Source organism: Haliotis asinina, chromosome 12 (assembly GCF_037392515.1).
Source record: "Haliotis asinina isolate JCU_RB_2024 chromosome 12, JCU_Hal_asi_v2, whole genome shotgun sequence".
Classification (NCBI taxonomy): domain Eukaryota; kingdom Metazoa; phylum Mollusca; class Gastropoda; order Lepetellida; family Haliotidae; genus Haliotis; species Haliotis asinina.
This window is the reverse complement of record NC_090291.1, coordinates 55,435,128-55,507,216: the sequence shown is the minus strand read 5'-3', so window position 1 is coordinate 55,507,216 and position 72,089 is coordinate 55,435,128. Positions and strand designations below refer to the sequence as shown.

The following is a 72,089-nucleotide window of genomic DNA, read 5'->3' as shown; positions in this document are numbered from 1 at the left end:
ATTGAACCTGCAACAATATTTGATAAAGTGTTAACCTGCAGCTATGTTTGATACATTTAACGAACAATTATCGTAACTGATCTATACCCTAAACCTACATCTATGTTTTACATACCCTAAACCTACATCTATGTTTTACATACCCTAAACCTACATCTATGTTTTACATACCCTAAACCTACATCTATGTTTTACATACCCTAAACCTACATCTATGTTTTACATACCCTAAACCTACATCTATGTTTTACATACCCTAAACCTACATCTATGTTTTACATAGAATAAATTGTCATCTATGTTTTAAATGCCCTAAACCTACATCTATGTTTTACATACCCTAACCCTACATCTATGTTTTACATACCATAAATCGATATCTATGTTTTTCATACCCTAAACCTACATCTATGTTTTACATACCATAAATTGTCATCTATGTTTTAAATGCCCTAAACCTACATCTATGTTTTACATACCCTAAACCTACATCTATGTTTTACATACCATAAATTGTCATCTATGTTTTAAATGCCCTAACTCTACATCTATGTTTTTCATACCCGAAACCTACAACTGTTCTTGACACTGCCTTGGGGCGGGTTTAACAGTGATTGTTTTTGACACTGTCACGGAACGAGTTTAACTGTAATTGTTGTTGACACTGTCACGGAACGATTGTAACTGTCATTGATGTTGACACCGTCATGGAACGAGTTTAACTGTGGTTGTTGTTGACACTGTCATGGAACGAGTTTAACTGTGATTGTTGTTGGTACTGTCACGGAACGATTGTAACTGTTATTGTTGTTGACACTGTCATGGAATGGGTTTAACTGTGATTGTTGTTGACACTGTCATGAAACGAGTTTAACTGTGATTGTTGTTGACACTGTCATGGAATGGGATTCACTGTGATTGTTGTTGACACTGTCATGGAATGGGATTCACTGTGATTGTTGTTGACGCTGTCACGGAACGAGTTTAACTGTGGTTGTTGTTGACACTGTCATGGAACGATTGTAACTGTGATTGTTGTTGGCACTGTCATGGAATGGGTTTAACTGTGATTGTTGTTGACACTGTCACAGAATGGGTTGAACGGTGATTGTTTGTGACACTGTCACGGAACGAGTTTAACTGTGATTGTTGTTGACACTGTCACGGAACAAGGTTAACTGTGGTTGTTGTTGTTGTTGTTGTTGACACTGTCACGGAATGGATTTAACTGTGATTGTTGTTGACACTGTCATGGAACGAGTTAAACTGTAATTGTTGTTGACACTGTCACGGAATGGATTTAACTGTGATTGTTGTTGACACTGTCATGGAACGAGTTAAACTGTAATTGTTGTTGACGCTGTCATGGAACGAGTTAAACTGTAATTGTTGTTGACACTGTCACGGAATGGATTTAACTGTGATTGTTGTTGACACTGTCATGGAACGAGTTAAACTGTAATTGTTGTTGACACTGTCATGGAACGAGTTAAACTGTAATTGTTGTTGACGCTGTCATGGAACGAGTTAAACTGTAATTGTTGTTGACACTGTCACGGAATGGATTTAACTGTGATTGTTGTTGACACTGTCATGGAACGAGTTAAACTGTAATTGTTGTTGACACTGTCATGGAACGAGTTAAACTGTAATTGTTGTTGACACTGTCATGGAACGAGTTAAACTGTAATTGTTGTTGACGCTGTCATGGAACGAGTTAAACTGTAATTGTTGTTGACACTGTCACGGAATGGATTTAACTGTGATTGTTGTTGACACTGTCATGGAACGAGTTAAACTGTAATTGTTGTTGACACTGTCATGGAACGAGTTAAACTGTAATTGTTGTTGACGCTGTCATGGAACGAGTTAAACTGTAATTGTTGTTGACACGGTCACGGAATGGGTTTACTGTGCTTGTTGAAGGAATGTTACTGGACATTAGTTGGTTGCAGCATCGGACAATACTGGATAGTGGTTGAAGGTTCATACAATACTGGATAGTGGTTGAAGGTTCATACAATACTGGATACTGGTTGAAGGTTCATACAATACTGGATACTGGATGAAGGTTCATACAATACTGGATAGTGGATGAAGGTTCATACAATACTGGATAGTGGATGAAGGTTCATACAATACTGGATAGTGGATGAAGGTTCATACAATACTGGATACTGGTTGCAGCTTGGGACAATACTGGATACTGGTTGCAGCTTGGGACAATACTGGAAACTGGTTGCATCCTCAGACAACACTGGTTGCATTCTTGAACAGTACTGGTAACTGGTTGAAGCTTTGAACAATGCTGGAAACTGGTTGTATCCTCGGACAATACTGGATACTGGTTACATCCTCAGACATTACTGGATACTGGCTGCAGTCTTGAACAATACTGGATACTGGTTACATCCTCAGACAATACTAAATACTGGCTGTAGCCTCGGACAATACTAGCTACTGGTTGCGTCCTCGGACAATACTGGATACTGGTTGCATCCTCGGACAATACTGGCTACTGGTTGCATCCTCAGACAATACTGGATACTGGTTGCATCCTCGGACAATACTAGCTACTGGTTGCATCCTCGGACAATACTGGATACTGGTTGCATCCTCGGACAATACTAGTTACTGGTTGCATCCTCGGACAGTACTAGCTACTGGTTACATCCTCGGACAATACTGGATACTGGTTGCATCCTCGGACAATACTGGATACTGGTTGCATCCTCAGACAATACTGGATACTGGTTGCATCCTCGGACAATACTAGCTACTGGTTGCATCCTCGGACAATACTGGATACTGGTTGCATCCTCGGACAATACTAGCTACTGGTTGCATCCTCGGACAGTACTAGCTACTGGTTACATCCTCAGACAATACTAGATACTGGCTGTAGCCTCGGACAATACTAGCTACTGGTTGCATTCTCGGACAATAGCAGATACTGGCTGTAGCCTCGGACAATACTAGCTACTGGTTGCATCCTCGGACAATACTAGCTACTGGTGGCATCCTCGGACAATACTGGATACTGGTTGCATGCTCAGACAATACTAGCTACTGGTTGCATCCTCAGACAATACTAGCTACTGGCTGTAGCCTCGGACAATACTGGATACTGGTTGCAGCTGGATGTTGGTCAGCGGAGGTAAAGTTCCCCATCGTGACCCGAATAGACGGCCGAGGACACGTGTCAGTCTCCCAGATTCCGCACTGACCTTACCGAGAATATTGACACATGTCACTAGAGAAATTGACAATGCAACACTCAGGTCTTTGTCAACGAGACTTCGTATGTGAGACACGAAAGCAAAGACCAGTGGGCGTGAGCCCCGACATACTGACTCAGTTCCGTCAGCGTTTTCCGGCATGCGGTAACTACTAACATCACTGTCACCATGGAAACAAGGATGGGTAGGTCGAATCTCAATTGTAAATTAAGTTTTTCTTGTCACCTTTACCTAAATTGTTCTGAATTAAAACAATGATATAAAGAACAAGATGGCGTGTTCGTTCTGTTTTGGGCCAAAAAATGAATGACGGGACGAGTGAGTGAGTTTAGTTTTACGCCACCGAGGCCGCATTCAGTTATATTGTAGCTATATGGCGGCGGGTTATAAAGAACTCTTGTCCAGAGTAGTTTCCTCATTAGAGGAATCGGAAAGTGAGTACATGGGGCGTATTTTCCCTACATGTCACACAGGGAGCCTGGACCAGACAATGCGGTGATCAATAACATGAACATCGATCTACGCATTTGGGAAACGATGACATGCGTCATTCAAACCAACACGCCTGACCACCCGTTTGTAGCCTCTTACGACAAGCATGGACACCCGTTTGTAGCCTCTTACGACAAGCATGAACACCTGTTTGTAGCTTTTTACAAGCCTGACCACCCTTTCGTAGCCTTTACGACAAACCTGACCACCCGTATGTAGCCTCTTACGACAAGCCTGACCACCCGTATGTAGCCTCCTACGACAAGTATTGACACCCGTATGTAGCCTCTTACGACAAGCCTGACCACCCTTTCGTAGCCTCTTAAGACAAGTCTGATCACCCGTATGTAGCCTCTTACGACAAGTATGGACACCCGTATGTAGCCTCTTACGACATGTATGGACACCAGTTCTTATCCGGATCATCATGGGTGACAAATAACAACAACTAACGACTGTGTTAGCGGAAAGGGAGCTTCGAAAGTCTTGGTCCTGATCTGTTAAGGCGAATTGTCGCAGTTAAAGGAGACAACAGGATGTCGCCCAGCTCGAAGTGTGTTGAATGATATACCCCCCCCCTCTCTCTCTCTCTCTCTCTCTCGCGTGGATTTTGTTAGCGATGGTCATTGATGAGGAGGCTTTAGGTTTTACACGGCATTACTTCAGCCATCTAGAGGTCAGAGGTCAGAAACAACACGTTTCTTAACGCGCCATGTGCATGTTCATCAACTGAGGACATTTGGGTTAAGCACAACATGCTGATGTAAATAGGTACAGCTCGAACGTGTAAGGCATGTCCTGAAATATAATACAGGCATAATGAACTGGTCATTCATTATATGGGAGAGGGTGGGATGGGACATTAAGGGAGGGTCACGAAATATTACACCGTGTAAGAGGGGTCGTCAAAAATTGATCACAACTGTATGTCGTCCAATTGGCCCACATGCAGGTACCCGTGTTGACGGACATGGGAGGTCAGCGTGACATGTGGGTGGTATTTAGTCATGCTTAATTCATACACATGCTCACCGTGCTGTGCAGAGTACGTGAGGTGCTTTCAGTCACGTGATATCCACGTCTATTATTTGTTCCAAAAGCAGGTCATATTACAGTAATGAAATTCTTATTTTAGGTTTTTACAGCGATTTTGTAAATATATTTGACTACTACTAGTTTCAGATCATTGACGCAGCAACAGGTGGCATCTTTTTTGTCTGGATTTGTGACGACATGGAAGAACGACAGGTATAGTTGCGTGGGTCAATAACGCCCACAACTTCGCCGCACGCCCCATTTTCCCCTCAGCCTATGCATCAGTGGTGTACAGTCTGCATCCCGCTAGAGTCTGCACCAAACGGAGCCTACATGGAACACAGTGTCATACATATCTCTAACTAACTAATACTGGCTATGATTTTCAAACACGAGTCATACTGACTGACACTGATTTCCACAAAAAATACAAACTGTTTATTGTCGTGTGCAAAGAAGGCAAGCATTCGTAGGCGAGGTTTGCACACATACACGCACGCACGCACGCAAACACACACACTCTCGCAAACACACACACACACACAATCACGCATCGATCAATCAGTTCCGATATTTGTATGCAATATTGTCTAGTAGTACTTCAGCGTATCAACATAACTTGATCTGTTTGTAGTTAACCTGTAATGCCTTGTGCGTACGTGTATGCATACATGGCGTGACGCTCCGCTCTACCCCCGAAACCCATAACACAGACACCGTTTATTTCCTTTTCGCGTGCTGTATATCTACACACAGTGGTGAGATCTGAATCAACTCTGTAAAGCATGCGGTGTATAGCGTCTCTACCTACCAGCGCCGTGTTTTCATCTTGGCGTTGAAAGGTTATGCAACTTCTCTGCGTAACATTATACGCTTTTGTGTACATATTGTTGATAAAATCTTCAACGACATCAACAACGCAATACGTCGGTTAGGAGGGAACTGCGACAATGTAACGTAAACAGAATATTGTCATGTACCCGCTCTTCCCTGCTTATCAGAATCAAGATGGCCGTGTCGGTGTGTCATACACGTTAGCGTGTCTGAACGGCATTGTTCAATCTACGTCGTTGTTGTCATGTTATAGAGTGTTGACTTTGTCTTTGGTTGATAAGGGGCGGTGGGATAGCCTTGTGGCTAGAACTTTCGTTCGTCATGCCGAAAGTCCGTGTTCGATTCCCCACTTTAACACAACGTTGCTGGTGTTCCCTGACGTTGACGGACTATTGCTAAAGCGGCGTCTAAGGATGTCCACTCGGTCACTGACTCTTGTTGACAAGCGTAACCCGTTGTTTTCTCAATGAAGTATATGCCTGGCGTGCCGGGGGTGTTGTTAGATGTTACTGAATTGTTCCTGGTTTACTGGGAGGAGGAGTCTGGTTGTACAAAATGTGATGTTTATATGGCTCAGTGGGGTTCATGTAGACAGTTTCTTCACAATAGTAGTGTTGTGATTGGTTACGCCGTTCGGTCGTCGGTGAAGGTTCTGGGGCCCCGTTTCACAAAGCGAAAGCATAAGATCTCCAGACCTTTCTTGTAACATCGGTACCTCCTATGTTATAGTATAGGAGGTAGGGACCCTACGAGGAAACGTACGAGATCTTAAGTTTACGAGAGGTTTGTGAAGCGGGCCCGTGGTCCGATACTCAATCTCCAGTTCGTGAAGCCTATTTCTGATATCGGAATATCGCTGACAAATGGGTTGTAAGTAGTTGGTTTTGTCGCTTTACAGGTCCTGTTATCATGTGCTATTTATTCCTTAACTTGTTTGAGCGGCATTTTAGAAGTTTAGATGTACCATATAGATCACAGTTTCGTGTGATACAGATTCTTGTAATGTTGTCAAGCAGGGTACAACGGTACAAGAATCTTTATGGAAACGTCGCACTCACGAAAAAAAAGTTGCTATCCATAAGGTTTGTTCTATATTGTCCCGTATTCCCTGATGAATAACATGATGGGGTGTCATACAATCAAGCGTGCATACTGAGGCACAGCTGTGTAAGTTTCATAACTTGGTGTCCATCCATTTGACTTCTGAACAGTAAAATTGTTCAAAAGAAACAAACAAGTCCCAGACGCCCTTCCCACGAGTTAAGCTGGTTTAGGGCGACAGAGTGCTATCGATATATTGTGAGTGTTCCTTCTCCCCACCTAGCTTTATTCTGCTATTATCACGGCAGGGGATCACCACTAGAAATGGTCCTCACACATTGTGACGACGTGGGGATCGAACCCTGTAACCCCTGACTGTCGATGACTCCCATACTTTAATATTATAGAGCTATACAAAAAACACTTAATGGCATCGTCTACGGATGAGAAGACCTGTAACTTTATCGTACTTAAGGTGTACCCGTCTACTTTGCGTTCAGAGATGGAATACCCGATTATTCCTGATCATCAACGAACCCTCCGTCTCCCCGAGATTCCGTGCTTCCAGAGACTCATCATCCGGGTCAGTGGGCCTCTGTTACCTTCGTTTATGGACATGTTTCAGTACGTGCACACCGTTCACACCTGCTGCCATTACAATCCAATCATACCTATAGTGAAGTAGCGGAGCCTTACACACATCCCAGACTAAAGAACAACCGCTTGTCATTGCGGGTATGTTACCCACCCTACATGTGATTCATCCTTACACCCCGACTCGCTATTGTGCAGCGAATTCATTAATTTCTAACTGGGCAGCAGTCGACTCTTACAAAACAGTGCCAGCAACGACCCCCCGAGTGAAGTTGTTTCCGGCGACATAGTTGCCTCGTAAGTCACTCTTGATCGACTGTCAGCCTATCATAGACCGCCGAGGGTCACAGAAGGTGAATTGACAGAAATCTGCTTATTTGTAGTCACGCCTGACTGCATTGCGTCTCTTGGAGTTATGGAATGCGTCAGACGAAGCGCTCTGCCGCCTCGTCTGCTCATGCGTGACGTAGCTTTCACATGCCAATCTCTCCGCTTGCACGTGCATGCACATGTTCGGACATCTGTCCACCATATCATCAAGTCAATCATCACTTGGCCAGCGTATTAGCAGGTGTACATTCAGTTATGTTAATTCTCTACAGGGAGTGTTGCAGTTGACTCTAAAGGTCCCACTGGTATATAAAACGAGACGTATGTATTGAAACAGCAAGCGATCTATTCTATACTCTATTTTTGGAGTTAATGTCCAATCCAAAAATAATATGCGATTTGTCATACTGTGTGTGACTGTGTGATGCAGGATGACTACTGATGACCTATCACCACGTGTTGGCTGAACGCTGTGTACAGTTCACCCCCGACACTCCATCTGGACCACAGAGTCTCTGGTGTAAACCCCGTCCGACAATGTCTGATACATCTCGGGCAAGTCTGAAAGAAGTCGGCAAGATTTCTACAGTTCTCAAACTGAAATGATAAGGATTAACTACAGACGTGTGTTATTTAGTCATGGAATTCGTGATGTCCCTCCATGATCCTGCTGAACACAGCGACTGTGGTTCTATATGTCCGTGCACGTATCTGTTCCCCTCTGTTGTATAGATCCCTGTATGTAGTTACTGTGATATAGACCCATGTCACCACACGAGTCACAATACTGTTATCGCTGCGACTGTCATCAGTGTGCGTCAGGTCTGAGAGTTACGATAAACTCAGTGTCAGACTCTCGTTGTTGAGAGGTAAAAAAAAGTCGGACCGACGATTACCACTACAATACTACAGTTGTAGGCGACATCGCCATCAGTGCACTGACCAGGACGCTGTAGCCGATGACGTTGCGACCGACTGTCGTCCACCTAGAGAATGTCGCTCAGGAAAAATGCAGCATCGCTTTCACCTAGCGCCCATCCCAGCATTGCTCTTAACCACAAGCCAGGATTTCCTCATGTTGAAAATATGAATCAGATACGATTTAAATTAGTTTGAAAGTGAGTTACACTCCCTGGGGTTAATCAACGCATTCCGTCACCGCGGGGAAATACCTCAGATATGCGATGGAAATGAAAATTTAAAAAAAGTCATTTATCACGTTTTACGGACGTTTTGATGCTATCGAAGTGTATTATATGCATACGCGTAAATTCTCCAATCGCCTGTCGACATTTATGTACATTGTTGAATCTCAACAAGCTCGTTGAACTCGCACAGACTCAATATTACCACGACGTTTTATTTTGGCTGGTTATTTTGGTAGTGAATCATTTTTGTCTTAGTTCGGGGGCTGTGGGGTAGTCCAGTGAGTAATGCGTTCATACAAATGGTTCGGGTTTAGTTCCCCACGGGTGGAGCCAATGTAGAGTGTCCCCCGCCGTGATGTTGCTGGAATATTGCTGACAGGGAATAGAACTCATCTCACACGAACACCCAATCTGTGGGAGCGGCGCACTGTTCGGACATTTAGGATGAAAACTTAATCATTTTCGACATCTGTAGAATACACCTGGATAAATGTTGAGAACATTATATTTCCTATACACAGAACTTTCTATATACAAGACATATCTCCACGTGACTGACCAAGTGGTCAGCTGGAAAGAAGCAACAATGATATGGGAGACTGAACTTGTAGGAAATCTAGACTAACAACAGGGACATTAAGCCAGGGTCAGTGAGTGCATACTGATAATTAATGACTTGAATGGCACCCGCCAAATATTTTATATATACGAACACCTCCCCAACCCCTCTCCGACCCTCCCTACCTTGAATCTGACATACACAATGAATATTTGAAGTCAGTCCACTGTGATGCCTAGTAAATACAAGGTATATTCTACCATATTATATGATTGTGTAAACAGGATGCGACATGGTGACCAGAGCGCCATAGGTATGCCGCATGTACATTTCGTGTATCAGACATATTTGTGCGTGATATAAATAAAGGAAGAACTTCTTAGTTCCGATTAGGATATGACTTTGACCATATTTGGTATAGACGCAGCGTGTGTTTTCATGCAGTGTGGAATACATTCAAGACATCATTTCCCCTTTCTTCAAATCCAGAAATTATGCGATTCTCTACACCATTCCGTCTGGTTGTTGATAACATATTTCCCTGTGTATCTTCAAACAAGATATCGTGGATATATTTAGTCTCAGCACTGCAGAAAGAACTCAGTGAAAAAGTTACACTTTTAAATTTGAACATTAATTTTGTTTGTTGTCACGATCCTATGATTAATACTGGAACCTCGTTGGCTTTGTGTTATGTGTTGTTCAAAATGGTAAATAGTTGAAGGTCCTCCAAATATCTTCCGATATTTCTGCATCAGTATCATTTTCCGTTTTTTATTTTCATTTTTTCAATCTGTTCTCTTAATGTGTATTAATTCTTTTCCCCTGTTTGTGTAAAGTTCGGAAATTACATGGAATATATGATTCTTCAAATTATTTATTAAACTATAAAAATATATATTCGATAGAAGTATTTTGTAATTAGGAAGTGTTGTGAAAAGTAAATTTCAACTTTCAATGTAGACAGTGCTTCTCCCGAATTCTATCGATCCTGTCCCGCAGGAACTAGTGTCACTTTGCTTGTCTTTGTAGGGCCATTCAGCCATTTTGGCCTTATTATGCTGAATCTGACACCAAAGTATCTGGGAAGGTTGCAATTTTCTGTGCAGATATAGTGATTTACTGAGCACTTGAATATTGTTTCGAGTCTCTCTCTCCAGCTCTGGTGTGTCCATTTCATCATGTATGAAATAGCGGATATGTTAACAAAGCCTTGTTTAAAAATGAACTTAACTGTCACGGAAAAGAAAGTCAGTCCTCGCCCTGCTCATTTCCGTGTCCTGCAATACTGGTGCCTTGAGATGTATTTCCTGTGGCCCGGTCCGTAATACGTCCTTAGCTTTAAGTTAGTCTGTGAGTGAGTATGGTTTTACGCCGCTTTAAGCAATATCCCAGAAATATCCCCCAGGGACACCAGTAAGGGGCTTCACACACTGTACGCAGAACCATTCGATGGAAGGGAGGTGTGGGGATCGAACTCGAATCTTTGGCGTTAGGACAGATCGCTTTCAACACTAGACTACCTCACCTACCAGTATTAACGAAGACACGACTGCTGTAGCCCTAACCAAGGTTTAAAAATCTAAGATGACCCTTCACCTAGTTTTCATCCTGTTTATCTGTGATGTGCAGGTATGAAAATAGTATGCGTTACTTTGTACTCCTAGGCCAAATGTAGAAATATCATGAAAATCAGGTAATATGATACACCTAGCCTTATCACCCATACTGCATATCTTGACCATGTTGAACACCAGTGCTTGTCACCACACATTAGACAATGTGATCAATTCTCAAGCAGTTTGTTTATGAACATGTGGACACTGTTTCAACAGTGGACTGAACCCAGTTAGTTTTTAGTAACCTGATATCTCCTGTTGCTAGTTCCACATCAACAAGAATTTTTGGAGGGTGGGAGGTGTCATACTAATTACTGAATAACACGTTTACTGCTGCTGAGAGATCCTAAAAGATAGGGACTTTTCTAACATTTGGCCTAGGACTATTTGTGTGGTAGTATGTAACGTCTGGTGTGGAGAGTGGACCAGCTACGCTTGCCTCGACTGAAGACAGGATGATCTCACCTGTTGTTCGTGATTAACAACCATGCAATCTCCCTGACGCCAGATTACAATCATATGTCGTTTTACAATCATGTTTGATCACTCGGGATTAGTGTCAACACGAGCTCCATCTCCTGATAACCAGCACATCTGGGTGGGAATCCGACCTGCGTTACTTCCACACAGAACCACACCGAGCACGGTTCTATTACACCAGTTATACTGCGGGTTAGAACACTAGACCGGTGATGGTGTGATAAGGGTGGTGTTTGTCCACATTCTCCTGTATGATGTAAGGTAAGAACGTCACCGGTGACTCACATGCTGACACCAGGTCTCATCTGTTTTGTGAACATCCATTATGCTCTCCAGTTGTATACGAGAAAAGTCGGGTCGGCCCCAGAGGTTGTGTTTTAAGAAGAGTTAGATCTTGTTAACGCGTAACATGGCGCTCGTTTCTCATCCAGCATGCCACAAAAGGCGCCATGGAGTTATGTGTGAGTTTTAATAGGAAATCGAAAAGAAATACCGGCAAAACACATATACGCACGAAAAATGGATGTCATGAAACTCACATAAACACACACAGAATCAAAAGCACACACGTCCACACACACATCCTGAGAAACACACACAAACGCAGTACACTCGTCCGGATAACCTAAAGATTAAACTATTTACCGGAGTGAGTGAGGCATGTAGTTTCATTCCGCAGCATTCTAGTTTTATTTATCCGTGAAGGTCCCGGGGTAGAACAGGCCTTCAGCAACCCATGCTTGCCATGAAAGGCGACTATGCTTGTCGTAAGAGGCGACTAACGGGATCGGGTGGTCAGGCTCGCTGACTTGGTTGACACGTCATCGGTTCCCAATTGCGCAGATCGATGCTCATGCTGTTGATCACTGGATTATCTGGACTCGAATATATACAGACCGCCGCCATATAGCTGAAATGTTGCTAAGTGCGTCGTAACACTAAACTCACTCACTCACTGTAGTTTTATCACACACAGTCTGGACGATGTAGGAAACAGCATACAGTGACATCTCATGCAAGAATCTGCTGGTTTGCAGGTCTACACTTTCAGTTTCAGAACATGAAGAGATTCCTTGGGCTCCTATTTGTTAGAGATGATTCTACAACTGCCTAAGCAAATTGCTTCAACCTAGACATCTTGACCCTTAACATTCAGAAATAATAGCTCAAATTCTCAGAAACAACACTTCATATTCCTAGATAAAGGTTGTTCGCAGGTCAGCCGTCTGTTAGATTACACCCGACACCTTCAACACAGACGCCATTCTCGCCATTTATTTGTCCATTACATCGGCCTTGATCAACTTTACCTCAGCTCCATTGGCTTAAAGATTTCTATACAGGTTAACAAAATCATTCAAGGGTCACCATAACTACCACATTTTCGAAAGCCTGTAAATTCCAGGACGTAGGTTGCACGTGTGTGAATCTTTCCAAGGGGAGGCAACTATTACCATCGTACGACGAACTGAACTGTTTGACTTCACAGATCTTTTTGAGGAACAACAAAACCATATCTAGAAAAGAGCGACAAAAACAAAAGAGACATTTACTATTCTGTAGGATGAAGATATTTACCAGCCCCATCATTCTAGACATGAGTTCTATGTATTTTCCCCTCCAGCCCGGGAGACAGACTACTGTTGTACAATCACATGGTATGCATTATTCAGTTTTGTTCCAGTTCTCTACTCTGTACCTGCTGAAAATTAGGGTATAAGGGCTGTATAAGGTGTGAAGTCTATTTCTGGCGTCCCCCGTCGTGATATTGCTGGAATATTGCTAAAAACGGCGTAAAACTATGCTCACTCACTAGCTCACTTTATTATTAAGCTTTGTCGGTCAGACTAAGTCCCATCAATCTGCAATCGATCATTCAGACAGAATGTACAGTATAAAGTACATAATGTCCAGGGCCTAGATTTTCGAAGCTCTCTTAGCATAAACATAGTCGTAAGTTAATGTTAGAGAGCTTTAAAAATCTAGACCCTGGCTCACCTGTATTCGCCATGTAAAACGATGTGCGGTTGTGCACAAACAGCAACATTTCAATGACAAACCATGGGATTGCCATGACATAGACATGTTACAACATTGGTATGTACGGATTTAATTAAATATGAAGTTATGCAAGGGCAGATATCACTGAGTGTGACGGGAGAATCCGTGATATGCTGCAGATGCTATTGAACTTCACGCCCTGCACAACAATGTCTGAAGCATTTCACAAGAGTTGAAATAATCTTAACTCTCCATTCACCATGCCGGTTTCGTTACGGCGTTATAAGTCCTGATGTAACTGAGCACTGTGTACTAAAACGACCTGTCATCTTCCTCGTTGCAAGTGCTACACAGGGTCCAAGTGTTGGGTGACACACGTTGTAAGTGCAGCACGAGTTATGGGCCCAAGTGTTGGGTGATACACGTTGTAAGTGCAGCACGAGTTATGGGTCCATGTGTTGGGTGATACACGTTGTAAGTGCAGCACGAGTTATGGGTCCAAGTGTTGGGTGATACACGTTGTAAGTGCAGCACGAGTTATGGGTCCATGTGTTGGGTGACACACGTTGTAAGTGCAGCACGAGTTATGGGTCCAAGTGTTGGGTGATACACGTTGTAAGTGCAGCACGAGTTATGGGCCCAAGTGTTGGGTGATACACGTTGTAAGTGCAGCACGAGTTATGGGCCCAAGTGTTGGGTGATACACGTTGTAAGTGCAGCACGAGTTATGGGCCCAAGTGTTGGGTGATACACATTGTAAGTGCAGCACGAGTTATGGGCCCAAGTGTTGGGTGATACACGTTGTAAGTGCAGCACGAGTTATGGGTCCATGTGTTGGGTGACACACGTTGTAAGTGCAGCACGAGTTATGGGCCCAAGTGTTGGGTGATACACGTTGTAAGTGCAGCACGAGTTATGGGTCCATGTGTTGGGTGACACACGTTGTAAGTGCAGCACGAGTTATGGGTCCATGTGTTGGGTGATACACGTTGTAAGTGCAGCACGAGTTATGGGTCCATGTGTTGGGTGACACACGTTGTAAGTGCAGCACGAGTTATGGGCCCAAGTGTTGGGTGATACACGTTGTAAGTGCTGCACGAGTTATGGGCCCAAGTGTTGGGTGATACACGTTGTAAGTGCAGCACGAGTTATGGGTCCAAGTGTTGGGTGATACACGTTGTAAGTGCAGCACGAGTTATGGGCCCAAGTGTTGGGTGATACACGTTGTAAGTGCAGCACGAGTTATGGGCCCAAGTGTTGGGTGATACACGTTGTAAGTGCTGCACGAGATATGGGCCCAAGTGTTGGGTGATACACGTTGTAAGTGATGCACGAGTTATGGGGTTCAAGTGGTGAATGACACATGCTGTAAGTTGGGCACATGTTACGGGGTCCAAGTAATGGATGACAGATGCTGTAAGTGCAGCACGAGTTATGGGCCTAAGTGCTGAATGACACCTGCAGTTGGTGGGACACATGGTACGGGGCCCAAGTGTTGGATGACACTCGCTCTATGTGCAGCACAAGTTATAGGCCCAAGTGGTGGATGACACTCGTTGTAAGTGCTGCACAATTTACGGGGCCCAAGTGCTGGACGATACTCGCTGTAAGTGCTGCATACGTTAAGGGGGCCAGGGGCTGGATGACACATGCTGTAATCGTTCCACGTGCTACGGGGCCCACGTGCCGGATGACACCCGCTGTAAGCCAAGACCAGGAAGAAGGTAAAGCTCTCACCGGCGTCCCTGCGGCGTGCCTGGCGGTGACTCACCAGCAGGTAAATAAGAATAGACTAAATAAATTCATTAATTTAGTCACGGCGGGATCCGAAATTCCTCCTCTCTTGTAACTGAGCCTGCTTGGGTTGGGATCCGGCCTGGAGCTTCTCAACGCTTTGTTGTTGAGAGGTTAGCTCACAGGTCACGAAACTTAGGGGACGTGTACACATATTCGAGTAATCGGACGGACACAAGTCGCATGCGATATGTGTCTGTAGAGTTGGTTCGTAAGTAAGTATAAGTCGGATGAGGGGTATGCTTGTGGAAGGATTTTAGTCAGAGGCAGTAGCAGTAGTGATGGTGTTGGGCACGACGTTAACACGGACACGTGACGTGCATGATTTGGTGAACAGAATCTAAGTAAAACATACTTAAATGGTTTACTTTTTCAAGTGAGCGCATATACAAATATGTGTGCACGCATTCCTGTGTTATCTACTGTTTCCTTAAACCTAACAATGGACGTATTGAAGACAGGTACTCGGCACTCCATGTGCTACTTTCAAACAGTCTAGGTTGCCCCAAACAATGGCGTTCTGTACAAATTCCAACACGTCCACGTTCACAATGGCCCAGTGCAAAATTCAGACAACAATAAAAAAAAACCTCAGGTAATATGTCTGCTGTAAGCTACACCGCAGGGACTGAATTCTTGACAGCCCCCTCCCTCTCCCCCCATTTAAAATGGAGCATAACTCGGCAAATTACCAGGTTTACCCCGGTAAAGCCCGGGGTTGTAACGGTCGACGTTATCGACCGGGCCCCTGTAATCCACTCTTATTAAAGATAATCATCACACAGCCCGTCTCGCTTTCCTGTGCACACTCAGTTTGTTCGCGTTGGCATTCTTCGAGTAAACCAAACCCTTCAGTTTATGAATCACTCAGCCAAAGAAATGAATAATTTTGTCAATTTCGGCGTTCTAATGGCCCTGTAGATAGCACTGTCTGTTAGTACTGTAACGCGATATGTAGTAATTTCACCCAATTTACCCCTTCAGTATATCGCCTCGTATTGACACAGCAAACCCAGCCAAGTAGAAGCCATAGCGTATTCTTAAACGTCGACATGTTTTGTCCTATATCATACCGAGCGTGAACGACGATTATTGTTTAAAGACAGTCAATAATTTGCCAGCGGTTTGGCGTCCGTTAGCCATTATTCAAGTCTGGATCAGACTATCCAGTGATTGACGTCAAGAGTATCGGTGTTAACTCTGCATGTTTTTGTGAAACGCCTCATTCAGCATTTTAAAGCAGTCTGGCGACATTTGAAAATAATCGATTCTGGTTCAGATACCGTGATGACTGCCGTCAGTACCATCTATGTTCTGCAGTGGGATACGATAACAAGTCAGCGGACCTTACCACCCTATCCAGTCAGTTCCCACTTGCGATAAACATGTTTTTCTGAAAGCCTGTCGCCATCCGTTCCTCAGTGGGAGAATCAGAAACTGCGTGCATGGGACGTATCTTACCAGGCATGCCACGCGTCAAATGTATCTGAGTGTTAGGTATGTTTGTATTGCAAACTTGACGATGCAGTCAGATGCGAAAAGTACAATATACCAATGCACATGGACTCCTATGACAGATCTGTGCAGGGAATGGTTGTGTGCAGTAGTGTATTACAAGATATGCCAGGGGAGAGTCGTACACATTACACCACTGTTAGATAGTTTACGTTTGCTTTTACGAAAACATCGAGTGCAGTTGGATAGTCAGCTTCTGTTCAGTACTTATGTAAAATCAAAACAACCAAAACCAAAAAGAAACCAACCACTCCCACCCAAAATACAGACGATTTTGTTATGAGCTTCACACCTCTGCTGCGCGAGGTATCCTGTTCCCACTTGCACACAGAGATCTTAGCGCTACAATAATTTTAACTCCCATTCTCAAACATAGGCTTAAGACAGTCGTAGCGCTAAGATCGCTTTGTGCATGTGGGCTGATTGCGGTTGTTGTTTGATGCCGCAGTCAGCAATATTCCAGCTACAGCGGTTTCTAAATAATCGAGCCTGGACCAGACAATCCAGTGACCAACAGCACAATCATCAATATACGCAATTGGGAGCCTGACCACACGATCCCATTAGTCGCCTGTCACAAGCATGAGTTCCTGAAGGCCAGTTCCAGTCCATGTCTTCAAGGCTAGGTATTCGTGGAGTCACTGACCAAACACTGACCTTGGGTGTGTTTACTGAAAATAGTCATATATGAACAATCTTAGTGAAAACTCAACCAAAATGTGCAAAATTGTATCTCTTTTCGGATGAATGTTGGTATTATTTTTCGTGAATGCATGTTTCCAAAAGTCAAGTTCCTCTAACGAATTTTCAAAGCATTGTTGAAGGTTTTATAGCGTATCATCGGTTCACATCATGTGACCATTAGTATCCTCAGTTGAAGAAAACCAAACTGATGCGGTTTCCTCGGTATATGAATAGGTTAGACAGTTCAGGTTAGACAGGTACGGACCGTCTAGTATCACACTGGACTTCTACTGAATGTATTGGTCAGTTTGTATCAAGAGGGACAATTTCATCCGGGTTTCCAAGTCCTCATGTACATATGTACACTTGTACATAGACTTACAGTTTCATAATCATGATTCACTAGCTGATGAAATATAATGCAAATAACAACATTGTTCTACAGATTCACTGATTAAGTTGTGACGTCAAAGCTTCTTTGATTTAAATAAGTGTAAGAAGTAAATATGTTCACCCAGAGTTACGAAAGCCGGCTTCACATGAAGATCAGCAGGGATGCAGGATATTCAGCGGGATGAAACTTCTGCCAAGCTAATATATGCAACAGAAATGTGCAACAGGTTCTGTATTATACGACCGCTTCCATCACTAAGTGCTTCCTAAGTGCGCTCTCCACGGCGTCATCACAACACAACAAACAACGTTCACCTTCAGGGTGTGTGAACTGATACATCTATGATATGACCTTTCGGCTGTGATTTATTTGACGGACATCATAGCTGTTTATTGACCACAGTCTGTAATGTGTTGGATACATGTCTATTAACGGTTTGATAACGTTTGTGTTTTCAAGTGCGTATTTTCCGTTACCGACAGTGTAGATTTGGGCTTAAACGTCCGTGTTTGATTATCTAGACTGACAAAGGTTCGAAGAATGATATTTACCATGTTCCGTATTTTTCCACATCAAGACATAGTTTACAGGTCAGAAAGAACCTCTGTATGATGTAACCAACATCACGCATTATCTGTGCCTTCAATTTTGAGAAATTACCAAATAATGTAACAATATCATGCTTAATTTTCCAACCGTGTAGATCCGGGGTAGAATAGGTCTTCAGATACCCATGCTTGCAACAAAAGGCCACTATAATTGTCGCAAGAGGTGAATAGCGGGATCGGGTGGTCACGCTCACTAATTTGGTTCCCATTTGCATATACTGATGCTCATGTGTGATATTGTACCTTATAGCGGGATCTGTCTAAACCGGACTTGGCCGCCGTTTTGAACAACAACCGATACTTGGCTGCCGTTTTGAAGAACAGTCGGTACTTTGCAGCCGGCTTGAAAAGCTGGCTACCGGACATCTATGTAGGGAGTGAAAAGTTGGCCCAACGTCGGAAGCGTCAGTTAATGTTGGATTAGTCACCTGCTTCAAAATGTTGGTCCTGATTCAGAAGTGTAGGCCTCGGTTGGTTATACTTCTTAATGTTCATTAAAATTTAGTTAATTCGGCACTAGGATAGTTCTAATTGGCCGGAATCCGGTATAGACGGATTTCACTGTTCTGAGAGTAAATTCAGTTCTTGTTGTTCAGAGTTTTACCTATCGCATGAGATTGGAGTGAATGAATGATTGAGTTTAGTTTTACCTCCTCTTTGAGCACTATTCCAGCAATATAACGGTGGGGGGCACCAGAAATGTGCTTCATGCATTTTCCCCATGTGGGGAATCAAACCGGAATCTTTGGCGTGACGAGCGAACGCTTTGTCCACTAGGCCACCCTAGACACCAACATTACACACAAATGTTTACAAAATGGACGGAGTTTATTTCTCAGTATTTACATATATCACAGGGTGGCTTGATGCGTTTCCTACACGTACAGTAAATAAATAACAATGAAAAGGAAAAGAAACTATAGTCTTACTGCAAAAATACAAATTAAAGCATGCGCAGGACGACCTCAACAAAAGATAGACATACGTGTTAGACACACTCGGAGACCTGGTTACCTCACCTTGGATGTATATGGCTGTCCCTGAACTAAACATACATATCGGTATGACGGGATACTTTGTTGAGTGAGTGAGTTAGGGTGTTGGGGGTGGGTGGGTGTGTCATTATCAAGGAGAGGCGGGATTCGAACCCAAATTTGCAGATACTGGAATCTAAGTTTTCAAACCGAGTCTATTTCTGTATAATTAAAAAATAATTATTAATACATCAAGGTCTTGTTTTAAGTGCAAAACAGTCATACCAAGCAGCACATGCAACATATCACAAGATACTGCTGTAGCTCTGTTTTACCGGCTGTGTTTCAGCTAGTTCCTGTGAACAACAGCGGGGTCGACTGCGACCTGTTCAAACTGCGTAGATTAAGATGAAGTCACGAAGTACCAAAAATGCAATTATCTTTACGTTGGTTCTAACATTCCTGTAATTTCTGTTAATTTAAATATGACTCAAGTAAACTTTCGCTCATATTTAAGATTCAGGGACTTGTACAACAAAATATATCATCGTAACACTAAATCGATATAAGGTTGAATAAAGAGATAGGGTTGATATAAGAGAATCAGTTGAAGCAGTGCTGTTCTTAGCTGCCACGTGTACACATGTGCTACTCAACGTTTGATATGGATACTACCCCTGCTCAGTTTATACTGACCTGAATTATACATATAACATGGAAGTGGTAGGTCAAATCTATGTTCCATTCCATGGGGTGGTTAGAATGAACTGTTTAAATACATATTTAACAATCATAGCATATACTTATAGCGCTGACATTGCTTTGTTGAACATAAAAATATACATAAGCTGATGGAGCGATTCCCAATTACGTATACGACAGTGGACAGCCTAAAAATCCATGACATCATTATCTTTGTACCTGTACATGGTTAACTTTACGATCAGCTAGTGTCTGAAGCGACCTGTAAAAGGTGACTCACTGAGCAAAGGTACCAACATTGTGATGATCCGTGTGTATGAGTGAGTGAGTTGGGTTTACGCCGCCTTTAGCAATATTCCAGCAAAATAACAACGGGGGACGCCATCAATGGGTTTCATACACTGTCGGCATGCACAGAATCAAACCCGGGTCTTCAGCGTGACGAGCGAACGCTTTAACCACTAAGCTACTGCATCGTGTGTACACTAGAGGAATGAGAACAGTCACTTCGGGATTGTTAATCAATATAAAATGGAAAAGGCAAATGTATTGTTTAGGTGATGGGACATGGCACCAGACCCTTGACTCTCTTGGGCAGCCAGACACCGAAACAGGCTGGAGAATGATGCATCTCAAACATAGTCATTAACATGAAATAACATATACAGGCAGTCTGACGTGTGTCCAGTCACTGTAGTCGTCTCGACACGCCGGGGTAGTGACCGAGGCTATGGACAGGCTCTCGGGTCGATTGTGAATACTGTTGTCATTTCGTAAGCCAGAGAATTATGAGTTTTTCTTAGGTTCTGGTACATTCCTGTAAAGAAACAGAATACTGAATGAGTTTAGTTTTACGCCACTATTAGCACTATTCCAAAAACATCACGACAGGGGAACCCAGAATCGAACTTCGCACATTGAGCCAATGTGAGGAATCGAACTTGGGTCTTCGGTGTCACGAGTTAGGTAAAGAGTTGCGTCCCTTGGACATATTCGGATGCTATTCACAACTATGAAATAAAACCCCAGGTGCACGATGATTATGCTTTTACCACCAAGCACCAAGGGCAATGCTGCTGTTGTGTTTTGTTTCAAACAGTTAACTGTTGCTGATGAGTTGGGAATATTTCCACCTTGAACAACAGTCGGTACTTGGCCGCCGTTTTGAACAACAGTCGGTACTTGGCCGCCGTTTTGAACAACAGTCGGTACTTGGCCGCCGTTTTGAACAACAGTCGGTACTTGGCCGCCGTTTTGAACAACAGTCGGTACTTGGCCGCCGTTTTGAACAACTGTCGGTACTTGGCCGCCGTTTTGAACAACTGTCGGAAATTGGCCGCCGTTTTGAACAACTGTCGGAAATTGGCCGCCGTTTTGAACAACTGTCGGTACTTGGCCGCCGTTTTGAACAACTGTCGGAAATTGGCCGCCGTTTTGAACAACTGTCGGTACTTGGCCGCCGTTTTGAACAACTGTCGGAAATTGGCCGCCGTTTTGAACAACTGTCGGAAATTGGCCGCCGTTTTGAACAACAGTCGGTACTTTGCAGCCGTCTTGAACAAGCGATTTCAGTTGTTTGTTTGCGTTTGCAAGTGGGACATAAGGGTAAAGTGACGACAAAGGGATAAGAAACAATGACTATATACAGTAAAATACATCCTCGTGACTCAAGGGTGTGGTGTCATCAGGGAAGAGACTAATTTAATAACACCCTAATGCTTCAAGCGCTCCGTTACAAATGCCCCCAGGGTAATGGCACGTCACATCTTTGTCGGTCAAGGTGTCCGTTACACATATACTTACATATCTCACAAAAGTAATGACATATCACACCCTCGTGGTTCAAGGGTTCTGCTACCTATCGAGCACAGCAGGGCTCATCACATCCTCCTTTCACATTTAAGCAAAACAGTAAAGCAAACCTATAATAAGTAATAACACCTACCATCATTGACATCATGATGACATCATCACGAAATATGTCAGTATAACACCTACCATCATTCATGACATCATGATGACATCATCACGAAATATGTCAGTGTAACACCTACCATCATTCATGACATCATGATGACATCATCATGAAATATGTCAGTGTAACACCTACCATCATCCATGACATCATGATGACATCATCATGAAATATGTCAGTGTAACATCTACCATCATTCATGACATCATGATGACATCATCACGAAATATGTCAGTATAACACCTACCATCATTCATGACATCATGATGACATCATCACGAAATATGTCAGTGTAACACCTACCATCATTCATGACATCATGATGACATCATGATGAAATATGTCAGTATAACATCTACCATCATTCATGACATCATGATAACATCATCATGAAATATGTCAGTGTAACACCTACCATCATCCATGACATCATGATGACATCATCATGAAATATGTCAGCATAACACCTACCATCATTCATGACATTATGATGACATCATCATGAAATATGTCAGTATAACACCTACCATCATTGACATCATGATGACATCATGATGAAATATGTCAGTGTAACACCTACCATCATTCATGACATCATGATGACATCATGATGAAATATGTCAGTGTAACATCTACCATCATTCATGACATCATGATGACATCATCATGAAAAATGTCAGTGTAACACCTACCATCATTCATGACATCATGATGACATCATGATGAAATATGTCAGTATAACATCTACCATCATTCATGACATCATGATAACATCATCATGAAATATGTCAGTGTAACACCTACCATCATTCATGACATCATGATGACATCATCATGAAATATGTCAGTGTAACATCTACCATCACTGACATCATGATGACATCATCATGAAATATGTCAGTATAACACCTACCATCTTCATGACATCATGATGACATCATCACGAAATATGTCAGTATAACACCTACCATCATTCATGACATCATGATGACATCATCATGAAATATGTCAGTATAACACCTACCATCATTCATGACATCATGATGACATCATCACGAAATATGTCAGTGTAACACCTACCATCATTCATGACATCATGATGACATCATCATGAAATATGTCAGTGTAACACCTACCATCATCCATGACATCATGATGACATCATCATGAAATATGTCAGTGTAACATCTACCATCATTCATGACATCATGATGACATCATCATGAAAAATGTCAGTGTAACACCTACCATCATTCATGACATCATGATGACATCATGATGAAATATGTCAGTATAACATCTACCATCATTCATGACATCATGATAACATCATCATGAAATATGTCAGTGTAACACCTACCATCATTCATGACATCATGATGACATCATCATGAAATATGTCAGTGTAACATCTACCATCACTGACATCATGATGACATCATCATGACATATGTCAGTATAACACCTACCATCTTCATGACATCATGATGACATCATCACGAAATATGTCAGTATAACACCTACCATCATTCATGACATCATGATGACATCATCATGAAATATGTCAGTATAACACCTACCATCATTCATGACATCATGATGACATCATGATGAAATATGTCAGTGTAACACCTACCATCATTCATGACATCATGATGACATCATCATGAAATATGTCAGTGTAACACCTACCATCATTCATGACATCATGATGACATCATCATGAAATATGTCAGTGTAACACCTACCATCATTCATGGCATCATGATGACATCATCATGAAATATGTCAGTGTAACACCTACCATCATTTATGACATCATGATGACATCATCATGAAATATGTCAGCATAACACCTACCATCATTCATGACATTATGATGACATCATCATGAAATATGTCAGTATAACACCTACCATCATTGACATCATGATGACATCATCACGAAATATGTCAGTATAACACCTACCATCATCCATGACATCATGATGACATCATCATGAAATATGTCAGTATAACACCTACCATCATTCATGACATCATGATGACATCATCATGAAATATGTCAGTGTAACACCTACCATCATTCATGACATCATGATGACATCATCATGAAATATGTCAGTGTAACACCTACCATCATTCATGACATCATGATGACATCATCATGAAATATGTCAGTGTAACACCTACCATCATTCATGACATCATGATGACATCATCATGAAATATGTCAGTGTAACACCTATCATGATGACATCATCATGAAATATGTCAGTATAACACCTACCATCATTCATGACATCATGATGACATCATCATGAAATATGTCAGTATAACACCTACCATCATTCATGACATCATGATGACATCATCATGAAATATGTCAGTATAACACCTACCATCACTGACATCATGATGACATCATCATGAAATATGTCAGTATAACACCTACCATCATTCATGACATCATGATGACATCATCATGAAATATGTCAGTATAACACCTACCATCATTCATGACATCCTCGAGGTTGAGGGGGCTGCGGAACAAGTGGACGGTGACAATGTGGTTGGGGTCCTTGTAGAAGCGCCTGATGCCCATCACGCTGGAAGTCTGCACGACGTAGGGCTGGGCGTTGTACTTCTGGAGGAGATCGGCGAAGGGCGTGGCAAAGTTGTGTTTGTAGTGCATGTAGCAGTCAGGGTCCTTCAGGCGAATCTCCGAGATCATGAACGTGTTCAGTGCTGCAAGAGAAACATCGAGTACCGTGGATCATGTAGATATATCAAGTTATCGGGAGTTCTCGAATATCGACAATACAAGACTACGGTACCGGTATGGTTAATCAGGTTTTACAACTTTACATTGCCTGAAACAGACATGTCCATATATCTGCCCGACTAAAATCTGGCCCCTATGAAATGAACATATTTTACAAAATAAACAGTTTTTAAATTAACTTCATGAAATATGAAACATGGTGGCAATCTAGATTTGCCACACATTCTAGAATGAGTCTATTTGCCTCAGAGTCTGTATGACACTATATGACTGACAATTATTGTATGGCTTCACACATTGTACCACGTGGGGAATCGAACCCGGGTCTTCAACGTGACGAGAGAACACTTTAACGACTAGGCTACCGCAACGCCTTTGCAGGAACGACATGGTTACACTGCAGGTGCACGGGAATCTTCATCCACTAATGTCTACTATGTAATGTCCTATTTCCATAAAACAACACACCTAGTCCATCTCAAATCTTCGCCTTGAACCTCTGATTCCAGTGACGCGATTTGACGTCCATCAACTTCCACACATGTACGGTAGACATGTACGGAACACGTGATTGGGAAATTGGATACAGGAACGTCCAAAAAAGAGCCACGTTTGCGAATGGGAATGAAAGAGTGACTATTGCTATATGCCGCATCAACAATTTTCCAGCGAAATGGGCCAGGGTATTTATCATACAAGAACTACCCGTGAAGATCCGGGTTGTAGTAAGAGGCGACTATTGGGATCGGGTGATAAGACTGGCTGGCTTGATTGGCACTTGTCACCGTATCCCATTTGTGAAGATCGATTTTCATACTTTAGATCACAAGATTGTCTAGTCCAAACTCGAGTTTTTCACTCATACAAGAACTGAAACATAGCACTTGGGTAAAGATATGGTGATGTGTCATTTGTACGGTATGCAGTGAATATATTATTACAGCATATAATATATTTTTACAGCATATAGTGCCGGCCCACCTGCTTCGCTGTCTGGGGTGTAATGGCGGTCCACTACCCACGCCTGACAGTGACCGGCACACTGGGGGAAGTCCGGCTGTTTGAACTTGGGGTCGGACCGGAAGAACATGTTTGCGGCATCACGTGACGGGAAGTAGAAAACGATGCAGCCTTCATCCATGGACGACTCGTAGCCATAACTGAATACCTTGCAACACAACAACAACTCTGTCGTTAGTTTCATGAACAGATCAACTGGGACATTAAACAGAATACTCTTTACAGGCCCCCCTAAGTAATTGAAGGAATTACAGCAAATTTGAAGGAATTGCATCTCAAATGTAAACAAACACAGCCCACTCGCGAAACAATTGCAGCGATATCGGTAATTTAGCGGTAATAACAGAAATACATCGGCCCTATCGGAAGCAATGTCGGTAATACTGGAAACACGATCGGCCATCTTCGGAGATTTTTCGGTCGCGAGCGGAAACTCACGCAGCAAAACATGGCGTCGTTGGAAAAAGCACCCGTCTCGGTGAGATTTGTTTTTAGTTTCTACTATTACATTTTTATACTTATCCATCTTTGACCACCCGTGTTGAATGCGTTTAGGTATGAGGTGTTGTCGGGGCAATAGCTTATGTTTTTAGGAAAAGATTGTCACTCTAGGAGAGCGTCACAAGTCATGCCCCTGTAGTTTGTTTACATCTGAACATCGAAGTCGTGCCGATGATTACGAACGTGCGCCAGATATAACATCATTTTTTTTTTGTAAAATGTGTTTAAATTTGTCAATTGCACTTCGTAGCAAGAAAAATTATGGCTCATAAACGTCTTCATGGCGCACGTTCATGATGTTCGTAATCATCGGCACGACTTCGATGTTCAGATGTAAACAATCTCCAGGGGCATGACTTGTGACACTCTTCTGCAGTGACAATCTTTTCCTAAAAACATAAGCTATTGCCCTGACAACACTTCATACCTAAACGCATTCAACACGGGTGGTCAAAGATGGATAAGTATGAAAATGTAATAGTAGGAACTAAAAACAAATCTCACCGAGACGGGTGCTTCTTCCAACGACGCCATGTTTTGCTGCGTGAGTTTCCGCCCGCGACCGAAAAATCTCCGAAGATGGCCGATCGTGTTTCCAGTATTACCGACATTGCTTCCGATAGGGCCGATGTATTTCTGTTATTACCGCTAAATTACCGATATCGCTGCAATTGTTTCGCGAGTGGGCTGCGTTTGTTTACATTTGAGATGCAATTCCTTCAAATTTGCTGTAATTCCTTCAATTACTTAGGGGGGCCTGCTTTAGAAACATACAGAAAAGGATGAATTTACGTTCACTCATGCCCAAAAAGATTGAATACAGCTGAATAGTGCTGATGGTTCAATGCTGCCCAAACCCAACTATTTCATTAGCCAATTTGGAAACACTGTGGGCGTAGCAGTCACGAAATACCAAAAATACAATTATCTTTACGTTGGTTCTAACATTCCTATAATTTCTGTTAATATTCTGTTTGTAGTTTCAGTTATCCAGTCAAATGGCTTAGCATTACTTCCAAACATTAATTTATTCATGGGCATGTCAAGCAGAGTCCAGAAGCAACTTCTGATGTAGAACACAGCAACAGTGCATCACAATGTGTATGTGTTTGCAAAAATAATATCCTTAGTAGTGATATCTTGTATTCACGACTAGCAACACCAGGTGTTTCCTGGAGCTAGTCTGCACTCACCTTCCTGGCAATGCCGACAAACCTGCCGCCGTATATCCCGACAGTCCGACTGGCCCTCACACAGTCCTGGCCCGCCTCCTGCACGTTCTTACCCCCGTGGGTGGGGAACAGTATAAACAGGTAGCATCCATCGCTCTGAAACAACAATAGTCAGACATAGAAACTAGTCAGACATTGAAACAACAATTAATCAGACACCGAAACACGATAAGTTACAGAGAGGGTGATCTAAGTTGTGTAACTCGTACCCAATCCTTTTTGTCATGAATACAATATTTTCATAACAATCATTAAGTCAGACACTGAAACAACAGCTGGCAATACTGATTAAACTGATTCAACCAACAGGGAGAAGTCATTAACCTGAATCAACCAACAGAGAAAAGTCATTAACATGAAACAATCAACAGGGAGAAGTCATTACCCTGAAACAACCAACAGGGAGAAGTCATTAACCTGAAACAACCAACAATGAGAAGTCAATAACCTGTAACAACCAACAATGAGAAGTCAATAACCTGTAACAACGAACAGGGAGAAGTCATTAACCTGAAAGAACCAAAAATGAGAAAATGTTTAACCTGAAACAAGCAACAGGGAGAAGTCATTAACCTGTAACAATCAACAGGGAGAAGTCAATAACCTGTAACAACCAGCAGGGAGAAGTCAGTAACCTAAAACAACCAGCAGGGAGAAGTCAATAACCTGAAACAACCGACAGAAAACAATCAAACGTGTGACACGAGATACACTTTCGAAACACTTTTCACAATATTTTCATTTTGTGGTAAATAATCCCCAAACAATCTATACTGATTCTTTTGTACATAATTATATGCATATGGGCAGATGTGTGCCAGCAATAGTTAGGACCAGAGGTTGCTATGATGTACGACAAGTAGGTACAAGTGTATCCCAGATGGAATGGAATTGATTTTCTGCTGTTTTGAGAGAACAGGTAATGCAAATCCTTATCGCGGGGAAATAGCGTGTTCATAAACATTAGAAATACCTATGATATTAAAAAGAAATCATATTGTACAACATGAAGGCTATAATGCTTCGTTGGAACATTACAGGCTAATGACCAGTATTGAATATACCAGCACTATAGCATTTCACCAATAAACGATGGGAATTACCCTGTTTGTCTCCGGGAGGTACGTCGAGGCGCCAGCTGACACAACATAAAACTACTGCATATTTATGTACAGGGACTTGCAGAGCATTACAGCAATGTACAGGATAGATTTACTCCGCGTTAAGAAACATTCTCCAGTAAAAGTTCTAATTGTAGAAGGTCGTAGTGATTTCAAACAACTATGTTGCGTGTGGAGTTTGATAAAGATGGCGTCCAGCACACTGAGATCTTATCACGAAGGCGCTGAGCCAGTCTACGTCATTGTGCGCCGTTGGGTGCATGAATTGTCAGCCATGTCCTACAGAAGGGTATGTATGAAAGTGAATAGGTTCGACAATGGGGAATAAAGCGATCTGGACTATTTCAGTCGTGGTCACAGAATCCATGTGGGGTATCGTGGTCACATTCAAACTGAGGTTACACGCATGTACATAATAATTGGCCAGGTAAATGGCGGAAGGTGGAGTAACATATGACAACTGGCCATTTGAATGGCGTAAGGTGGAGTAACGTATGACAACTGGCCAGGTAAATGGCGTAAGGTGGAGTAACATATGACAATTGGCCAAGGTGACAACAAGTCAAAGCACTGATTAGACAAGTCTCGTTTCCTGTTTACTGGGTTCTGTCCAATGGCGCAACGTAGTGCGATAACCAGTCCAGAAAGTTTAGACAAATTCATATAACTGGATGCATAGACATTAATCAGTATGATTTGATACGCGTAAGCATTTGTGTATTGAAACACTATGCTCATTCTAAATCACTGCAAACACGCTGCACAGCTCTGACAAATGGAAAAATGAAAATCGTGAAAATCTCAAAACGAGGTTCTGACGCTAGAACATTTTGACGGTCTGGTGCGGAGCTGATATTATATCAATGTCATTGTGCGTTACAGAACTACACCGAATAAACGCAAAAAACCCACATAACAGGTGTAACCAGTGAGTCAGAAACATTTTGAATCATTCGACCTCATCAAACAGGGTCAGTCTGTTATTTCTTGGTTAAGATATGCTGCCTAAACCTCGGCCTAAAACAGAAATACGGTGTTATTAATGTTTTACATTAACTTTCATTTGTAAATATTATGTTCTTATGAAACAAGGAATTGAATTTCAGTGTAACCAACTTGTTTCTGATGCCTCTTACACTTTCACATGAGAAACTTCGCATCGGCTGAAAATGTTGTTATTGACTGAATAGGATAATAAGACTCATGTTTCGGTATGAAATGGGGGAAGGTGGAGTAACACATGACAATCAGTCAGGAAAATGGCGCAATGCCGAGTAACACATGACAATCAGCAGGTACAATCAAGGGTGTAATGCCGACTAACACGTGACAGTCAGCCACGTAAATGGCGCAACGTGGAGTAACACATGGCAATGAACCAGATAAATGGTGTAAACCTCAAGTAACCCATGGCAATCAGGCAGGTAAAGGGCGTAAAAAATGACAATCGGCCAGGTAAATCGCAACCACGGACTGGCTCTATGTGAAGTGACCACGGTACTGGGGGACCAATGTTTACACAAACAGATGAGGTCACTTTAAACTCTACGGACTGACTCCTTGTGGACTGGTCATAACACTCGGTGACAGCTGATGTGTTAAGACGGTCAGGTGAAATAAACTGCGGGATTGCATAACTAAGCGGTAAGATCCGCTTCTCGTATCTGAATAGGCCCGGGTTACGATGTTTGTCACCAACATTCCCTCCATTGTGATCTCCACTAAACCTTCACATGTCTCCAAGCACGGGTGATTCCCCTTCACTGGCATCACTCAAGAGTCAAACTACTATCCAAACACAACTAAAACTACACTCACTGACTGACTCACTCACTCGTCACTATAGTTTTGTTTGTTCGTTGTTTTACGAGGCAGTCAGCAATATTCCACTGGTCTGCGGCGGTCTGCATATAATCAAGTCTGGACCAGACAATACAGTTATCAACAGCATGAGCATCGATTTACACTATTTGGACACGATGACATGTGTCAACCAAGTCAGCGAGCCCGACCACTCGAGCCCTTTAGTCGCCTTCTACAGCGAGCATGGGTTGTCGTAAGCTTTTAACCCGACTCGTGGTCAATGACAGAAACAGTCGACGAGAGGGCTTCTAAACATTTTCTTTGATATTGCACTCAATATTGATCAGTTATTTAAGGTTTGTAGGCCTGGTTCGTTTTTAAGTTGATTTAATTCAGTGCCAATCCCTCTCGATCCCAGAAACCCCTGAGTTAGATACACACGTGTCTAAGTACCTTCTCCACGGCTACACCTTTATCCCAGAGACCCGAGAGGTACACACGTATATCCCAGGGTCACCGACGTCTAAGGTTGCCAGGAGTACTTGAGATATGTTGGGAGACGGCGTTACAGTTCCCTGATGGCATGGTAAGGTGAATTGTAAATCTTACTCAACATACTTGTTTCTGGATTGGAATGTTATAACCCTGATATCTCTTGAAGCATGTGTATTTCAATCTCCCTGATCCGTGCATGTAGGTATTTCACTGCTTCAAGTGAAGACATTATGTTTTGAATGTGACGACGGTGAAAAGTCTCATAGTCATTGCAAATGAACTAACTCTTTTTGACGCGACAAAATCACATTTGGAATGATAATGAGGACATGAAAACTGACAAAGTGACCCATAGAATGAAAAGTTACATTAGTGTTAAGGGAAACATGAGTTGAAGTGTTGGGGGTGCCGTGCGTGTGCTGCTCCTAGGATCTTTTCATTACATGTCTGGATACTGCTTTGTCTATAGTGTTAAAAACTGAGACATTTTGTCTTGAAGATGACGAGTTCCATCTGAGCGACAAGGTATCGATGAAAGACTTCACGAACCATGAACCCTTCGAAAAAAATGTCCAGATACTTCCGTGACCTCATACGGTCACAGGCGGTATTGGTGTGACCTCTTGAGATCACAGACGTCGAATGACACCAAGACCGAAGCTCTATTGATTGGATTCAAACACCCGCTGTCGAACATCCCTGCCAACTCTGTGCCAATAGCTGGTGCGGTCATCTCTGTCTGTTCCACTGCTTGGTATAGTCCTGGACCCCTCACTTTCGATGGAATCTCAAGTCTCTCAGATCTGCTAAACCAGCTACTTTCTCCTTCATTCTATCGGTAACATCTGTCCCTATCTCTCAGTGGATGTAACCATGCCACAGTCAGAGCCCTCATAACATCAAGCTTGGATTATTGCAACAATTGTATTGTTTGGAATTCCTCAGAGATTCTGCGACAGACTCCAGAAAAGCCAAATCAATTTTCCCGCCATATCAAGCCAGTACTGAAGGAGCTTCACTGACTGCCCACCAAAGCCAGGAGTGAGTGAGTGAGTGAGTTTAGTTTTACGCCACACTCAGCAATATTACAGCTATATGGCGGTGGTCTGTAAATAATCGAGTCTGGACCAGACAATCCAGTGATCAACAACATGAGCATCGATCTGCGCAATTGGGAACCGATGACATGCGTCAACCAAGTCAGCGAGCCTGACCACCCGATCCCGTTAGTCGCCTCTTACGACAAGCTGAGTCGCCTTTTATGGCAAGCATGGGTTGCTGAAGACCTATTCTACCCCGGGAACTTCACGGGTCACCAAAGCCAGGATCGAGCACGATAGTGTGTCTGGCCTACAAAGCCAAGCATGGTCTTGCTCAACAGTACTTGTCTAAAATGTTGTCGTCATACTCTAGTTCACGCAATCTTTGTTCCAGCAGTCACGGCGACAAGCTTTAGACTAAAACCTTTTGGACAGTGTCCTTTCACCAATGCAACTCCTACTCTCTGGAGCTCTCTCTACTCTCCTTGTGACCTCAAAACAATTGACAATTTCGACTTGCTTAAGTCCAAACTTAAAACATACTTCTTCTAGCAGTATCTCCATTAATGTGCTCTAGTACTCCCTTAATATGCTCTAGTACTCCCTTAATATGCTCCAGTACTCCCTTAATATGCTCCAGTACTCCCTTAATATGCTCCAGTACCATCTGTGACTTCAGTACATATGTACATACTTGACTCTGTAGCGCCTTGAGCATGTCTGTCGAGGTAGACTGGGCGCACATATAAATATGCATTTTAATATATCATTATCACTGAAGTGACCTCATAAAGTAAGACACGGTGCTGATTTGATCTCACCAGGTCACAGAGAGTAATGGTGTGACCTCATAAGGTCACAGGCACTGCTGAAGTGACCTCATAAGGTAATAGGTCGTATTGAAGTGACCTCGTAAGGTAAGAGACGGTAATAGTGTGACCTCATAAAGTAACAGACGGCACTGAAGTGACCTCATAAGGTCACAGACGGTACTGAAGTGACATGATAAAATAATAGATGATACTAAATTGACCTCATAACGTAACATACTGTTGTGGTGTGACCTCATAATGGAACAAACGTAAAGGTGTGACCTCATAAGGTCACAGACGGTCCTGAAGTGACTTCATAAAGTAGCAGATGATGTCCTCATAAAGTAAAAGACAGTACAGAAGTGATCTCATACAGTAACAGACCGTACTGAAGTGACCTCAAAAACTGACAGACGGCACTGAAGTGACATCATGGTAAAATATATGACTTGAAATTAGAGAATAACACACAGAGGAGAAATCAGATTCAACTGATCGCATGATGTCATGTCTGAAGGTTGTGGCGAACCGATCCTAGACAGAATACATACTGAAACTCAAGTATCAACCAGTTACCGATCTTCTTTGTTCAGTATATCTACATGTCCGTCTCCTAGTACCTGTAGCAGTCTGAACCACCGTAATAACAGGTGACAGTGTTTGGCAGCTTGGATCCGGAGAGTTTCTTGGACTTCAGTCCTGCCTCATAACGAAGCACATGTGACATATGTGGTCTCCCCTCAGACAAGCGAGTTTGTTTAAAACTGGCTTTCTTCACTTCGCAGTGTATGGGCACCCGGTAGGATAAGATTATCATGTGACTGTTAATGTTCTACCTGGCAACATGAATTAGCTGGTAGTATAATGTCTTCGCATAATTTGTCCTTAATGTCACGGAGAATCTTTGTGGTGAAGATTGCGATACAAGCATAGTGTATCATGTGTGTATGTACAAACAGTATCTTGTTTAACAATAATACAGTATAACACAGACATATCCTGGTCATCATCGGGGCAAACACAATATTCCTACAAACATTAAACACACCACTGCACACAGAAACGACTGCAACAAGACCTGTAAATGTTTTCAGGAAGTATTTCAATTAAATCTATCTTTCAAGACCCGAGGGCAGTCAGATCTGACAGGTGGTGTCTCGACATAGTTCATTCAAACACTCCGCTGACGTTAACACATTGACTTTGATTTAATCTGAACATTTGAAACTCAACTTACAGGGTTATTTGTTTTACTGTTCCCCTCCTTCTCCTGTTCTTCTAGCTTCCTAAGTTTGTCTGTGGTAGAAAATCCGTTACTGAACGCCATGTCATAACCCCAACACGATTCCAATCACACTTGAAAAACTCAAAGCACTGAGATTTCTATTCACTGAACGGTCCCTCCGCGACAGCCGTCGCCATAGCGACCACCGATACCACAGGCTAACTGGGCTCGCTGCTCGAGAGCGTACTTAAATTGTCAACAAAGTGACAAAGATTTCTCCCTCTACATACAAGACTAAATACATACAATACATTTGCACAACATGACAAGGTGGAGCAGAGTTATCGTTCTTGACTTGCATTCATACGACCAGAATGATTGACTTGGGTAAAACGTGGCCATAGAAAGTAACGAATAATGGCATTCACGGAAAGTATTGATCGCATTAGCGGGCTCCGTAAGACGGGCAAGTTCATAAACTACAGGAATGAGCTGTACCCTGGATTATGAGCGATATAAAGAGTGTCACTGCCGCACAAGTAACCGGGAGCTTGTGCCGTGCAGTGTAGATGTCTGTTAGCAGTACCTATGTGTTTGGTCACGATACAAATACCAATGTTTGACTTGGTTCTGTATCGTATTTCTACAAGCCAGGTGATTCAGACTTCATAGTAAGCCTCCATAGCGGCCTCGTTCTGCTTGACGTTCGATCCGTGGCAACGGAACCTTCAAACTGACCAGTAATGTGCCCTAGCAAAATACTCCACAACGTGCATGGCCATATTTGCGTGATTTTGATTTAAGGTGTATACCTAAGCAATCATTTGTGACACAAGGGACGTGAGATAGGGTATGTGCTGAAGCGTCCACGCAGGAGACAGAAGGATCGTGTTCGACTCCCACATGGTTATAGTGTGTTAAGCCATTTCTGGTGTTGCTCACTGTGATTTTTCTGGAATATTGCGAAAAGCAGCGATAGCCTTGACTCCTCCACTGATGTGACATGAAGTACGAGTAGGTCTCTGCTTAACACCACAAGTCTGTTGAATGTTGGAGTTGACTGTAGCTATAACGACGCAGCCAAAATACTTACACCACATATAGTCACCCGTGTTTCATGAGGGCGACATACCTGAAGTGACGCTGAACATCCAGGGACGAGTACAGGATTCTGAGGGTGCGGGTGGGGGTGTTACACAGAGAGAGGTGTCTGCGCGTCCAGCAGCCCTCTAAGGGCTCCGCCGATGACAACTACTACTTGGTGATACATGGTTCATGTACATATAACCTCTTTACAACTGTGGTTTTGACAAATTGGTATGATGGTGTCGTGAACGACGGCGTTGTTGGCAGCGTCGTCTCACAGCACTTACCGGGGGTCTGCTGGGCAGCTGTGTGTAATGGACCTGGGGGTAGACGGCGTCAAAATGGGCCATGCTTCACCGGCTACCCTGCAATAGAAGTAACGCATACCATCGCAGCCAGAACTCAAGTACACTCGTAATACACTAGACATGTCTTTACAATGTAGACACACACACAGTGGTAAGGACCGTGTCTAAAAGAGATTACACATTAAGTACGTTCTACCCAAATACATGTCGTGTCTAAGCACCTGAGATGAACTGTCGTCTCAGTTTAAAACAGACATGAAGACAAGGCTTCTAATAATCTGAACGTACTTTGAAGTTCAATATGCATGAAATGTTAAGAATTTAAGGCACAGTGTCACATCGCATTTCTCTAAAAATAAATACTGTCCCAAAAAAGGAAGGCATAGGCGATTTGTATTTAAAAATCTATTAATTACCTACTGTGTTCCAACAATCGTCAAAATATGTCACTAAAGTGTTGATAACACAGTTACTCAAGTAAAACAACTGTACCTGAAAATATTGATTTTGCCACTGTCTGGCAATAAAAATCAAGATTACTTTCCGAAATTGACATTCGTTTCGAAGGAGTTTCAAAGTCAAATCACCACGTCACGTCTTCACTCTGCGACACAGAACATCGCCATTGAAAGAATGCACGCTGGAGACTACCGATTACCAATCTTATGTTGTCTGGCGTCAGAATGTTAGTCTGAGCACGGTTTGCACCTCGTTACAACCAAGGTATAACAAATCACCGTCCCCATACAGGCAGACCTCGAGTTACCGCTGCAGCCCAAGATCGGTACATTCGGACACTACAGTTGCGTAATCCAGCTTTGTGTTTTAGCACATTCATACATCGTCGTGAGGAACATGACCAACACTACTTGCTCGTATTCAACGTAGATAGGTGTATGATGTACTGAGAGCTAAACGATTTATACTGATTTTCTCAATGTCCTTGAGTGGAGCGGATTTAGTTTAATGCTGCCTGTATGTCCATAATATCACCAGGTAAGTCTTAATTGTGTTGTGGGAATACAAAACATAGGTCAATGGAAGAATGGCCTTTGGAGAAATCGGCTGGTGCCGATGACAGCACAAGGGTCCAAACGGGAATGGAGGTAGAACAAAACACGGGAACATATCGTGTCGAGGTGGGGATCCGAATCTTGTTTATCGTCTGTGAGATGAGTGCATTGGTACATGTCTTACACAGCCAGGTATGACAGTGAAAACATGATATATACCCATGTCAATGATGGTTGTCACCCGCAGTGATAAACGTGAAGGGGATGAGTGTATCTACCAGCGTTATCAGTGTTAGCTCCGGTGTATCTAGGCCGCCTCATTAACGAGACGGGTCCAAGCTGTCAGGGTTTTCCGGACAGTGTTTTGTGTGATGGTCTTAAACTGTACTCTCACAAACTGCCTGGGAACACTGGCCCGTTATCAAATCACTATCAGATCGCCAAGCTCAACTCACGTCGGTACAGTATGATTATTGGGGGACTATGGATAGACTTGGTTCAGGTTTATGATGGCGCAACGTGTGTGTATGTGCGCGTACGTGTCTGTGCGCGTTCATGCGCATGTCTCTCTTAATGTGTATAATATACGATTCTGAGTTTTGTATTTTAGCCTATGAATATAGTATTATCACGGGGTACTGTTGGACTGGGTTCAGGACTGGGTGAAGGGTGGGGATACGTAGGGGGTCAGGACTGGGTGAAGGGTGGGCATACGTAGGGGGTCAGGACTGGGTGAAGGGTGGGGATACGAAGGGGATCAGAACTGGGTGAAGGGTGGGGATACGTAGGGGGTCAGGACTGGGTGAAGGGTGGGCATACGTAGGGGGTCAGGACTGGGTGAAGGGTGGGGATACGTAGGGGGTCAGGACTGAGTGAAGGGTGGGCATACGTAGGGGGTCGGGACTGAGTGAAGAGTGGGGATACGTAGGGGATCAGGATTGGGTGAAGGGTGGGGATATGTAAGGGGTCAGGACTGGGTGAAGGGTGGGGATACGTAGGGGGTCAGGACTGGGTGAAGGGTGGGCATACGTAGGGGGTCAGGACTGGGTGAAGGGTGGGGATACGTAGGGGGTCAGGACTGGGTGAAGAGTGGGGATATGTAAGGGGTCAGGATTGAGGGAAGGGTGGGGATACGTATGTGTTATCTTATGTTTCAGTCTGGAAATCGGTAAAATCAGATATACATTTATGAATACCAACTTCAACTGAGTGGGTGGTGATTCAAGTTAAAATGCACACAGAAGGGACACGTTGATACACTAATCTAAGTATTGTATGGATAGAACGCTAAACGTTCATATCGGACGTGTGATTTTCAAAGTCGCTTACGTGAAAAGGTTCAGTGGGGGAGACCAGTTGTTACCTGTATGTACAGCTGGAAAACACACGGAAAACACTCGAACACCAAACACCCTAAAAAATAAAATCAATGACTGCACAATGTGACTGCTGAAACCCGCAGCAAACATACAGGGCTGTCCGGGTTAAGTGTTCTTATCGAGGTGTATATGACGACTGCAAGTCATCTGAACGACCTGTATAGCTTTGAAAGCGTCGTAAACAATTCTGAAATATGTGGAGGTGACAATGACATGATATGTTCAATATTGTATACCTGCTACACACCCACATTATACCCTCATTAGTGTAAAATACCCGCAATATTTAAACTATATAATAAATCTTAATATACTACTTTATATTTTTCTAAATAGTATGTTTTAATAGAGTCATTATGGGACCAACATGAAATATACCCAAACAATGAAAAGAAAAGAAAAAAAACAACAAAACAAAACAAACAAATGAGAAAATATACCCATACCAAGTCTGAGTGAATGAATGAGTGAGTGAGTGAGTGAGTGCGTTAGGTTTCACGTCGCTTCTAGCAACATTCCAGCAACATCACGGCGGGGAACACCACAAATGGGTTTCGAGCATTGTACCCATCTGAGGAGTCGAACCAGACTTTCAGCGTGACGAGCGAATACTTTAACCATTTGACCACTCCACCACCCATACCAAGCAATAACACGTCACTGAAAGCTCGTGTTCTGTGGCTGTAAAGGCGTGAACATTTTCTACACAAACCATCATGGTGATATTGTATGGAAGCTAACGATGGAGTTGATACTCGTCAACTCGGACGGGTAAAAATTAAATGATGCAATCAATATTACCCACAATGCATTACGTAGAAAACCTATTGATTTCGAACACTGAGTATGAGCTAGCATGACAGCTACATGTCTCAGTAGTGCAACTAAGCTGTAAGATTTTGTTTGGGATTTGAATGGGGACAACATTACGTAATGAATTCCCCGGGTATAGTCTGGGTACTGAAATCTGTTGTTTCCTGGTTAATCTGAAATACCCGTTATGCAACAACAGGAAGTGCACGAATACTCCAGGAAGTACATGAATTCCTTAACAATAATCGTAGGACAATCACGGACATGTACAATATCTGCTGAAACAGTTATTGAGAATCGGTTGATTCCGGGGTTAGAATAACGAGCTCAGGATCAATACGCTGATTATTTCATCTTGAAACATGTATATTTGTTTTTGCACATCGAACCACGACTGTGTCAAGGTTTTTGTTTCAATTTTGTCCGAATGGTCAGTGAATCTGTGTCAGCAGGCACAGAGGACCCAGAGCCATGAAACGTTTTTGGTCCTGATCAGAATGTGTGGGGCCTATATTTTAGCAACAATGTAAGTAATTCATCTAAAACCAAAGATGTGACAACCAACAAGCTGAGTTAAAGAGTTTAATTTAACTCTAGTGACTGGCTAGTCTTCGTTTACAACAACATTGACATCCATGTCAAGATCCGGGTCTCCGGAAAAGTCTGAATTAGAATGTTCAGACAGGATATGTCAGAGCTGATCGAGAATAAAAACTAGAAATTACTGAATGATATTTTCTGAAACATAATACTTCTAGTTTCAGAGGGATAGAAAAGCTGTCGGCAATAAGGACCTACATGAAACAAAAGCTGTGGGCCACAGTGGCTTTCAGTCGACTTCGGTCCTGAGGATGTTAATTTCCAACGCTGTGGGTCGGAGAATTAACCTTCGAGGTCTACTGATTCTACTTCCGAAAACAACAGACACCGGTGTTTTCTCAGTTGTGGAATTGATACATATTAATTATCATAAACGATTATAGAAATTATTTTTTTCCGGGCATCAGTTTAACTGACTAAGGATTTGAGCCAAGTTCGGGTAATCTCTATTCTCAAGCAAGACCGTATAGTATGTGAGGTGATGAACAGAGGAAGGACGGGGACTGTTGTTAGTCAAGTGACGATGTGGTGATCAAGTGATCAAAGCGTCCCCCATACCCAGCATTGATTCTGTACAATATCTGAAGCCGTAGTGTCACTGGTCATAATACTGCTCCGATCTACGATTGCACTTAGTCAAAGTACTGTATTTAGCACCGAACGGAGATTGCTCTAGAATGGACATATGGCACGTTCGATTATTGACATATAAACTGCCAGTTGCATAACACGACATAACACATTGGGGGCGCTTTCAGCTGGTGATATACGGTCATATTGTCTCTTTCAGACATATTCTGTTACAACCTGGCCGTGTCACGAGCTCCTGACGAGATCGGGAAGGCTGAACAACACAGACTGTTGTGAGCGTTTGCGGACGCCATTCTCAACAGCCACATTCTACCCTGGATGGGGTCATATTTTTCAATAAGGAACTTATATCGGGGCCATGATGGCTCCTTAAGCACAGTATATCGTATTATTATGAGTTGTAAAACGCTAAAGACTACTCACAACACTGGAGCAAAACTCAACTTGGCTTGAGTCACCAGAAACTGCAAAAATATGACGATCTTTGCACCGCACTTCAAGATCGGAACGGCCTTGTTTGTTTGTAGATTGATCGGTCGTTGGGTACTACCAGATCGAAGCTGCGGGTATGTGGGGCTGATTTTGGAATTGGCGATTTGCCAAGGCAAATGTGTACTGATATAAATTGGTGTCAATCTGAACAAATACGGCCACTACTTAAAATGAAACTTTCTAAGGTAGGGTTATCGCGTTATTTCCATATCGTTTGTACAGAAGGTGACCTTTCGCTGAAGTGGCGGTGTAGAATGGGACCTGCTTCCACTGCCGTTATTGCTATAGTTCCTGGATAAAGGGGCCTTGTTGTGTGTGGTGTCACTAAGCGGCGGTGGAGTGTATGGGGCTTGTAGCTGTGACACAGAAAGATGGGCGCTTGTTTGACGGAACTATATATCTCGTCAATGTTTCATGAACGTCTGTTATCGACATACATTGAACACGCTATTGGCGGTTAACCAAGGGGTAACTTGTTACTTATACGAACTTAAGTCGAGTTCTTGTAAGCGATTGTCAGGGGTAATTAAACTTGACAAAAACTATATAATGCACATTCTTAGGCCTGAGGGCCATTCACTTTGACATTATACTTTCAGATATGGTAAAGAATATTTCAGTTTTTCCTCCACAGGTGATATTGTTTGGTGAGATCAGGTTGTCTGCCGGAACATATTACCTGTATAGAGAAATGGCATCAACGCTTGTAGACCGTGGCACACCAAATGACGTCACTGATCTCTCTAGAAAGCTGGTAAACTCCACCTTATACACAGTTATTACTGTTTACAAACAGGAAATGTTCTAAATACTATAAGGAAACAGTGGATAAAAATCTCAATATCTCGTCTGGATATGAAAATAGTAACAACTCTCGATAAAAGATTAAACTATTCAGAAAATGAGCTCTTCACTTCTGAGGACTCTTGCCGGTACGTTTCACGGTAAAAACGTCACAAAGGTTGTCAGAGTTCATGATGCAGGCAGATTGTATCCTGTCAATTTGAATGTTCATGTGTCTTCCTATTCAAGAATGTTTTGTTCGTGAACGTTCACCGCAGTCGATCTTCTCGCATCGCAAGAGGCACAGAGAACAGCTTTCTCATATGGTTATTGATTTTACGGATGTTGAATTCCCCCATGATCAGAGACAATGATTAAGGTGCAAAAATGTTCAAGTGTTCTGTGTTCACATACAAACATTATCAGCTGCATCACCTGGACCCTTCAATTTGCAACTGTTGGAAAGTTGGATCAAATTACATCCAATGCTCGACATGGTCAGCGCCTTACGTGTAGGAGAATGTCCGAAAACTCGGATTAGTTTCGCACGTGAAGCAGGTTCGAGGCCGTAGGCCTCGAACCTGCTTCACGTGCGAAACTAATCGCGAGTTTGAGGACCTTCTCCTACTTAAAACTAAGTTCGACTACTTGTTCGTGCGCATCTAATGTCAATGTTACGATCAAATGCTTGTCATAGTCTGGAAACGTTTGTACACGTCGCCAAAACGCAGCTTAACACGACGAAAACTATGGGAGTGTTAATCTCGCGAAAACTGATAACGGCACGTGGATCATTCAGTTTTGCTTGAAGTCATAGTTTGTTGGGTTCATAATGGAAACCTCTGATACAGATATGGAGATTTTTATTACTCAAAACATTTTTTCTAAACTTCAGAAGTTGTAATCAATTCAGACTTTGAAGATTTACTTAATACCACTATTTCAGAATCAAAGGACACCCCAAGTTTTGATATAGGTGTTGACGACATTTCCTCAGGTTCAGATGATTTTTTGTTTGAAACAAGTCAGGCTATTGAGGAAAGAATATATGATAATGAATTCAATTTGTCTAACAAACGTAAACCACCTGGGCCCCTTCTACAGAAGCAACTGCAGCCATTTGTCCCGGAAGCCGTTACTGCTGAAAATAGATGCCGTTTTGCGAAACCTTTGACAGATTCTGACTTCAGTAAGTTGTGTAATTCATCTTATTCTAGAAATACTGAAAACAAAAGTATGTGGGCTGTGAGACTCTATCAGGCGTGGGTAGATGAGAGGAAAACAAGAGAAGGTCCTAGTGGTTGTGACTTAAATTCAAACATTTTGGAATTAGCTGTGAATGAAGGTGAATTGAACAAAACAGTAATGTACTTTGTGACGGAGGTCAGGAATCGGAAGGGTGAAGAATATCGGGGCAATACACTGTATGAGGTTATTGCCTCACTTCAATACTTTATTCGTCGGAATGGAATTCAAATAAACTTTTACGAATCTCCCTTATTCTCCGGACTTAGGACTGTTTTGGACGCCAAAATGAAATCTCTAGCGCGACAGGGAATTGGGATTGATAAGAGACAGGCATAATAACTGTTGAACAGGAAGATGTGTTGTGGAAAAAGGGAATTTTAGGTGAGGTCACCCCTCAAAAACTCATAGACACTCTGGTGTATCTGATTGGTTTGAACTGCGCTTTAAGAGCTGGGGATGAACACAGGAATCTAAGGGTGGGACCGAATTCACAGTTCTACCTGACCAATATGGAAGATGGGTGTAAAACTCTTAGGTACACTGAGGATGTTTCCAAAACCAACAGAGGGGGATTAAAACACAGGCGCATGGAAAAGAAGTCAATAAGCATATCCGTCAACATAGAGCGACCTGAGAGATGCCTAGTACGTCTCTACGAAAAGTACATGTCACTTCGGTGAGTAAGAAATAGTTTTACTATGCTGGATGTGAATATTTTAGTTTTAGGTCTCGCTTTCACTCCTAATAATTGGTATACACAGAAAGGCATGACATGTGTGACTCAGAAATTATAGTATTACTTTTGTCACGGTTTATAATATTGGAAATACTGTTACAATGCACTGACATTATTGTAAATTGTCACTGAATGGGCAAGATGGTATCAATATTACAAATTCCTTTTTCTTTTTTAGGCCAAGAGATGGCAAGTGTTCGGATTTCTACCTCCGACCACTCAGGTTTGTGAAAGATGACACATGGTATGCTATATGTCCTATTGGTAAACATCCTTTGAGAGGAACAGTCGGTCGAATATGCAAACTTGCTGGGTTTGCGGGTTTCTACTCCAACCACTCTCTTAGAGCAACAACAGCTACACGTCTCTACGACGCCAGTGTGGACGAACAGCTTATTGCAGAAAGGACGGGGCATAAATCTGTAGCCATTAGGAGTTACAAGGTGTGTATACAGTTATTCTTTATCATAAACTCGTCCCCAAACGACGTTTGACATGAATAGTTTTTTGGGCGAAACATAATGTAACTACTTTAAAATATAGTTTGTCGACTCAAATGTTCCACATTTCAACTTTTTGGGCCACGTCCTTCTGAATATTACTTTGTAAACTGCTATTCGTCTAGCTAAGATTATGTTGTTTGACCTGTCGCCTAAATTTCACATAGCAGACTTAGTCTATACTACATTTACCAGAAGATCAGGATAATATGCTGCTGTGAATACTGTTAACATTTTCACAACGCAGAGAACATCATCGGAGATGGAGGCCCGGGTTGATGACATAATACAGAGGAAACGACGATCTGTCACAGCAGCAGCTACAGTCACATCCACGACATCGTCGCCCACGTTCTCAGTCTCCGCCGCACCAGCGACTAACTGTTCCATGAAAGCATGGTGGTGTTGTAGGTCTTGCGATGAACAGTGTATGGGTGTGTTTGTGAGTGATCGAGTATATAGGGTGTATATAGCTACGGTCAGTGCATGTTATGTTTGTGTATAGATGTAATGTGTATGTGTAAGTGCTTTGCGTGCATGCCAACAGCAACTTCAAATTAGAAAATCCTATCTGAATCGACCCTTAACCGAATTCAAGATCACGGTATCAATAAATCAATAGTGAGGTCACATTGTACACAAAAAGTAGTAAACACAATATACATGCGGAGACACAGCAGTGGAGGCTGTGGGACGTCGGGGTGGATTGAGGGGATCGGACGTGTACTGCAAGCCACCATGTCATGTCAGAGTCCATAGGTTATCACAGATGTCTTGACATTCTTGGACGATCAGTTTTCCATCTTAAAAGTATGGTCGGTGACGTGATAATTAAATTAAGGAATCGCACTGGTAACAAGAATTATTCACGTTTCGGATGAATTACTTAAAACTATACATAACAAAACCCAGGCTTTTCATTTGTTGCCTAACGCCACACTCGACAATATTCCTGCTATATGACGTCAGCCGAGTAAATAATCGGGCCCAGCGATTGCTATCATTAGCATCGATCTGGGCACCTGGATTACGATGTTGGCGAGACTGACCACCCGTCACGTCTTACAACTGCTCAAGACCAGCCCCTAATGGACTGGACACTTGTCCCCTCTCGTCTTGATCCTTCGTCAAACTCACAAGGATTATCGTGAACGTGAAATGAGCAATCAACAAAATGTTAAAAGCACTGCTAACAGTTTATTTAGAGTCTGAACCACACTTCCACATAGTCTCACGCCACTCATGCCAGAGAAACGGAAGTCATTCTGCGCCTGTGCATCAACACGGCACTTCCGCCCATCAGCACGGTGAGAAGGATGGCCATGGTCAGGATAACTACGGGGGTCTGCCACCAGGGGTTGTCTGATGCCGTGTTGTGAGACAGTCCTGCAACCAAGTCGGTCTTAAATTCTCCTGGCAAACACATCCTTCATTCTAATTTACGTACATAAAAAAATTATCGTCACTGCATATTCCATAGATACTCATTTACACATCTTGAAATCAACGCTTATAGCCGGTGTATTCCCAGTTTAGTTTTTCGCACCCACACTATTAAATACAAACATAAATAACAGTTGGCATTGTCCGTGACTGTTCACACTGAGGTTATCACAGGCAATGTAATGCTAGGACCTGTCTTTCCTGTCTCCCTACATTACGTGTTTTACAAATAGGCTGTACCAGTATTCCTCAGAGAGTGATAGTTGACATCCACGTTATCACTTGTCACATCTTCATGGTGCACGTTTTCATGGACCACACCGTCATGCACCACATCTTCATCACCGTCAGCTTCCCCAGATTCACGTTGGTCGACCTCACCTTCATCCGGCATATCCAGTTCTTGAGAAACTGCGATCACGTGGTCGGAAGCATCTGTTGGGGGGGATAAAGGAATGACGGTAACAGTTTGGTCCAGTTTAGACAATGTACGATTCCAAAGAATCAATAGAGGTTTCTAGAGAACAATTTAAGGGGTTCACAATACGTAGTGGCTATAGGCGTAAAGAGCGACATTCGTTGCTACACTAATCTTCAAAAACTGAACATCCACTTTGTATTTTGCTTAGCCCAGAAGTCACACATTTGCCTCTTTACGGGGGAGTTACTAAATACTAAAAACTAAAACCCCTGTCACATCTATAAGGACTTCCATTCCAGGGTTCCAGCTATACAACAAGGAAAGGGTTTGAGAAATGGTAAACATGTAATGTTCTGACTTGTCAATACTTCACCTTTCTAAACACAATTGGGGACTACATAATGGTAGGATGTACAAGATCAAGTCTGGCAAGAAATGCCAGCGATAGGAATGCACGAGAACCAGGTACTGCAGACGTGTTCCGATTCCCTACTGGATGTGGTACTGCGGATCTTTCTCGGCGCTTGACCTACTGACGTTTGTCTCGAGCGTTTGAAATATTATTGTAAAAATATTCAATTTATAAATGTGTACTGTTGTTATCAGAAACCTCGACCTCTAGGCAGATAGGCGTTTGAAGCATTCCGTGTAAGAAACTAATAAGTTTTTAATAATCGTCACCCTCACCACCCACTATATGTATATCTGTATTGTATTGTATGGCCAGACGCCCACCTGGCTTGCGTCAGTAAAATCTGTTTTAAAACAGGTTCCCAGGAACAACGTGCGCTACCATTATCTACAGGTACACTCACACACTTCACTTGGGGAACGTTGTGACCGCGCAGCTTGGTTGACACATGAACTCTGAAAATACAAGTGAGAGGAGACATGAGTGAGTTTAGTTCCATGCAATACTCCAGTAACGGGACACAAGAAGTTGGCTTCACACATTGTACTCATGCATGAGAATGGAACAAGGGCATTCGCCGTTGCGAGTGAACGCAATGACAACCGGGAAGGCATTAAAACATGTTTGCTCCCCATTTAGAATTACAGAAAACTTGGCAAGAACACAGATTAATTCCATGGTATGCTTGGTGTCATTTGGATATCTCTTCAATACAAGGGTCAAAGGTCGCAAGAGCTACTTTCTGATTGGCTACTGTCGATTTCTTGTAAGATTTCATTGGGAATATGTGAAAGGTCGTTGTGACGTGAAGTCGTTTGTATTGTGTATTGGTCAGATATTTCTATTGTGGTAAGGAGCACCGTTATTTGCTTTCAGTGAATATGAATGTTACAATACATACAGGGTTGTCTCCCTTGAGACTGGTACTTACCCCATCACATTTCTTCGTACATAGCGTGTAGTTGCATTGGAAACTCAAAGATATGCTATTTTTCAGATTGAAGATATGAAAAAAGGGACTATAGACATTTAAACCTTCTGTGGTGAAACCCTCTGTCTGTTTGAAGACGATACCATCTCCACAACTGCAAAAAGAATAGTAAATAATACTTCAAGTCCAGCCTTCAGCCATGACAGTCGCAGGCTTCACGCTTTGTTCGACAGCGAGTATCATCAATGAACAATGTTGTTACAAAATTGCATTTCAGTGATCAATTCGCTGAAGTCTCCACTGAACAGTGTTTCACACTACTTGTTTGACATGCATGCAAGTGCAATATTCCAGCAATATCACTGCGGGATACATCACAAATGGGCTTGACACAGTGTGCCCATGTGGAGGGAATAGAACTCGGGTCTTCCGCGTGACGAACACCTTAAGCACAAGGATGAAAGAGTATATACAGAAACGTACAACAGAATATAGATGCAATAGGTAATATTGTAGAGCAGCGCGTCTTTAAAGGAAGAAACTGGGCAAAATGCACCGACTTCTGTCTTCACAAGGGCCCAGGACACCCTAACAGTCTGTACAGACCCTCACTCACCCAGCTCTCAGAACAGCGTAGTGAACACCGTTGTTGCCCACCGCGTCACACGCAGTCGCCCGCAGGCCCTTCTCCCCGCCAACGCCTGTAAACAATTTCCGACAGCAGCAATGAGTTGATCAACGCAGTCGCCGGCACCGCTCCAGCTCTGTAAATTACCTGGCCAAGACACGCCAGTGCTATTCTGCTTTGAGGCGCGAATGGAATGAGTTCGCCAATTTAGCGGCCAGTCCATCAGTTATACCAGGGATGTATTGTCATTCCTGATATAGAACGATCCAACTAGATGTATTCGAGCCTAGACATCCCCCCACCCCCACCCCCCACCTGTGCCTGAGCCATTGCATGTTAATATTTGTATTTCTATTTCCTTTTCTTGTTCAATTCAGAGAGGCTACTACCCAGACAAGTTTCGTGAGAAACTGCCATGCAATATCAATAAAATATTCCTGAGGTTGACTGAAAAGTACTGAGTGAACAAACTGATAGCATAGTTTTCGTACCACTAGCATGTGTACAAACAATTCTATGCACTATAGACGGTGGCTAGTCATCCTAGGGCCTGACCCCGCCTCACCATCAGAAGTTGCTGCTAATCTCACAAGGCGGCCGCGTTTCATTTTCTTTGGTGTACTTTTTCCCATGATGTTGACGACCCGCAGCTTCAGGTGAGAGGCCCCGCGCTTACCTTCATTGGCTTGGATCTCTTTGGGTGCGATCAAACTGAAACATGTGGAATTATGTTAGGGTAGCCTGCTGTCCTCGGCTCACACACTGCACGCAGCACACACACACAACGGACACTTACACTTACCACAAAACTAAATGTTAAACCAAAACTCTGTATGTCTTATTAACTGCATGGCTGACAGACGCTTCATCCCATTCAGCCCTACAGTCTTGTTTAAAACGAATGGGAACGTCCTACGTGATTGCCCGACCTTTGAAGCAACTGGGATACTTTTTTACAAGTATACTGTGGGTAAACGAATGACGATAATTGTAGGCACTTAGAAAACTAGGACAACTGCATTAAGGACCTGAAAAAAAGTGCAGATTAGAAACGTCTCATACAACACAATACACTATGAAATGCGGATGCGTTGAGGTGATACATCAGACACGGTAGGACAATTGGACACACAAGATGCTTTACAGAAAAATGTGAAACCAGGAGCCCCATACCTTGTTTGTTTGAAGGTTGTTGTACGTACCTGCGGCCAGTACCTTGTTGGGAGGCTGTAGTACGTACCTGCAGCCAATACCTTGTTGGGAGGCTGTAGTACGTACCTGCGACCTATAACTTGTTTGTTGGGAGGATGCAGCACGTACCTGCAGCCAATACCTTGTTGGGAGGCTGTAGTACGTACCTGCGACCTATAACTTGTTTGTTGGGAGGATGCAGCACGTACCTGCGGCCAATACCTTGCTTGTTGGACGTCCGTGTACTGTGGGGGTCGTAGGCACAAGTGATTACGTAAGGCTCAACCACTGGCCGGATCTGGGTCTGTGGTTCTCCGTATTCCAGATCCACATACAACACGTACGTGTTCGAATCCGTCTTTTTCTGCACATGGAACAACAATAATTACTGGTTGTACACTGTACCTAGATTCAGTCAAACGTAAGCGACCTGTATTTATTGGGGAGTGAACGATGACTTTTACTAAAAGTATTCCAGTTATCTGTTTCCTGTAAATGCGTATCCTATACCCTGTGTATATGTATCCTTTATATACGTATCCTATATCCTGTATATATCCTGTACATGTGTGTCCTATTGCGTGTATATACGTATCCTATATCCTGTACATGTGTGTCCTACTGCGTGTATATACGTATCCTATATCCTGTATATAGCCTGTACATGTGTGTCCTATTGCGTGTATATACGTATCCTATATCCTGTATATAGCCTGTACATGTGTGTCCTACTGCGTGTATATACGTATCCTATATCCTGTATATATCCTGTACATGTGTGTCCTACTGCGTGTATATACGTATCCTATATCCTGTATATAGCCTGTACATGTGTGTCCTATTGCGTGTATATACGTATCCTATATCCTGTATATAGCCTGTACATGTGTGTCCTATTGCCTGTATATACGTATCCTATATCCTGTATATATCCTGTACATGTGTGTCCTATTGCGTGTATATACGTATCCTATATCCTGTATATAGCCTGTACATGTGTGTCCTATTGCGTGTATATACGTATCCTATATCCTGTATATAGCCTGTACATGTGTGTCCTATTGCCTGTATATACGTATCCTATATCCTGTATATAGCCTGTACATGTGTGTCCTACTGCGTGTATATACGTATCCTATATCCTGTATATAGCCTGTACATGTGTGTCCTATTGCGTGTATATACGTATCCTATATCCTGTATATAGCCTGTACATGTGTGTCCTATTGCCTGTATATACGTATCCTATATCCTGTACATATCCTGTACATGTGTGTCCTATTGCGTGTATATACGTATCCTATATCCTGTATATATCCTGTACATGTGTGTCCTACTGCGTGTATATACGTATCCTATATCCTGTATATATCCTGTACATGTGTGTCCTATTGCGTGTATATACGTATCCTATATCCTGTATATAGCCTGTACATGTGTGTCCTACTGCGTGTATATACGTATCCTATATCCTGTATATAGCCTGTACATGTGTGTCCTATTGCGTGTATATACGTATCCTATATCCTGTATATATCCTGTACATGTGTGTCCTACTGCGTGTATATACGTATCCTATATCCTGTATATAGCCTGTACATGTGTGTCCTATTGCGTGTATATACGTATCCTATATCCTGTATATAGCCTGTACATGTGTGTCCTATTGCCTGTATATACGTATCCTATATCCTGTATATATCCTGTACATGTGTGTCCTATTGCGTGTATATACGTATCCTATATCCTGTATATATCCTGTACATGTGTGTCCTACTGCGTGTATATACGTATCCTATATCCTGTACATATCCTGTACATGTGTGTCCTATTGCGTGTATATACGTATCCTATATCCTGTATATAGCCTGTACATGTGTGTCCTATTGCCTGTATATACGTATCCTATATCCTGTATATAGCCTGTACATGTGTGTCCTATTGCGTGTATATACGTATCCTATATCCTGTATATAGCCTGTACATGTGTGTCCTATTGCCTGTATATACGTATCCTATATCCTGTACATATCCTGTACATGTGTGTCCTATTGCGTGTATATACGTATCCTATATCCTGTATATATCCTGTACATGTGTGTCCTACTGCGTGTATATACGTATCCTATATCCTGTATATATCCTGTACATGTGTGTCCTATTGCGTGTATATACGTATCCTATATCCTGTATATATCCTGTACATGTGTGTCCTACTGCGTGTATATACGTATCCTATATCCTGTATATAGCCTGTACATGTGTGTCCTATTGCGTGTATATACGTATCCTATATCCTGTATATATCCTGTACATGTGTGTCCTATTGCCTGTATATACGTATCCTATATCCTGTATATATCCTGTACATGTGTGTCCTATTGCGTGTATATACGTATCCTACATCATGTATACATACTAGGTACATAAAGAAATAGTGCATTGTCAAAATATTATTCCAGTTGATACGTACGATAACAATGTCCAAGTTATATATAAATGTCATGGATGGATCCTGAAACTTTAAAAAGTGGGGAGAATTTCAACGGAAAAGTCAGTTACAATGAGTCAGTCCAACAAGCGGGTTAGGGGTCAAACGACCATGTCACAAGCTCAATAACGAGTATGACACAGAGCCTATCAAACGTGCAAGGACAGTTTGTAGAATGTCTTGCCAGATTCTCTCAAGTCCTGTTGCCATTTCAAGGACGTTATCTAGAGGATGAGGAAGACGGCGTAGACGTCGGTCCATCTCGTCCCAAACATGATCTATCGGGAAGAGATCCGGTGAATTTGCAGGCCAAGGCAGCCAGTCAACGTTGTGGTTTTGCAAGAAATCCACAGCAACCTTTGCCGTATGAGGGCGGGCATTGGTTACGACCACCTTGGCGCTTCGATCACTTTTTGAGAAACGGGGCCCAGGTGTCAACTTTCTTGCGTCAGTATATATTGCTTCCAGCACTGACAGTTGACGACTGATGAAATCTGATAATGTTGAAACCATATATAGTCAGCTTATAATTTGTTTTCTTTGCAAATCAGAGGTGCAATGAAGGTTGGCGACCATACCGACAGCGCTCTAGGTAAACAAAGGATACACTGTAGGTGATTGCATCAGCTGCTGTGGCCACTAGATGTATCTGCCATTTATGTAATGTAATACTCTCGATAATTCACGACATCTCTTTCCAACACGCTGAATCCTCTTTAAGAGATCAAGAATTCATTATGGGCCAGCTAGGTTTCCTTCCCGTCCTACGACTGGTATATCTGACTACCTAGGTAAAGAATCGAATATGTCTACAGGTACCCTACTTGTACTTGCCGCAAACTGAACGGGTAGTTTTGCTCGCCGACTCGGTTGAAAGATGACATATGCTATATGTTATATGATGAACAGTTTAAGAAACAACACTTACATTCAAGACACACTTTTCTCTTGAGTTCCCGCTAAATAGAGGATCGACCTCGAAGTTTACTTCGTCGGGACTGAGAATGACAGTGGTGTAGTTGTCCTTGCAGTACACGCGGACTTGCAGGTTCAAGTCTGTCAGAATGCGCACTGGGAGGCTCCCTGTTGGTGAAGGGGGACACTTCGCTTTCACTGAAATGTGGAATAATGGTTTGTAAGGGCCAACATACAAGCCAGGCGGTTTATAGTGGGTACGTGACAGTCAGACACGACGGTATTGTACTGGTCATGGGATTTCAAAGCATAAGCCCTGGTGTACAAACTGGTGAGTGAGTCTTGCTTTATGCCGCAATATTCCAGCTATATGGCGGCGGTCAAAATGGTACAGTTCAGTATTCTATCAATCTGTAGCATACGAACATTGCCATGCCAAAGCAAGTCTTTTTGGAGGTCCTGTTACCAGACAACTGGTATGAACAGGAAACTGTCCTAATCACTTGGGAAATATCACCATATCAGCAGCAGACTTCTGAACACATCTGCAAATATCGGCAATGATGACAGTTGTGTTACAACGTAGCAAATATCGGCAATGATGACAGTTGTGTTACAACGTAGCAAATATCGGCAATGATGACAGTTGTGTTACAACGTACTCCTTCAGTGTTGCATCTGCGTTCGGTTGTCTGCCAGTGCTAACATTTCAAGAAAATGTGTCTTTGAAGACCCTTTCACCAACCGTGACGTTATATCAGGTCTGAGACGGTGCAACATAGCTATATGTGTTAAAAACCACTAAAGTGGTGAATATTCTTCATATCAAGACATTTCTACAATCTACTCACTCTCAAGTACGTACTCCCCATATACTTCCTTGTGGTACTGGTAGGCCTGTGGGTGAAGAATGTGGACCCTTCTCATCACACTACAAGAACGTAACATTCCGTCAGACGCCCATTCATGTCTGTACAACGTAAATGTCCCCAGTAACGCTATGCTATCTCTGCCCAACCGAACCATTTACATATCTGATTTCACATTTGTACAACTAACAGTGAAATACCCATACATACACTGGCGAATATTACGTGTGAACTAAGTTGAATGATAACCACCGACCTCAACCGACACCACCATCATCATCATCATCAGAAACAGCAGCATTCTGAAATAATCATATAGAGAATACTGTTAGTTTGGAGAAGTCACTACAAAGGGCCGAGCTCATTAGAGGTACTATGTGAGCGAGTTTTGTTTTACGCCGCTCTCAGCCTTATTCCAGCTATAGGGCAGCATTCTGTAAATAATGGAGTCTGGACCTGATAATCCAGTGATCAACATCATAAGCATTTGTCTACGTAACTGGGAACCGATGACGTGTCAACCAAGTCGCTGAGCTTGACCACCCGATCTCGTTAGTCGCCTCTAAAAGCATGTGTTACGCCAGGAGCTCCACGGGTCGATCTCGACAAGATGGGTTTCTGAAGACATGTTCTAAAAGCGCTATATACTGCGAAACATTAAACATTAAAGGAAATAGTAAGCAGGTTATCTAACCAATTCCTGAAGGAATACGCCCCTGTTGTGCAACAGCAGACGTTTCTCATACTGTAAATTACTGCATTGTCAGATCAACACTATGTCCTTTTATACAGCTGGAACTTGTTGACCTACCTGTCCGAGCGACCACAGTTTTTGATGTAGGCAGAAAACTTACGTGCTATACTTCATTTTAGCACAGCCGCTCTATTAAGCGTGTGGTGAGTATGGACAATATTCCATGATAATCACGGCTGGGACACCAGAAATAGGCTTCAAACATTGTACCCATCTGGGAAATAGAACCTGGGCGGCATATAAAGTACAAAAGCAAACCTCACCTTCAGCGTTATGTTCCCCTGAATGACGGAAGATCTCAGTCACCTAAAAGTCAGCAAGTTGGTGATGGTCAATTTTATGAAAAAAACCCCACCATGTACAGTGAGACTGATCCACCCTGATGCCGTTTTGTAGTGTTGAAGAAAATAAACCTGTAGTCATGGGAATTTTATGACGATTTAATATAATTAGAAACACGACTTACAGTAGAGTAATTCAGACTTGATTTAATTCAAATATGATATATCCCATAGATACTAGTATTTATAGTAGATGAACTATCAGATCGCTGTTATAACGAGTATATGTAATGTGTCAGCATTGAATGCAAGTCTAAACATAGATCAACTAAGTAAAGGCAACTAATAGTAGTATTGACTAGTCAGTTTGAATGCATGATGTATGTTTGGCATGTGTGATTGGTTTACGCATATAATACATTATATTACCTATAGTTCCAAGTTGTATGGCGGATGCAATTGTACTTTTAAACATTTATAGATCATATAACATGTATATATGCTCTCTGCATGCATACCTATTTGTTATGCAGATCTGATATCATCCAAAAGAATATCCTTGTGTAGCAGCTTGGGTATAACCAACCTGGTATGGAACACGTGACCAGACTTCCGTATATATATACCACAAATATGTACGAGTCAGTGAGGGAGGGAGTTTAGTTTTACGCCGCACTCAGCAATCATCCAGCTATAAGAAGGTGGTCTGTAGATAATCGAGTCTGGACCAGACAATCCAGTGATCAAAAGCATGAGCATCGATCTCTGCAATAGGAAAGCGATGACGTGCCAACCAAGTCATCGAGCCTGACCATCGGATCCCGTTAGTCGCCTCATATGACAAGCTGAATTGCCTTTTACATCAAGCATGTGTTTCTGAAGGACTATTGTACCCCTGACCTCACCCCCCCCCCCCCCCCCCACACACACACACCCATGTTTCATGTTTTTAAGAGCAATTTCTTAAAATATTGTTATGTTCAAAACAGATGACCCACTAATGCATTTGAAAAAAATTGATAACCATCCCTCCAATCCTTAAAATCATCATCATCTCCGACTTTCAATTAAGAACTGTTAATACATGTCACAGATGTACCACCTCCCAGCCATCCGATCCACACTACGCCTCCGACACACGAGCGAGTGTCGGAATAATGTTTTACGTCGCTTCCAGCAATTTTCAAGCAAACATCACGGCGGTCAACACCTGAAATGACATCTTTTACCCATGTGGGAAATCGAACCCAAGTCTTTGGCGTGACGAGCGAACTATTTACCCACTAAGCTACCCCACCGCCCTACGGGGCAAACGACTGTCTATTTTCAGACTTCCACATTATCAATCGCGTGTTTATTAAGGTGGCAACCGATTCACAGAACTCCAAAATCCGTGTTACTTACACCGATATTTTGCGACCCACCTGTATGGAATGACCAAGTTAGGTACTCGACCTGACACACGTCGACCACTGCCTGTAAACAAGGGGCTTCACCGTGCACGTGGCCCTCTGTACTAGGCACGTTCTCCTCGGAAGTGAATGGACTGCACGTGCGCTCTGGATATGATGTATCGAGTGCGTGCAGAAGCGGGTGTGTTGCGGAGAGTGATCATCATTCTTAAAAACCTGTTTAAGGTATTAAATCATATTACACAACTGACAAGAAACACTTTTTTAGATTTTGGGAGATGTTTTCACATCTCCGTCTTAGAGCTCCCGTATATGCACCGGACTGTTATATCGTCCATGCCTCAAACCAAGGACTTTGTAGAACTGTACATAGGCCATGTTGTACAGACGGCCTACACTACTGTACCGAAGTATGGAACTGTATATATGCTACAGTCAGTTTGTCAAATCAGTTATTTCAGATGACTAAGGGGGTTAGACATTTCAGGTCATTTTGTGTAACAACAATTTCATTTCATCTATACATGGTCGACAGGGGTTTGTGAGGGGTGGCTGCTCAAGTGTAAATGGTCCAAAAACAGGCACAATAGTCGCCGCCTCTATTTCAGATAAGTGAAATTGTGATCCCCTTTTGTACATTAAGTTATTTAGTGAAATTTCATGAAATGACTGAAGTATGTTGACCATCTTAGTCGTTTCACGAAATGACTGATTTCACAATCTGACTGACATATACACCGACAACAAAATGGCCACATAATTGTTTTGTTGTCTTGTCGTTTTTGTCATATTTCCTTGCATAAAAATATTCTAGGAAGCCAGTCCCCTTCGTGGTATGAGGAGGCACGGTACAGATTCTTTCATCAACACACAACAGTTATGACCCTTCTATGTACCAAGTGAAAGAAGTTCTATAAAATCTCAAAACTATCCACAGTGATTAATACGTATATTTTTGTCTATGCAAGCAGCAGAGAGATTCCCCACTTGACAGGGTGTTTCCCTTTTCATTCAGCAATATTCCAGCAATCTTCCAGCTGAAAGACGGCTGTCTCAGCCAATCCTGGAACAAATGAATGACGTCATCATAGTCGATCTACCAAATTTTGATATGGTGCAATACACTAATCAAATGAGCGAACCTGCCCATCCGATCCAGTTGTCCGCCTCTTACGACAAACCTGAAATATTACTTGAAGTATTACCTGAAATATTACCTGAAGTATTGCCTGAAATATTACCTGAAGTATTACCTGAAATATTACCTGAAGTATTGCCTGAAATATTACCTGAAGTATTGCCTGAAATATTACCTGAAGTATTACCTGAAGTATTGCCTGAAATATTACCTGAAGTATTACCTGAAGTATTACCTGAAGTATTACCTGAAATATTACCTGAAGTATTACCTGAAATATTACTTGAAGTATTACCTGAAATATTACTTGAAGTATTACCTGAAATATTACCTGAAGTATTACATTACTTGAAGTATTACCTGAAATATTACCTGAAGTATTACCTGAAATATTACCTGAAGTATTACCTGAAATATTACCTGAAGTATTACCTGAAATATTACCTGAAGTATTACCTGAAATATTACCTGAAGTATTACCTGAAGGTTCACGAATCATTTCGAGAGTGAGCATGGTTATAAAGTGGAAGTGGACTAATGGCGTGCTGGGTGTCACTCTGCACTCCGCGATTCTGTCGTGTTGTTGGAAGCATGTCCCGGTCTTTGAGAAACATGCATGTATTTGCATGCTACGTCGGTTTGTAATATACACTGTGCTATCAAGCTGAAAAAATATAATTCACACCGAACTTTAAGAGGAAAACCCTGTACAGCGACAGTCAGCCTTTGATTGGTTTGAAAGATTAACATCCCACGGCACCTCTCTTCTGTTTGACTGCGTGTTAAAACAGATTTTTTTAGTAACATATACTTTTCTTTAGTAAAATCATTTGAGCCCGGGAGGAAGAAAATAACATTCCACACAACCGGAGAAGACGCAAACAAATGCAACATTGAACATTGCCTCGTCTTTCATGACAGCTGTAATGATGCAGTTGGATACATTGGTATATACAGAATTCATACATCAGGAGGGTTTATGAGACGCAGAAGACACAAGACATCATACAGAGAACAAATAAGATACTTAAGCGAATCAGTAATTTGCTATCACGATATAATCAAGCGTGCATGGTCTGTTTTATACAGGTACTTGTGCAATGAGCTAAAATATTTAAAGTTCATGTGAACACCAAACGTGGTACACGCTCTCGTAGATGGCTACTGTTCCAAACATCCAAACACTGCTTGTCCACGACTGAGATAAGACCATAAACGACTTACCAACGTCAATATACACAAAAGTAATTTAGAAACATGTTTATACGACTGTTCTGCACTGAACACTTTGACATCATCCACTCAATTTGCATAAAAGTCAGGTAATTTGTTTTATCTTCAGAATTATTATTAGTGGGAGACATGGAGAATACCATCAATGAGATATTTCACATAAAGTTTCGATTTCATTTCTAAAGTGTGCTCTGGTGACTAATTTCTAGTGAACAAGTTCCATAAACATCTATGCAACTAAGAGATGCACACCTTTCCAGTCCCAGTGAAACACATGTATATGCTCAATCGATTTTGTTGAGCAGTTTTTGTGGAGAAGTGGAAACACTTAATCCCCTTTTTCACTATCATCAGAGAGAAATTCCACAAAATTTATCATAGTTCAAATGTCTCTAGACATACAAAAAATATAAAATACAAAAAACAAAATATGAGATTCACATCTTTAGAGTCTCTATAAAAGACATATGTAAGCTAAAAGAGTTTTGTGCAGTGGTGTTTGAGGAGAAGTTGATAAAGCACACCCCCTGATCTTTGGGACGAACAGGATGAACAGAACCAAATTCAACCAAGTTCAAACATCTGTATAAGTGCCAAAGTTACGAAATTGGATGAACAAGGTATGAGATGCACACCTTTAGAGTCTCAGTGAAACTCACATTGAAGCACTTGTGTACTCTATATGAATTCCATACAGCAGCTTTCTAAGTTCCAACTGCATTAAATCACTATACAGCACATGTGTAATCTAAATGAATTCCATAAAGTAGTGTTGAGGGGAAGTGGATAACGTACATCCCTCTTCGTTCCCTACTACACTATCATCCTAGAGAAATTCATCACAATGAACCTAAGGTCAAATGTCAAATTACAACAAATAAAACCCAATAAAATGCTAAAACCAAAATATGACATGCACCCCATTTGCGTCCCAAGAAAGCCCATGCATAAGTTCATGGAAATCCACAGAGCTCTTTTTATAGAGAAGTGGATAGAGTACATTCCCTGTTTCGGAGGGACGGACTGACGCGGTCGTGACCTTATATACCATATGTGGCGAGGCATAAAAACACAGAAACAAAAACAGCTCGAGTAATAACTGGCTTTTATTCCCTGCTGAATAACAGTAACGTATGTAGTACACAGAGATACAGCACTAGAACTAATGGGTATGCTGGCGTAATATCAGGGTAAGTAGAGACAATTAATTGCATAAACAATCAACAATAGATAAAATGAAGCATATGTAAAAATAAAAATACAATCAAACACTCATAAACGAATCAAAGATGGACGGACTGCAATAGCAACAATGGCTAAGTTGAGAATCCTCACCAGTAGGTGAGTGTTGGAACGGTTAGGACTGCAGGGTCGACTTTACTACAATCACTGGGGAAAATAGCGCTTCAGATAGCCCAAAATTATTCGTTTTCATCTGATGAGGATAACTGTAACAGGGCAAATCAACTGTTTCAATATTTTCTCGACATAGTCTTCACATGCAACCAGTCCCTCCATCATGGCATTCTGTTGAGGACACTATCACTTAATGCTGAACTACTGAAATCTAAATAAAACCCCAAACACAACACTCAGTGGACGGATCTCATCGATTTGGAAGTAAAACGGAGGTCATACAAAGTTTTGGCAAGGAGAGACATGACTTCAGTGACAGGTCTCTTAATCAGTGAAAATGCTGATATGAATCAGGTATATGACTTATACATCAACACATATATAATTGTCCTGAAAATGTTAATACTGCTGGCTTAAAAGTAAACTAAACTGTATACTGAAAACGCAGACACATACTGATTTGAAATTCAAACCTATGGTGAAAACAGTCTAAGTTGCAACACGTTCCATAAACAATGGCAGAACGTTGGATGACAGTCGTGACCATTAAACTATGCAACAGGTTCAGATATGTCATACCAGTATATCCATATTACTCGGGAATACACTTATATAACCATCTTAGTGACATACTATAAATATACTACCCAAACAGTGCCGAGGATCATGGCTTGTGGGCATCCAAAAGACATCCTGATGTGTCCCAGTTCCCCCAAAAGGAAAAACTTAGATATTTCAGTTCCGTATGCCCGGGTAAGTACAGTGCGGGTGTATCGGACAAAGTCGTTCCACTATATTACCGGCGGGCATGACAAGTGCCTCTTCAACGTCAACGATGCCTAGGACGTGTTTGCAGCTAGGTCAAGACAGTGTTGGATCAGTGGAGATGGAAGAACCGATATGTCCTTTGGCAGGGAACCATGGCAGCTGACCATGGCAGTGTGTACGTGGGACATTAAGACCGTAGTGCAATAATACTAATAATTACTACAGGGTCATTGGTGCTTTTTTATTGCAGGAGACCATTGTCTGCATTGAGTGGCCAACCCAGTTCTGTCGAGCACGTGTAGCCTGAACTGAAGATAGCCCTCTCACAATGTCCTGTACTTCCGGTATGTCGACGTTAATTAGGCATTGCTCTTACTGGTGAGTGGAACGATCGTCCTTTGGCGATGACACTGACACGCTATCATCGCAGGATGTGGATTGGCGAGTTGGTTTTATGATGAATTACTATTTTAGGACGTTTCAGTTGCGTGAAGATATCTTGGACGAATTACCCTTCCAAGTGGTGATCCTTGGCAAACATTGAGTAGTATATAAGCATAATACTGCGGACTAATGGCTCTGAACGTCTACTTCTATTTCAGTGTTGTGATACTACAGGAACAGCGAAAGATGAAACCATGAAACGGCTTTCTCACCTTATGCAATACAGATATGTCTTGCGTAGTTTGGTCATATCCGACAATAGTAATTTCATAATTTATCACAAGAAAAATAATTTATTTCCTGAAATATCTTGCCCTGAATACTGGCGTGTATTCTGAAAGGAAATCAGAGTAAAACCGACCTGTCCATTTATACAGGATGTAATTTCATGGGTTTTTCTTCCTAATGAAAGCTCACTGTCAACATAGTTGTGTAATTTGTTCAGAAGGTGGCTATGAGATCTTGGGGTCGATGGTAAAGAGAACTGTAGTTGTGTCACTGAGGCCTTCCCGAGTCTCCTTGAGTTGCTGGAAGGAATCTGGAGAGAGGAAACAAGACCATTAACCCAAATCTGTTCTTTCCATGATAACACCTGCATATCTAAACTGCAGAGACGATGGACTAAAATACCAATTCTTAAACACGCTATTGTATTTTCAAACGTATCCGACCGTGTGGGAAGAGTTTGTATAATTCGTCAAGAATGTCATTTTAAAAATGGACCGATGTCAAAGAATATAGATTGTTTACCTTTTCCATTTTTTGTCAGCGCCTGAGAAATACTTTGCAACACGTTACACTGTTCTCTGTTACACATCCATACCGTAACATATGCCTGATTGAACCATCAACCACCATGTAAAAACCGTCCCGTGACCCCAAACCCAACAACCTTCCCCTGATCCCTCCGCAATATCCTCCTTGTAACCACACACGCCCTCTCTTACCAAAGAGATTCCTGTAACTCCTGTCCTCTGTAACACCAGTGCCCTCTATTCACGCTCTCTAACACCCCTTGCGACACATCCACCCTGTAACATCCGTCTTCTGTAACACTAGGCACCCTCTAACCAAACCCTAACACCTATATCCCGACATATCCTCTCTGTAAGACCAACCTGTGTTGTATATCTCCCAGTACTCCTGCTCCGAGTTGTACAAGTCGAGCCTGAAGTGGGCGTTGTGTTGCATCCAGCAATCCTTCAGCCTGTCCAGCTGGGAGGCCTCCTTTTCCTTGATGAACACCAGGCCATGGTTGACGCCCCTGCTGTCGAACAGATTCGACACTTTGTCCACGTAGTCGGCCTGGTACGACCCACTGTTCTTGATGCGGCTGATCTCCGTCCAGCAGTACGTCTGCCGACCTGAAATTGAGTGAGTGAGTGAACAAACTGACATTGACATTACTGAATGTCGAGATACATGAGGGGGAATCGAGGACGCCGACTCGACATCTGGTGATCAGGAATCGCATAAAACTGTCCTTATACATAGAAACAGTTTCCATCTGCTGATTCCTTAACTGTTGAAAACACATTTGGCAATGTAAATAGATGCTGTTGTTACGGTGCTGATCTAAACAGCCTTAACTAGAGGAAGGTCCGTAAATAACCTTAACCACGGGTTCAAATATATATAGGTAACTTGGTTCCAACTTGTGGCAAAGGACAACCTCAAGAATAAAAGTTTGATCTGTACTTTATTATTATAACAACAGAGCTACGTATGAGGTAACAATGAACATGAGAAATAAAATTTAAATATAATCTCCGTATTCACAAAATGGAGATATAACAAGCCACTAACGTGGTGTCACACCTGAGGCATAAACTTGCCCAGTCCCTTACAAAATACACTGAGACTTATTGGAGTGCTTATATCACCGTGCACAAGTGTATAGAGCTTAAGGTGATTTACATTGCTCCTAAAATTTGTCTTCTTACAAAATACACTGAGACTTATTTGAGTACTTAAATCACCATGCACAAGTGTACAGAGTTTAAGAAGATTTACATTGCTTTCAATAATATTTACTCGAAGCCAAGGTATTGATTTGATACCAGTCAATAAATGAATAAGTGCGGTAAGTTATAGTTTAGACGGTTATGTCTAAATACGAAAATTTGACAAGTCAAGGATATCAAAAGATAGTCGATTAGGGATACATAAACACAGTTAAAAGACTGTTAGTCTACCCAGAATTATTCCGAAATTGAATACACCTCAGAGGAATTTTACCGTGTTCCAATTAAAGGTTAAAGTATTCTTATAACAGGATTCACTACACTACACAGCTATTACACCCAATAATATGGCATCAAACAGTACTGGACCTACATAGAATCACATCCAACACAAAATTCCCATAAATATCCGGTAAGTGAATAAAACACCACACACTGGTAGTTCAATCCAAAAATGGAATAAAGTTACCTCTATCTGATTATCCTGACTGTCTTGGTTGAGGAACGCTGAATCTGCGACCGACTCATGCCGACATGCATTGTGTGAAGGCGAGATTTTGACTGCGTAACGCCAACAAGCGTTCAACGCATTTTATATGAAAGGCCAAGACGTCAACGTAAACAACGTCATTCGACGTTAGGTTATTCTTCAGCCGAGGCCGAAGTGTGCTTTGTCCAACCCGATAAAATTACTATTGTGAAACAGTAACAAGCCGTAATAAGTAATTCTTAACATCATTACAGAGGTCACGACTTGAGGAATCCTATCGTGTAAGGAAAGTCAACAGTAATGCATTAAACAATAAACTAGACAACTTAATGCCTGACTGACCTACACGAAAATGATGAAGCTACCAGTTCAGAAAATAACTGTGTTACAATTAGAGATTAATGGATGTTAAAACACACCTGGAAAGTAAGCCACAAACACTATCAAGTTGGTGAGTCTTACATAGGGAATAAGTGACCGAATAAGTCCAGAAGAGAACTTTGTCGAAAACAGGTCGCCATCGACCAAAGGGAGAGAACTCTTACGGTCAATCTCGTAACACTGTCCAGTGCAGTACACGAAAATACACATAGTACGTCGTCTATGCTACCAGGTAAGGACGACTAAAAACCAGTCTTGGCACCGATTGTTCGAGAAAATGAGCACGAAGAACGAACGGAACTACTACAGTCTTCATAAACCTGTGCCCGAAATACTGAATAAATCCACAGAAACCGACAGGCCACAGAGAGGAGGCACAAAGAAGGCAGAGACACAGAAGAAAACTGTCAACACATTTTGAAAATATATCTTTTTCTTTCTGATATATTGATGCTCTGCTCCGCCTCTGCATCTGCAGGTTTATCAGTTAATGTTTTCTTGGGTGGTGACCATGTCCGTATTCTGTTCTGGATCTAACTTGGTTGTTTCGGACCGCCGTACCACAATGAGAGAACCTACCGCCGTATCACAATGAGAGAACCTGTGCTTATATCATCGACCTCATTCATACCTTGAAAGTTGCCACGTAACGATTAGTCTTCTGAGTAATACTTGCGGTAATATAAATGCATGAAACAGAACCGATCAGCTGTTTATGCCCACGTTTCCCCTTACCCTTTCCCTTACCTAGTTTGGGGATGTATCTGATGGGGACGGAAAACACCTGGAAACCGTCAGAGATGGGAGGGAAGTCGTGCTGCTTCACATCCGGTTCACTGACGAACCAGAACCTGGCCTTGTGCTGGGAGGGGAAGGCAATGGCCGCAATACACCAGTCGCTGTGTCGTAGCCATGGATTCCCCTCTGGAGCCGTCACCGTCACCTACAAACGTAAAGTAATATGTGTCACGTCATCACTGTCACCTACAAACATGAAGTAATACTCCTAAATGGGAAATCTTCACATCAGCTACAAACGTAAAATAATATGCGAGAAATCTTCAATGTCACCTACAAACGTAAATTAATTTGTGTAAAATCTTCACTGTCACCTATGTTTTGGGTAGCCAGTTTGTGTGTGTATACATCCATCACCATGGTTTATTAAACAGGGAAAATCATGTAAAACACTGACAGTTGTGACGAAACAAAAGTAAAGCGGTTAATGTGACGAAACAATCAAACCAGGGACAAGCTGAAGTATATTCATTGCATGAACTGAATACTTGTATATTCAAGTACGGCCATTCGAGAGCCAGCCTGGAACACCTGACATTTTCATGTTACACTGTGCCAAGCCAATTTTATTCATAGCTGAAAGTGGCATTCATACATTCACGAACTGGTGCCTGAGATATTGGTTGTTGGTCTCAAGGATTGCTGACCGCTACTGTACGCCAGTGCCAAATCCTGTCTTGAAACAGGACCCTGGTCGGAAGTGTGACATTCCAATAAGAACTTCCGGTATGTGTGGGCAGTAGAGAACGTCCAGTAAAATAAATAAAGGTACAGAGTACGCCATGTTTGTTGTTTTGTGAGAGCTGCGTTGATTGTGTAAGTGGCTAGGTCGGTGACTTTGTGTGCTTATAGTTTTGCTCTGAAGATTGCGGGTTTGAATCTCGGACGGAACGCACCCCAAAGTATTAAAAGTCGCACTTACAAAGTGTAATCTCAAATATTAACACATGTGAGATAACCTGGTTGCTGAAAAAGATGGACATATGTATGTTATGAAGGATGCATGGTGACTGCTTACATGTGTGGAGATGCCGAGGATCTTGCCACCATACGACTTGATCCTTCCGCTGAATTTAATAATGGCGTTCCTGACACGGCGGTCAAACTCACTCCGATACACAAAGAACAGCAGGGCCTCGCCTTGAGCTGGCTGTACCTTGACAGACACAGTACACACAGATGTCAGTTACAGACTACCAATACACACAGTGGTCAGTTACAGTCCAACAGTACACGCAGTGGTCAGTTACAGACCAACACTACACACAGTGAATAATTTACAAATTCACTTCACATGAATACACATTTAGTTCACTGCTTGCGAATACGCGTTTAATTCAAGACCCGTGAATGCTGATGTCAAACCTAGTGCACCAATATTTGGCTTTATCGTAGATAATCGGTCTCGTAAAGCAAAGAAAAGATTCAGGTACCTGGATATCCACGGGTTGAGTCTGGTTCTTCTGGGTGGTCTGTTCGGACTGGCACGGCTGGCCTTCAGTGACTGGCATTCTGTAACGTCATTGACAAACAACAATTCACATATACACATTGGCAAACAATTCGCATGTATATGTCATTGACATTCAACCATTCAGATATATACGACACTGACAAACAACAATTCACATATACACATTGGCAAACAATTCGCATGTATATGTCATTGACATTCAACAATTCAGATATATACGACACTGACAAACAACAATTCACATGTACACAACAGTGAAGACCAAAAATTCACATATCCACGACATTAACATAGAACAATTCACATATACTATCCATCCAAAGTTTAGACTCACTACTGTAAATGCAGTCACTCACTTCAATCAACTGATCTAACCTAGATTTTGCAAAACATTCCATATTTTCAAATGTATTGTTATATATGAACTGATGCATTGTAAAACAATTCGTAACGTTGAAACGATTATTGTTCAATTAGTAATGAAACTCGCTGAAATTTGTCCAATTCTTAACCAAACTTTACATCAAAGCACACCTGTCACATGCACGATATTTGCACATGCTTTTCTGCGATTTGATGCATGATCCTCATGCAATTCACCTGAATACGGTTTGCAGATGGTTCCCCCATATTATCGGATAAATTCATCTTCGATGTAACCACACACATACACACAAATAATGGAAAAAAATAGAAAAAATTAAAAAAGCATAGCGTGAGTGCTCTAAGTGAGTGTAAGCTTTTGATGGGTGGTATATATGTACGACATTACAAGACATACACAGTTGATCCGGGATCCGTGGTTTCTGTCTGCTTTGTCTGACACGGCTGGTCCATCCTGAAACGTCATGGACAAACAAGAATTCACATACACATTGTATACGACACTGACAAAGAACAATTCACATACACACGACACTGACAAAGAACAATTCACATACACACGACACTGGCAAAGAACAATTCACATACACACGACACTGACAAAGAACAATTCACATACACACGACACTGACAAAGAACAATTCACATACACACGACACTGACAAAGAACAATTCACATACACACGACACTGACAAAGAACAATTCACATACACACGACACTGGCAAAGAACAATTCACATACACACGACACTGACAAAAATGAAACATACGACAACAAACACTATGGATGACACCTTCTTGTTCATATGATTCTTGTTCTTGTTCTTGTTTGTATGATTCATTTTTGACTCGCTAACATCTAGAATGACGATCAACCAATGAATACGACATTGAAAAACAACAATTCACACATACACGACAGTTACAGGCAACAGTTTACATATGGTCGATTCCATCGGAAAGTGTACACGGAATATTTGGGTCTATCACATTTTAGCATTACTATCTTCATGTATTTCGGGATGCTCATCACATCGGCACAAGTGAGACGATTCGGGTCATATATAACATGACTATATTTTATGAAAACGTAGGCTTAGGAGACAAAAAAACAGACCGTTTTCTGTTCTTTTTGACTTATATTTTACAAATGTTTTGTTGAACATGTGTGTTAAATACTAGTCAAACTGTATGAACATAAGTTATTAATATGATTGCCAAATATTTCGTGAATATGTGCCCTGAAATGATTTTGTCTCGGGCATAATTCGTAATTTTGGTTATTTGTTTTCAAATGATATTTTGCGTCACCTACGAATACAGTTTTCAATGACTTTATGAAAATGCAAGACAAGGTTATGTTTTGTATTACTTTTACAGCATTAAATATGTAAGTACTCAAGAGCATTTCCGTTACCTATATAATATTTCTTACAAATAATAATCTAAAATATGTTAGAAAAGCAAAGTCTGATTTGTTAAAAAAATATCACGTTACCTACAAATACCATTAAATATGCTGATGTTCCACAGAAGAACACACTAGTGAATGATATCCAAAGTTCAAGTACAAAGGGGTAAAGGTGTTCATGTGTCACATCGGAACATTTCCTGTGTTGTTTTACGAAGGTATCACAGAAAATACTTGTAACCTGTATTCGTAGGTAAATTCCAGATGTTACCTACAAGAACAACTAACCAACATTAATTATAGTGAGGTTTTAAGTCTTATCATTGCAAAGACGACATCAGACTGCAATTTAATGGAGCAGTCAGTCTTGGATGTAGCCATATAGAGCATGTTTCTAGTCTAAACTTTGATGAGAAGTATAGTTCCATCAATTAAAATGACACTGCGACTTTCCGACACACATTGAGACAAAACAAAGGGAAAACATTGAACAGTTATTATTCACAGTAATGACTAGACAATGGTCAAACTGTTCCATGTTCTAACAAACCAGCAATGATTTAGTTTGACATATTTAAACATTTATGAAATAAAGGTCATTGTGTGACATGTGTCACCTAGAAGTACACTTTTTTATCTTCCAGCCGCAATTTAGTTTTTGATGCATTTTCAGATTGTTGTACTCACCGTAAGTTTCAGCCATTGTCTCTGAGATGAATACGATAGATGTGTAATAATGATTTGTTTGTGAAAAGAACACTAAGTGTGCTTTCACTTACATCAAAGAAAGGTGCCAAAATGATTCAATTTCCGTAAAGCTTGGGGTTATAGACATGAAAGAAACCATGATATGGTGTCAGAGGTTCTATAGGCGTTAACGTATTGTGCATGCAGCACAACAATGAATTTGGATGCTAGGCAACAAACAGACCATGTAATCACAGGATATACAAGATATAATGTTGGTACTTGTAGGTAATTCAGAAAAAGAGCCTTCAACTTCACTGATCCACTTATTCTAAAAGATTGGAGAAATCTGTGTTCCCGAAAGTTAATATGGAATCAGAACGTCACTGTGTTAATCATAACCGCACAGCAAACCTAACGGAAAGTCGCAGCAGAAAAAAAGATGACACAAAGCAGACGACAAAGCTTGTCACAAAGCAATGCACACGACACCCAAGACGGGGGGAGTCCAGACCCAAACACAACCCCGTGCAGTTATGTGACCTCTCCTTTCTGTTCCGTCGCCATTACACTGGTAACTACTAACTCATTGTGAACACACGCCGTACACGAAGATAAGTTTAGAGAGTTCATTGTGTACGTGCAAACACGATCGTTTGACGCATTGTCGCAGTCAAACAGTGTTGATACGGTTGTGAGTTCTCGAGTACCGGAGCTAGCCGAGTGTGAAGGGAACTAATGGCTACCCACGACACACCAGTCGGACAAAGCAGTTCACAAACAACTACGGATCTATCGCGGTTGCAAATGTCCCGACATTTGGAAGACAAGACAGTTATTCGATTTCTAAATTAGGTATATAGGTTTGAAACAAATATTTCAAACATGTAATTTCAGTTTTTTGTTGCTTCGTGTTCACAGGGCACGAAAATGATCTAATTTCTGGACTTAAGGTATGTGTTCTATATGTAAAACTGAAGAAAGGCTATACTGTTTCACTGAACTCTTACTTTGATAATGCCGAGTCAGGTATAACACAGCTTAATGGCTTAATGTGTCAGGAGAGTCCGAAGTGATGATGATGATGATGATGATGATGATGATGATTTGGAGATTTAACATGCACTTGCCGACATACAACCTATTCCGCACGCGGGCCCGTCGGGACATTTAGTGTTTGACCGAAAGAAGGGTGGATTTGACCGACAGATATGCCAAAAGGAGGGATGCGTTAGGGTTGCATAAATAAGCATGCATGAAATATTAGCTTTGAAATTTGCCAGCAGTGGTAAAGGAGATACGGGGTGGTGTGGTTCTTATTGGTTCATATGGGTTCTTTCGTTTTTTGTGTGTGTTTTTTGTTGTTGTTTTTTGTTTTTTGTTTTTTGTTTTTTTGTTTGTTGTTTTTTTTTGTTTTTGTTTGTGTGTGTGTGTGTGTGTGTGTGTGTGTGTGTGTGTGTGTGTGTGTGTGTGTGTGTGTGTGTGTGTGTGTGTGTTTTGGTTCGGGTGTTATTTTGTGGGTTCAGGTGTCTTTGTTTTGTTAGGTGTGTGTTAGACTCGAGAGAACTTTGATATTTACGTTCACAGCTGATATTGTCTCAACACTCAGCAGAGTGCTTCCAGGCAGAGAATATTCTGCTCGTGCAAGGGTGACAAGTTGAACCAACACACAAAAACTCATTACGCAAAATAAGCACATTACGATATCTGGTTTAACCACACCATGCGTCATTAAACTGAACTATCCACCCATGTTGCCCTACCACAAAACAAACTGACTATTATTTTCAATTAAGAACTATCTCAATTTTATATTTTAAATTAATCTCGAAAGCTCACATCGTCTCTCAGGCAACTGTGTATTAAAACTACAAGGATATTGAGGAGTTATTGAAAGTAGACAGTTTACTATCGAATATCAGCTGTACATAAAACAGTAATAACAGCAGTGCAGCTGTATCCGGACTGTGGTTATACTGCCATGCTAGATCCTAATTCTGTCCATGGCAGTTTCCGTAAAACACTATCTCTTATACATGTTATTTTCGCTAATTATTATTTCGATATATAAATACGATGAAATGTGATTTTATAACAGCGAGACACGAACAGCTGTCACCTGTGATTATAAACAGCCATCACTCTTTCCCTGATTGTCTATCTCGATGGCTGTAATGGTAATTACAGCACTGCATTATTAATGCAGTGGTCACTGATAAGCTTGTCTTGGTCGATTAATACACACTGTAATCAATGACAACTAACCAGAGCCGGGTACACGCGTCCCACCAAACTGTACATGTTCCGATTTCGATCGTAAAAACAAATCTAAGAGACGACCCAGCACCTGTCGCTTAGCATGTTTATTGTTTTGCAATGCTCACTGTTGTTTATAGATACAACAATTAACGTATTGAGGTTCGGGTAAACAAGCTGAAATACATTCGTCTTGATTTCACCTTACCTGACTATAGACAATAGTTATATACGTGCTGAGCTGAAATCCCCCTTGAGATGTCTCGTCGCTAACGAGTGTTTATAGAAGAGTCCTCGTTACCAAAGCGAGGGTCCACAAGCATGACAGTGTATGTCAGGTCAGAGTCCCCTGTCGGACAGGTAGCAACTTGAAGACGCATCAAGGAAGATAACTCTAGTTCATATTGATCGTGTATCTGGACGAGGTGATAACGTATCGACGGTTCAAACACGGGGGAAGTTGTGTTCTGGTGAAGTAACTAACACCTGTTTCATCGATGTTGTTTTCTAACTCTGGATTCATCATGGAAAGTGATACCCAATATCCCCGGCTTACAATCCTGTCGGAGTAGCAGTTCAGTTTATATGAATGGGTTGTTTCTTTTCCCATCTGCTCCCTAGTGTATTTTACGTGAATAATGTGTCCATTTTCACATCAGATTCTGTTTAGTCGTGTAGTATTCTTGAATGTTTGTCCAGTTTCTCGCCTGTTTCGCTCCTGATCTGTCCACCGATATGTCTTGCTAGGAGGTTGTAACAGCGTCACACCATGCAAGTCTCAAGTCATGCGTTCCATATGTATCGTGGCAGACATTTGGAGGACATTTCCAAATTTACAGCATAGAGTTGTAAAAGTGATATCCTGTGTGGTTTCGTATTTTAACTTGTACCGAAAGTTGTTGTTTTCAGTAAAGTAGTGGACTGGTCACTGGATGTGTTTGTGACAGATTCGCTGGGCGGGACAGGGCACGCCCACCTCACCAACACCTAATAACATGAATATTTGATAGTGATGCTATAACTTGTACGCTTCTTTCGAGGGTAATACGGTTTGACGCGCGCATCTTTGTAACAGTGTTACCCAAGCCAGTATGGGTCCGAGGGAAACGTTGGCAACGTATTCATCTTACCGCCATATTAACTTTAGAAAATATCATGTTATTTTATTTTGAAGCTCACTACCGACTGTAGGACAAGGCGTTTGGATTTTTAATATCATTGAAAAATAGTCGGACAAACTTATAACGGCTATAAAAATGTTTAATTATGTTTGAGTTGAGTGTGCAAACAATGCAATGTATAAAACAGTTTAAATAAACCAGTAAAAGTCGGTAAATGTGTACGTTGTGAATTCAAAAACATCTAATCGAACGGTTTTAGAAATCCGGCACTCCTTGCATCATAATATACATCATATGATTGTAAGCAATACAGCTTCTCGGTGGAGAGTTACCATGGCGTTACCATGGCAGCAGGTAATATTTTTGCCAGTTAGCACTCTGTTAAACGGTCATTGACCAAAGAAATTAAAGTATTTTACATGAAGGTAAGATATATATACACATGCTCAAGATGGGGAGGGGATGTCATCGACTCCAGTTTATTTCTATAGACTATGTAAATCGTTTTGCGGCAAGTCTGATTTAACACACTCATAGGTTTTCTTACTGTATTTCTTGGTGTAAAGACCTATGGTAAGGACCAGGAGCAATTTAGGATTGGCAAAAACGTTTAGAAAAAAGACATTATATGAACAGAAACTCCCACTCAGCTACATACACATAGGATCAGCATACGTCCATACCATACGTACCTTGGTCATGTGTGGAAGGAATGAGGTACTATGGCGTTTTATTGGTCGTGTGTGGAAGGAATGAGGTATTATGGCGTTTTATTGGTCGTGTGTGGAAGGAATGAGGTATTATGGCGTTTTATTGGTCGTGTGTGGAAGGAAT

General features: G+C 41.9%; 3 protein-coding genes and 1 pseudogene across 6 annotated transcripts; 1 reads left to right on the top strand and 3 right to left on the bottom strand.

Annotated features, from left to right (window-relative positions):
• Positions 1-19,176: 19,176 nt before the first annotated feature.
• LOC137258132 (uncharacterized) lies at positions 19,177-40,435 on the bottom strand. Of its 2 annotated transcripts, XM_067795696.1 has the most exons (6): positions 40,266-40,435; positions 35,426-35,503; positions 27,518-27,652; positions 25,785-25,971; positions 24,530-24,766; positions 19,177-20,860 (listed from the first exon to the last, which is right to left on the bottom strand). In XM_067795696.1, exons 2-6 carry the CDS (start codon positions 35,486-35,488, stop codon positions 20,772-20,774), a joined length of 711 nt encoding a protein of 236 aa, XP_067651797.1. In that variant the 5' UTR covers positions 35,489-35,503; positions 40,266-40,435; the 3' UTR covers positions 19,177-20,771. The 2 variants fall into 2 exon arrangements, with proteins under 2 accessions (XP_067651797.1, XP_067651798.1); XM_067795697.1 differs by lacking the exons at positions 35,426-35,503; positions 40,266-40,435 and adding an exon at positions 34,065-34,154.
• Positions 40,436-42,650: 2,215 nt separating this feature from the next.
• On the top strand, positions 42,651-44,176 carry LOC137257579 (transcriptional regulator QRICH1-like; annotated as a pseudogene).
• A 602-nt stretch (positions 44,177-44,778) lies between these two features.
• LOC137257716 (vitelline envelope sperm lysin receptor-like) lies at positions 44,779-55,571 on the bottom strand. 2 transcript variants are annotated; one of them, XM_067795111.1, is made up of 12 exons: positions 55,362-55,571; positions 53,920-53,962; positions 53,159-53,204; positions 52,885-52,930; positions 52,047-52,231; positions 48,837-48,991; positions 48,002-48,147; positions 47,425-47,509; positions 46,809-46,962; positions 46,281-46,332; positions 45,285-45,479; positions 44,779-44,987 (listed from the first exon to the last, which is right to left on the bottom strand). In XM_067795111.1, exons 3-12 carry the CDS (start codon positions 53,201-53,203, stop codon positions 44,842-44,844), a joined length of 1,209 nt encoding a protein of 402 aa, XP_067651212.1. In that variant the 5' UTR covers position 53,204; positions 53,920-53,962; positions 55,362-55,571; the 3' UTR covers positions 44,779-44,841. The 2 variants fall into 2 exon arrangements, with proteins under 2 accessions (XP_067651212.1, XP_067651214.1); XM_067795113.1 differs by having other exon boundaries at positions 55,342-55,433.
• Positions 55,572-58,808: 3,237 nt separating this feature from the next.
• LOC137257803 (uncharacterized) lies at positions 58,809-70,510 on the bottom strand. Of its 2 annotated transcripts, XM_067795248.1 has the most exons (7): positions 70,343-70,463; positions 66,177-66,233; positions 65,355-65,433; positions 64,940-65,077; positions 63,871-64,066; positions 61,407-61,652; positions 58,809-60,826 (listed from the first exon to the last, which is right to left on the bottom strand). In XM_067795248.1, exons 2-7 carry the CDS (start codon positions 66,230-66,232, stop codon positions 60,741-60,743), a joined length of 801 nt encoding a protein of 266 aa, XP_067651349.1. In that variant the 5' UTR covers position 66,233; positions 70,343-70,463; the 3' UTR covers positions 58,809-60,740. The 2 variants fall into 2 exon arrangements, with proteins under 2 accessions (XP_067651349.1, XP_067651350.1); XM_067795249.1 differs by lacking the exon at positions 66,177-66,233 and having other exon boundaries at positions 70,343-70,510.
• Positions 70,511-72,089: the final 1,579 nt, after the last annotated feature.

Coding starts and splice junctions, on each gene's coding strand:
- LOC137257716 (XM_067795111.1), bottom strand. CDS start 53,203: ATGCTGCTGTTTCTGATGATGATGATGATGGTGGTGTCGGTTGAG. Junction 52,232..52,884: donor TGGGGAGTACGTACTTGAGA/GTGAGTAGATTG, acceptor TCCACATTTCAG/TGAAAGCGAAGTGTCCCCCT. Junction 48,992..52,046: donor GAGAAAAGTGTGTCTTGAAT/GTAAGTGTTGTT, acceptor TTCCATGTGCAG/AAAAAGACGGATTCGAACAC.
- LOC137258132 (XM_067795697.1), bottom strand. CDS start 34,154: ATGGCGTTCAGTAACGGATTTTCTACCACAGACAAACTTAGGAAGCTA. Junction 25,972..27,517: donor TTGTCGGCATTGCCAGGAAG/GTGAGTGCAGAC, acceptor TTGTGTTGCAAG/GTATTCAGTTATGGCTACGA. Junction 20,861..24,529: donor CGAGGATGTCATGAATGATG/GTAGGTGTTATA, acceptor GTTTCTTTACAG/GAATGTACCAGAACCTAAGA.
- LOC137257803 (XM_067795248.1), bottom strand. CDS start 66,232: ATGGACCAGCCGTGTCAGACAAAGCAGACAGAAACCACGGATCCCGGA. Junction 65,434..66,176: donor ACGGATCCCGGATCAACTGT/GTATGTCTTGTA, acceptor ATGACGTTACAG/AATGCCAGTCACTGAAGGCC. Junction 65,078..65,354: donor CTCAACCCGTGGATATCCAG/GTACCTGAATCT, acceptor GTGTCTGTCAAG/GTACAGCCAGCTCAAGGCGA.